Genomic DNA, 72,089 nt, shown 5'->3' with positions numbered 1-72,089 from the left:
CAATAAGTTCCTTAAAAATTTTATTTACCAACCTTTAATATGTGGCTCCTGCATTCTTGAGACCAAATGCCATAACAAGATAACAAAAAATACCAAAGTCGGTAATGAATGACACCTTTGGGGTATCACCCTTATGCATTCTGATCTGGTTGTATCCACTGAATCCATCCATGAAACTTAGCATCTCATGACTAGCAGTAGCATCTATAAATATATATATCCTTGGCAACGGGAAACAATCTTTTGGGCATGCATCATTTAGATCAGTGAAGTCCATACACATTTTCCACTTTCTTTTTGCCTTCTTTACCATTATAGGATTTGCTAACCATTCCGGAAATTGAATCTCTTCAATGAAACCAGCCTTTAAGAGCTTCTCTACTTCTTGTTTAATAGCTTTTTGCCTCTCTGGAGCAAAGCTTCTTTTCTTCTGCTTCACTGTCTTCCGACTTGAATCCACATTCAGCTTGTGAGTGATCAGTTTCGGGTCTATACCTGGCATATCAGCTGCTGACCATGCAAACACATCACTATTTTCTTGCAAAAATTTCACCAACTTCCCTCTAAGGGGCTCCTCTAGTGTGGCTCCAACGAAAATCACCTTCTCAGGATCCTCGGGGGCTAAAGGAACCGAAGCCAAGTCTTCTGCCGTCTTCCCTCTTTTCTCATAATTCTCTCGGATATCCAGATCTTCACTAGGCAGAACCTGCCCCCCAACTCCATCTGCCCTCAGCGAGGCCACATAACAACTTCTAGCCATTTTTTGATCTCCTCTTTCTTCTCCAATCCCATTCCAGGTGGGAAACTTCACAGCTGAATGGTAGGAAGTGAAAGAGATATGTCCTAAGTCCAATCATGTATGAGGATTTAGGAATAACTTTTATGTAATCTTTTTTGATTTCATTGATATTAATAAAAGACTTGTTTTTTTATTGCAGGCTTTAACTATTTTAAGTGTTTAAATAAGATATACCACAGTTTAGAGTAAAGCTTTTTATGGATTGTGATGAGATCATAATAATGAGACCTAAAAGATGATAACTCTAAACTTAAATAGTTCCTGGTCGTAGGATTACTAATTGGTAATTAATAATCCGTAAAGATCGGTACATACTATGTTTGCTTCATTATGAAGGTTGTATGTTCTCATAGACATTTGTGTGGTGATACTATAGCTAGTATGTAGGTGCTTATTATAGAATAAGTTCACTGAACATGACTCACATAGCTGAACAACTGATGGAGTTCACTCACGTGTCAGCAGATGTTCACATAGTGATAGTTGTACAAGTATCCTTAGACTTGAGGTCATCATAGTCATCTTGTGTACACTGAACTATACTTTGGTTTAGTTCTTAGTCTCCAGGGACAATAATAAGGGCTCTACTGGGTGTAGGAATTTGTACACGAAGATAGTGTATGATCAATAAAGGATCTACCCGTTCCAGTAAAAGGAAGATAATGTTCAACGCTGATCCACTTATGCTAGTTCAGGAATCTCTGGCCAGAGTGAATGAAACTAGAAAGGAGTTTCTAATTCACATTAATTAGAACTAAGCATAGTGAATGGGAAAGCATATGATTAAATAAGATAGGCTTGACACGAGTTCCATGCCTTGTATTTAATCATGACATTGCAGGGTAGAAGGAATTAATTGTAGGGTAACTATTCACTGAATGGGTTCTTGGTATTCTAAGCAGTGAATTCGTATTATCCGGATAGTCGCGATATGCTGAGATGTATCCCTCACGATGTAGAATAAATATGATTAATTAATTAATCATATTTAATGAATTAGAGAATTTATATAAATAATGATAAAATAGTTTTATTATTATTTATTTCTACTACCGGCTTAATATTGAACCTACATAGTCACACCATAAAAGAGAATGATTAATGGTGGAAGAATTAATTAATAATAGCTGGTAATTATTTATTTGTGAAATAAATAATTAATTAGCAAATTTAATAATTGATTAAATGAGATTTAATTAATTATAAATTAATTAAGAAAAGTTCTTAATATTATTAATTAAGAATTTAATTTTGGAAATTAAATCAAGTGAGAGAATTATTTCTAAAGTGTTTAGAAAAAGGATTAATAATTAAAAGATATTTTAATTATTAGTTAATAGGTTAATAAGAATAAAGGGTTAATAATAATAATATTTTATGGGAAAATTTTCAGCTGGAAATTTCGCCTATAAATATACTATTATAAACCCTTATTTTGTCTCAACCTAAAAAGTTAAGAAAACCCTAATTCTCCCACCCCTTCCTCCTCCATCACATTGATCTCTAGGTGGATACCGGTGGAGTGCTTCACACTTGAAGAGCAGCTACTAGGGATCTCCGCTCGTCGTTCTTGAATTGCTTTTAAAGGTTAGAAACGATCCCTTATGATTTAATCACGATTTGTATGCGTTTATATGGATTTTATATCAAGAAAATATTTTACCATGCTTTTGTGATGTATAAAATCCTACAATGGTATCAGAGCCAGGTTGTATGCATATAGATCTGTGATAAAAAATTCAAAATTTTATGATCTTGTATGAATTTATTATGATTTTTGCAAGTTATATCATGGATTAATTATGATTGATTAGAAATTGTTTCTCAGAATTGTTTTGACTGTAGATCTGGGTTCTACAAGTGTTGTAGATCGTCTGGATTTTTTTCTTAATTTTCTGATGTGTGGATTAATTATTATGATTTTTGAAGTTGTTTTAATTAAATTCGTAAATATTAAATAAATTCGTAAATATATATATATATATATATAATCTGTTAGTATATATATATGTTTAGTATCCTGCTGTAAATTAAAGAGAAGACAGTATGTTGATGGAGGCACGACCTTCAATGCTTTGTACGGCGGTGGCGGAGGTTCAATAATAAAAAAAACGGCTGAAGTCTGAAACGGGCAAAGGGCCGCACGTCTGGCTAGCGCGCGTGGGGCTCACGTGCCCGTGTGTCACGCGCTGCGCGTGTCAGACACGCGCGGTCAACGGTCAGCGTTGATGCTGACGTCATCAGATGACGTCATGCTGACGTCATCAGATGACGTCATGCTGTCGTCAGCACAGCTGTTAGGGCGCGTGAGGCGCTTGTGCGCGTGGGGGCGCGTGGCTGACTGTCAGACACGCGCCTGACAGCGTGTGTGCGCGTGGCAGAGCTTCTCGGGGCGCGTGGGTGGTCAGATTGGGGTGTGCTTGGTGCCGTTGGATTCGTCTTTTCGAGACGCATCTAATGGTATATTATATTGTATTTTCTGAAATTGTTTCGGACTGTTTATAGCTAACAGTAGTGTATTAAAGTTGTTTTTAACTGTTTTAATTACTTTTAAATGCCTCATGTGATACATAGAGATGTATAATGCTTAGACTAATATGCTACATGATTTAACATGCCTACCTTTATGTTTATTCATGCTTATATATGTGATATATGCTTAACTTATCATGCGATGATAGATTTAGGTGAACTTAAATCAATATAAGACGTGCTCTAGAAAATATAGAATAGGAATCGTTTCTTGCCTTAACAATAATATTATGAATACAATCATGAGATTCTTGTGTTTATGAAACACGTAATTAAATATGAATTTTTTATAATGAGAGAAAGGATGATTCTGTCAAAAGCAGATTTCTATCTTTAAGACAGGGGTATTAAGTAATGCCTCTTGACAATGCTCCCCCCGATCTGGGAATCATCTGATTATCGATTATTGATTTGAAATATTTAATTTAAAAGGAAGAATCTCTTTATAATATGATTATGATTGTAATGTAATATAATCCCTCTAAAATTAAATAATATCAAGTAGTAATTGGCCAATGACACAACGGGCTTGTGTCGGTCAAAGCCTTCCAACATGGTAGAAAGTAGTTCTTATTTTTGAATCATTGTCGTTTCGTGCTACAGCCGAGGGCTTTGATTTCGAAATAAGAAATACTTGTCTATTACATAGAGATGTGTGCATTGAATTAGAATCTAAAGGTCATTACGTGCTGCAGCCGTGGGCCGTTAGAGACTGATTCAATTGTACGAAATGTTGGGTTAGACTTGACTTAGAATATTGAGTCTGTCGTGCTACAGCCATGACTCAATTATTCAAGAGGCTAAAGTTTTATTAGGGAATAACATAAGATGTAATTGACAAGAGTTGTCTGCCTATTGAACATCATATGACGTTTCGTGCTATAGCCAAGGTTGTGTGATGGAATGTAGGATCCCTATTCCCACTAGCATTATGAATGCTTAATTTTCACTTAGGAGTTGTATAAATTAGATAAACTAGTGGGAGCCACTTATGAATAAAGACCCGATTCATATAGTATTTTGAAATGAAATTGAATATTTGCTAAGTATTGTTATGTGCTCATCATTTACAGATTTACTATGTACATTATATCTTCTGCACTATCACTCCGGAGTATACTAGATGCTCACAAGTTGACTGGTCCTAATTTTGCTGACTGGCTTCGAAACTTGAGAATTGTTCTCAGGGTTGAGAAGCTGGAATATGTGCTTGACTCACCTAAGCCTACTGAACCTGCTAGCGATGCACATAATGATGAATATGTTGTGTATCCTAAGTGGATAGATGATGCAAATGTTGCTCAATGCATCATGCTAGCTTCCATGAACATTGAGCTACAGAAGCAGCATGAGCATATGGATGCTCACACTATCCTTATGCATCTACAAGAGCTGTATGATGGGGCAAGGAGGACAGCTTGATATGAGATATCGAAGGAGCTGTTCGGTTGTACGATGTCTGAGCGATCATCTGTGAATGACCATGTACTTAAGATGATCAATTTGATTGAACGTCATGGACAACTTGGTTTTGCCATGGATGGGGAGCTGAGCCAAGACTTGGTCTTGCAATCTGTTAGATATATTTGATAATGTCATGGCTAATATGTTTTATGTTTAGATTTCAGATCTTATTTGAACAGAATAAATCAGTACTTAACTAATCAGTACTTATACTGGACGTCAGAACTTAAGGGATATCAGTACTTATGTTATCAGGAGATAGATATCAGAACTTAAGTGCTGAAGGACGATCAGATAAGGACAGTAGCTGATTAAAGTTAAGATGATAAAGATAAACATAAGAAGAGATATGCATGAAGAAGGAATTCCATAAAGAATGGAATACTTGGAAGAAAAGATATCTGATTGATATATATTAGGAAGCAGAATTATATTCCATATCAATTAGCGATTATCTTGTAACTGTGTAGTATATAAACACAGACATAGGGTTTACACTATAAGTGTTATCATCATCGAGAATATTATTTACTGTAACCCTAGCAGCTCTCGTGATATTTTGTTCATCACTGAGAGATAACAGTTCCAGATTGTAACAGAGTTTATTGTTTAAATAAAGTTTGTTTTCTGTTACATAAGTTCTTGAAGTTTGATTTGATTGTAATAAACACTGTATTCACCCCCTCTACAGTGAAAGTGTGACCTAACAAGTGGTATCAGAGCCTTCTGTTAACACACATACAGTTAAAGATCCAAACACAATCATGTCTGACACAGAAACTCCAACTAAGCCTACCAAAACTGAGGAATCATCAAAGACATCAACTCAGAGTCGATATGAGACTATCAGAGTTCCCATATTGAGACCATCTGAATATCCCATATGGAAGGTAAGGATGACCATGTTTCTGGAAGCAACAGATCCAGAATACCTTGATAAAATCAAGGAAGGGCCTCACAAACCTACCAAGCTCGCTGTTGTAGTTGCAGGTGAAGCAGCAAAGACCGTACCAAAGGAAAAGAGTGATTACACTGCTGAAGATATAGCATCTATTGCTAAGGATGCCAAGGTACGACACTTATTGCATAGTGCCATTGATAATGTAATGTCAAACAGGGTAATCAACTGCAAGACTGCTAAGGAGATATGGGATGCACTGGAGACAAGGTGTCAAGGAACTGAAACAGTTAAGAAGAACATGAAGACAATACTCACTCAAGAGTATGAACACTTTGACTCTAGGACTAATGAGTCATTGACTGATGTATATGATAGATTTGTCAAACTCTTGAATGACTTGTCATTAGTAAATAAGGAGTATGATCTTGAAGATACAAACCTTAAATTCCTGTTAGCTCTTCCTGAATGTTGGGATTTGAAGGCAACAACAATAAGAGACAACTACAATCTTGATGAAACAACTCTTGATGAAATCTATGGAATGCTCAAGACTCATGAACTTGAGATGGAACAAAGAAGCAAGAGGAAAGGAGGAAAGTCAAGGACAGTTGCTCTCAAGGCTGAAGAGGAATCCCCCAAACCACCTTCCTCAAAGAAAGACAAGGGTAAAGCTCTTATCATAAAGTCTGATATTGAGTCATCAAGTTCTGAGAGTGATGATGACTCAGATTCTGAAAGCTTGCCTGAAACTGATGCTGATGAGGAGATGATGAAGCTGTGTGCTCTTATGGTGAAAGGAATCACAAAGATTGCATACAGGAAGTTCAGGAAGGGAAAGAAGTTTTCCAGGAAAGGCATAAGTTCTGATAAGAAGAATTTCAGAAGATCTGAAGGAAGAGGAGGAAAGTCTGACAGAGGAGATTACGCTAATGTTAAATGTTATAATTGTGGTGAGAAAGACCACATATCTCCTGATTGCAAGAAGACCAAGAGTGACAAAGGCAAAGCTCTTGTCACAAAGCAGAAAAGCTGGACAGACACCTCAGACTCTGAAAGTGAGGAGAACTATGCATTGATGGCAAATGCTGATAAATCAAGTTCTGAGAGCAGTTCTGAAGCTGCTGAAACAAAGGTACCTCAGACTACTTATGCTTTTCATACTGATGATATTAATGAGTTGAGAAGATATCTTAAAACCATGTTTGTTAGTTATAGAGATCAAATTTTAACATGTGAAAGATTAACTTCTGAAAATCTTGCTTTTAGGAAAAGAAATGATTTCTTAGAAAAAGAGTTAGTCATGTTCCATCAAACTCAGAAGGATAGAGATGATGCTTTTTATGTTAGGGATGAAGTGCTAAAAATGAATGAATCTCTAAAAACTGAGTTAGAAAAGGAGAGAGAGATTATAAGAACTTGGACTAACTCTGGCAAAACAACTCAAAATTTGCTAAGCAGTGGAAACTGGAAAGAGGGCTTAGGTTATGGAGAAAATAAAAATGAAAAAGGAACTGTAGAAATTAAGCCTGTTGATAAGCAAAAGCCGAAGTTAAAACATGTTAAGTTTGTAACTGAAAAATCTGAAAATGAGAAATCAGAAGTTAAAAAGGAATTAGCTTCTGACAAACTAAAACAGGAAAAGACAGCTGAAGTTAACATAGGCTTAATGACAAAGAAGCAGCTTAAGCATAAGCTGAAAGATGTTAAGAATGCAAACAAGGTAAAATCACCTAGGAAAAACAGGAATGGAAAGGAAGGTGTGAATAAAAGCAATAACTATAAATCTGTTTCTGATGCTCCTAGGAAAGCGTGTCATAACTGTGGAAGTACTAACCATCTGGCTTCTTTTTGCAGGAAAAATAAGAATATTAACTCCTTATCTTCAAAATCAGGAGTTAAGAGTCAGTCTGTTAGATACAAACCACAAAATCCTTGTTTTCATTGTGGTAGTTTATGGCATTCCATTTATACTTGTAAGGAATATCATAGTTTGTACTATGATTATTATCAAATAAAACCTTCTTTAAAGAAAGTTTCTGTTGTTCCTTCTAGTGTAAGTTCTGATTCAAAGTCTGGTAGTATAAGTTCTGATAAGAAAACTGTTAACATAAAATCTGATGCTAAATCCGCTGTAAATGTTAACAAACCTAAAAAGGCCAAAGGATCCAAGCAAGTCTGGGTCCTTAAAACTAATAATTAGTGGTCTTTTTGATTGCAGGGCAACAGGAAAAATATTTTAGTTCTGGACAGTGGATGTTCAGGACATATGACTGGAAATAAGACCCTGCTATCAGACTTTGTGGAGAAAGCTGGCCCAAGTGTTTCTTATGGAGATGGCAACATTGGAAAAACTTTGGGATATGGCAATATCAATCTTGGGAATGTCATCATTAAAGATGTAGCTCTGGTCTCAGGACTTAAACACAACTTACTGAGTATAAGTCAAATCTGTGACAGAGGTTATCATGTTGATTTCTTTGCAGAACATTGTGAAATAGTTAGTAAATCTAAAGGAAAAATTGTTCTGAAGGGATTCAGGCGTGGTAACATTTATGAAGCTAAGCTTTCAACAAGTTCTGATGGTTCTGCAATCTGTTTAGTAAGTAGAGCCTCAACTGAAGAAAGCTGGAATTGGCACAAGAAACTCTCTCATTTAAACTTCAACAAGATAAATGAACTGATCAAGAAAGATCTTGTGAGAGGACTGCCAAAATCAGTGTTTGTTCCTGATGGTCTTTGTGACTCATGTCAGAAGGCTAAACAAAGAAAATCTTCGTTCAAGAGCAAGACTGAATCATCAATTCTTGAGCCTTATTATCTGCTTCATGTTGATCTATTTGGTCCAGTGAATGTCATGTCTATTGCAAAGAAGAAATATGCGTTGGTCATAGTAGATGAGTTCACCAGATACACATGGGTGTATTTCTTGCACACAAAAAGTGAAACTGCATCTATCCTGATTGATCATGTCAAACATCTGGATAAATTGATCAAAGATTCTGTGAAAATTTTGAGGAGTGATAATGGCACTGAATTCAAGAATCTGATAATGGAAGAGTTCTGCAAAAATCATGGAATAAAGCAGGAATTTTCTGCTCCTGGAACTCCACATCAAAATGGAGTTGTTGAAAGGAAGAATAGAACTCTCATTGAAGCTGCACGAACAATGCTTGAAGAAGCAAAGCTTCCAACCTATTTCTGGGCTGAAGCTGTGCAGACTGCTTGTTTTACTCAAAATACAACACTCATTAACAAGCATGGAAAAACACCATATGAGATGGTGAAGAACAAGAAGCCAAATCTCAAATACTTTCATGTATTTGGATGTAAGTGTTTTGTTCTCAAGACTCATCCTGAACAGCTATCCAAGTTTGATCTAAAAGCTGATGAGGGAATCTTTGTTGGATATCCACTTTCTACAAAAGCCTTCAGAGTCTATAATTTGAGAACAAAAGTGGTCATGGAATCTATCAATGTATCTTTTGATGACAAGAAGATCACTGGACTTGAAGATTGCATTGATCATGATCAGCTGAGATTTGAAAATGAAGATTCATATTCTGATACCTCAAGTCCTGACAGTCTAAGTCCTGATACTGTAAATTCTGATGGATTAAACTCTGATGTTATTGAAACTGTGGTGACTACGTCAAAGGAAGATGCACCAATGCAGGGGGAGCATACTCAAGATATTATCACATCTCAAGAAGCATCAGAACATACATCTGGCTCTTCAAATTCTGATTCGTCAAGTTCTGATAAGCCAAGTACTGAAAATCTAAATACTGAAGGATCCAACTCAGAGAGCATAGTTTCAGGGGGAGCATCAGAAAATGAAACCGAAGACAGCATGAATCATGGGGGAGCATCCAGTTCTAGAGAAAATCTTCCATCTGCAAGGAAGTGGACAAAATCACATACACCTGATTTGATAATTGGAAATCCTGAGGCAGGTGTCAGAACTAGAACAGGTACTTCGAATGAATGTCTTTACAATTCTTTTCTCTCTCAGTCTGAGCCAAAGAAAGTGGAAGAAGCTCTTCAAGATGCTGATTGGGTGCAAGCAATGCAGGAAGAGTTGAATGAATTTGAAAGAAACAAAGTCTGGACCTTAGTGCCAAGACCTAAGAATAGATCGGTTGTTGGTACAAAGTGGGTATTTAGAAACAAAACTGACAGTGATGGCATAATTGTAAGAAACAAGGCAAGGCTGGTTGCAAAAGGATATTCTCAACAGGAGGGAATTGACTATGATGAAACATTTGCTCCAGTTGCTAGGTTAGAAGCCATAAGGATATTCATGGCTTATGCTGCTCACAAAAAGTTTACTGTCTTTCAAATGGATGTGAAAAGTGCTTTTCTCAATGGAGAATTGGAAGAGGAAGTATATGTTGAACAACCTCCAGGCTTTGTAGATTCCAAACATCCAGATTATGTCTACAGGCTTGATAAAGCACTTTATGGACTTAAGCAAGCTCCTAGAGCATGGTATGAGACTTTAGCTCAGTTTCTTCTGGAAAGTGGATTCAACAGAGGAACTATTGACAAAACACTGTTCTATCTCAACCATGGCAAGGACTTACTTTTGATTCAGATTTATGTTGATGATATTATTTTTGGGTCTCCAAATGACAAACTTTGCAAAAAGTTTGCCAACCTAATGCAGTCAAGATATCAGATGAGTATGATGGGAGAACTTAGTTATTTTCTGGGCCTTCAAGTCAAGCAGAGTGAAGAAGGAACTTTTATTTGTCAATCTAAGTACACCAGAAACTTGCTGAAGAAATTTGGAATGCAAGACTGTTCAAGTGCATCCACTCCCATGGCCACTGCAACAAAACTGGATAAGGATACTGGTAATTCAGTAGATATTACTGATTACAGAGGTATGATTGGCTCACTTCTCTATCTAACTGCTAGTAGACCAGATATCATGTTTGCTACCTGTCTTTGTGCAAGATTTCAAGCAGATCCAAGAGAACCTCACTTAACAGCTGTAAAAAGAATCTTTAAGTATCTTAAAGGAACAGCTGATCTAGGATTATGGTATCCTAGAGAATCAGATTTTAAATTAATAGGTTACTCAGATGCAGATTTTGCAGGTTGCAAAATTGACAGGAAAAGCACAAGTGGTAGCTGCCAGTTTCTTGGAGGCAGGTTGGTTTCTTGGTATAGCAAGAAACAAAAGTCAATTTCCACATCAACTGCAGAAGCAGAGTATATTGCTGCAGGAAGCTGCTGTGCACAGATTCTCTGGATGAAGAATCAGTTACTGGATTATGGGTTAACATATTTCAAAATCCCTATTTACTGTGATAATCAAAGTGCTATTGCTATGACAGGTAATCCAGTTCAACACTCTATGACAAAGCACATCAGCATCAGGTACCATTTCATCAGGGAACATGTGGATGAAGGTACAGTGGAATTGCATTTTGTTCCCACAGATCAACAAGTAGCAGATATCTTCACAAAACCACTGTGTGAAGCTACCTTTTCAAAATTGGTAAATGAACTTGGAATGATTTCAGGTTCTTTCTCTAAATCTGCTTAAACTTGTTCTATGTTATCAGACTTTATGATCAGTATTTACAGAATTAATCTTTTTGTATATTCTGTGCATTAATTAATAAATGTCTTTAACTACTGACTGTTGTCTGATATATGTTTCTAAACTCTGATAAGTGATATGTCTGTTTCAGTAACTATTCAATCCTATGAGGATAACTGTGCTAGATACTGATCTAGTAATCTTCAATAAACAAATGATTCCATGGAAGAAGTAATTATTTCAGTGGAAATCTTATGACACTAGCAAATTCTGATAACTGAGCTTAGTTAAGTTTACTTTGTATATCTTATTACTAAGTCACAAATTAGAATAATGCTACTCATCTGTTAAGTTCTGATACTAGTAAAACTGCTGAATGTACTAAGTGCTGATAGACCTCTCTTATTAAAAATAAAAAATAAAAAAAAATCAAAGAATAAAATCAGGTACTCCTTTGAGATCTAGAGTAAAAATGTGAAAGGGACGACCCAAGTGCATTGCCGGTATTAAGTCAATATGCATTAGAAAAGCAAAATATTTTCTTGGTGACTTTTCACACTCTATGATTACTGGAGAAATACTCTGATAATAGCATAAATTCTGATAAGCAGTCGTGACTCACTTACACTGAGAAGCCACTGTAAAAGAGAATTTTAAAGATGCATAAAATTAGCACAAAAACAGTAGAGGTGGACTCATGCATGAACTCATTTATCAGTAGGTTTTAGGATAATGACAGCTCTTTAGCAAAATTTTAATTATGACTTATTTCTAAGATGTACTGAAGTAGATCAAACTTTACTCTTTGTCTGTTATTTAGCTTAATGCACACACTAATCACTCCATCTGAATGATGAAAATTTCTGTGGTGGTCTATGTTATTTTAGATAAACAGTCATTGTGTCATTTTTGCACAAATTCTGAGGACAAGTTCTAGTTACACGTTCTGATGATTAAGTTCTGACGTTCATAACTAAGAACTTGTATGAGTATTTACTAAGATGAGCATTCCTTTTTCGAGTTAAGAAATTATGTTCTGATGACTGTTAAGTTCTGGTATAGGTCTAAGTTCTGATTTCTCAGTCTAATCCTTTACTTGGCTTATCTTTGAATGAAATTTAATAACAGTCTCAGTTTGTACTCGCATATGTTGAAGTGGAAGATTAATAGTCACTATGATTAGGATTAATGGTTTTGTACTTGAACAGTCCACTGTTTCTTGTGTCTTGTGCGGTCTAGACCATGATTCCTCTTTCCAATGACTGTTATTCTTTTTCAAAGTCTAGGGAGACGAGGTAGAATTAATTCTACCTGTCAGCATTAAATATCTTTGCGTCTCTTGGCATTCTCTTGCCTATATACACAGCCACTTCACATTAGTCTTCTCATCACACTTGTATCACAAATTCAGTCTTGTTTTTCATTTACTATCACAAATGGCTGAATTTGGCTGGTTCTACAATTACGGTGATGAGACTGTGCATGTCTTTTTGAATGGAATTCCAACTCCCTACCCTATCACCAACATCCCTCACAATCTCTGGATTCAATTTCCAGAGGTTATCAAACGTGATCTGGTGGCCATTCGAAGAGACCTTCACCTTCGTCGTATCCGTCAGCAAGAGCGAATCATACGACTCGCCATCTTGTTTGTCGAAGATAGGAAGAGGAAGATGACTTAATCTCGTCTTCTTCCTGTTCTTCTTCATCCTCAGCTTTGTCAGGCTTCTTAGCTAGGACTAAAGCTGTTGACGTTAGGATTAGAAGCTTAGGGAAAATCTTGTATTGATGTAATTTCTATTTCATATATGTATTGACTTGATATATTAATGAAAACTGTTTTTACTTCAAGATTTTGTCTCTGAGTTATTTTATCTTGTGTTGTTAAATCCTGTTTGATATTCTGATGACCATTTAAATTTTGTCTTTATTTAAGTTCTGATTCTTTGTCAGCACTTATTCATCGAAATTATCTCGGTCATTTTTAACATGATTCATTTTCAGAATATTAATGTTGCAGTGAAAAATAATTCAATCAGTGCTAACGGTTTAAATTTTGAATTAAAACTGTGTCTCTTGATAAATGAAATGGTTGTTCCTTGAAACAAGGCAACTGGGTAAGTAATCATTCCTGTTTTCTCGAGCCCAGTAACTATCCGTTATTACTGCATGTCTGACAGGTGTCCAACGGTAACATTTTTTTTCCAGAGTATAAGAACAACAGAGAGAAGATTTCTTTAATATTTTATTTTCTTTATACTTTATCTCTCTTCTTACTTTTACTCTCTTTCTCATTCTTTCTCACGTTGGTTTTTCATACAGACATTATCTCAAACACCTAACAGGCATACTTGAATTTCAATATTTTTTTTTCACATGGCACCAAAGGATTTAATCATTGATGGAGCAAAGTTTGTTCCAAACAACTATGCTGCAATTCTTGATCATGCTGAAGCTCCATCTGAATTGCATTTTGTGCAAGATCTTCTTGCACATAGTGAGGTTGGGTACGCCTTAACTCAGCCTGAATTATTTTCAAGTAAACAAGTTCTGCGGTTCTGGAGGACTGGAGTTTTTGATGATGGTGGTAAACGAGGAACTCCCAGTATTATCTTCCAAGTGGGTGATTCATCCTATGTAGTCACTCCTGGTACAGTACGAAGAGCATTACATCTTCCAGAAGATTGTACCTTCTCTATACCAGAGGAATCAGAACTTCGGGGGTTAATGACTGATTTGGGATATGAAAAGAGTCTGACGAAACTTGGACAGTTGAAACGGGCTAATATCAGAAGAGAATGGAGTTTCTTCTTCGATTGCATCACCAAGGCTTTTGGCAACAAGTGTTCAAATTTTGATGCCATCCCAATTCTGAGTCAGCACATCGGGTATGCTATTATCCATCAAACTCATTTTGATTTTGCAACTGGAATAATTGGTTTTATTGGGGATAGGATGACAGAGGATCGAGATGTTGTTTATTTTGCTAGATTCTGTCAACTTATTTATACGTATTGTACTGCTGAACCCCAGTTAGTCAGCACTCAAACCCCACCTTTTAAGGTTGCAAAAAGGTACTTTAACGACCTGATAAATGCTGACACAAAGAAATCAATGGTGAGACAATTACAGATTCCTCAGTCTGTGAAACAGATTCTGGTAAATGCTGATCCTGCTACTTACAAATCTGTTTACTCAAATGTTCAACCAACTCACCATAACCAAAATCCATCAACTTCAGTACCTACCTCTCATTCTACTCAACCTACCCTCAGAACTTATCTCAAGTCCTATCTCTCCACTTCACAGACTGCTCAACCTTCTTCTTCAGCACCTACTGTGAAGCCTACATCCTCTAAACCAAAGAGAACAAAGACTGTTCCTCAAACATCTCAGAAGAAGAGGAGGATCACCTTGAGAGATGACTCAGATTCTGAGGAACCGATTCCTTCTTCAGAACCTGTGGTATATGAAGCTGAGAAGGCAACTTCTCAGACGGATTCTGCAATTGGGGGTTCTAGGCTTCTCAAGAGGCTTAGACGTATGACGGTTCCTGAAACTCCCAAGGAATCCAAATCAACAAGGAAGTACAAGAAACAGAGGGCACAAAGGCCAGTTTCAGATGATGAGGAGGAAGCAGCTAAGGAAGGGGATCAGGAATCTTTGATCTCACAAGACAAGGAATTTGCTCCAGTCACTTCTTCTCCATCAACTCCATCTCAGGAACCTGTATCTGACAAGGCTAATTCACCTTCTATGTCTCTTGTTGATCCAGGCACAAGTGCTGAAATTGATATTCAGAACCTGGTTGTGCCTGAAATACTTTTCTTAGAAGCTCCAACAGCAAATAATCCTTCCACAACACCTGTTACTGATGCTGTTCAAAATCCTGAGTTATCACTAACACTTTCTCTGCATCAAGATGCTGATGATCAGATTTTAGGTGAGCATCAGGATATGGCTGTTGATCAGAACTTAGTATCAGATCAGCAATTAGAGGATGTTGAAGCCTCCATTGCTACTCACACAGTTGTCTTATCAGAAGATACTGATTCTCTAAGTTCTGATGCTGCAAATGTTGGAGATACTGGTGAGGCTGCTACAACTGTAGATGCTGATGAAGCAGGTCCTTCAGGACATACTCCTCCACTGACTCTTCCTAAGTCTGAACTGGTAAAGGAGTTTGTTATCAGGGATGCACCAGTACCTTGGAGTGACACTCCTGCAGGTCAGGAGTGGACTAAGGAATGGAACTCAGTTTCATGTGTTCCAAATGCTTTACATCTTGCTGAGCACTTGACTAAAGCTGATGAAATGTTACATTCTGATGATTTTAAAACCCAGCTTAGAGTCACTGCATTGAGTACTAAACATCTACAAGGTCTTCATTCCAACACTCATGCAGAGCTACACAAGATTCAGGAGAACTTTATCAAACAGGAACAAGTTTGGAAAATTGATAAGAAAAAGTTCTTCCAACCTACCATTGACAGGGTTGCTTATATTGAGAAAACTCAAGAGAAGCAACAAGCTCAGATTGATCAAATTCTGACAAATCAAGCTTCTCAGCAATCGCAATTTACTGAAATCCAGACCTCAGTGGAACTACTTATCTCTCTTTTATTACCTGCTGATGCCAAAAAGGGGGAGAAGGTAATTAAGTCCAAATGCAAAACCAACAAGTCACTGCAAGGAAAGGATGATGGAAAAGATGACCAAGGAAACTCTGGAATGGGTAGTGGTCATAGTCAAGGTAGAAGGTTTACATCAAGACAAGCTAGTCACAGAACAAGTTCTGATACTGGGAAAAGAATAAGTTCTGCTGCTGGTAAAAGGATAAGTTCTGATGAACTTCTAGATCTTGATGAGAAAATGTCAAGACAGTTATTTCTTCAAGAAAATCCAGGGATGGACTTGGAAAGTTTAAAGGAAGAAGAAGCCAGACTTAAATCAGAGAAAGTCACATCTAAATCTGAAGCTTCTGGTAAAAAGTTACTTCCAAAACCTAAAGGCATTGTGATCAAAGAAAGGATACATACTGAAGAAACTTTGGCTAGATCACAACTACAGATAGATCCAAGATCCAAGGGTAAAGAAAAGGTTGGTGAACCTATCAAGCCTTATGTACCTCCTGAGGAAGAAGAAATTACTGATGGAAAAGATGATCTTGCTCTGACTTCAAGAAAAGTTCTTAAAACAACCTCTGACATGGCTCAAGTTGTTCAGAGTCAAGAAATTGTAAGTTCTGATATTCAGAAGAAGCAAGTAACCTCTGACAGTGCTCAAGTTAACTTGATATCAGAAAATAAATCTAAAACACTCCTACCAGGATTCACTAAAGCAAAACAGACTCAATCTTTGAAGACTACTCCAAGTGGTTTTGAAGCAAGAGTAGTTACTGGAAAGGAAGCTAGAGATAAAACTGGATTGGGAAGTGCTGATGAAAGAAGAGTACACAACACTACCGATGATCCAACTTCCTTGAGTGAACCAGGTATTGGAGCAACTCCTGAGAGATTGAATCAACTAGAATCTGTACAGATGGTTTACCATACCTACTTGAAAGAATACATCATGTTGTATTTCATGACAGATGGTAGGGTTTATCATATAAGACAAAATGCCATTCCTTTGAAGTATTTTGAAGAATTGGAGCATGTACTTTTCTTACTTCAAGTGGATAACAGAATAACAGAGACTGCTGCAAACTACTTAAAAGAACAGATTCAGAGACAGAAAAGGCTTTATTCTGTTAAGTCTGACAGCAGATATGTTCCAAAGTACAGAGATCACAATGGGGATATTGTTGATATGAAGCCTAATACTGCACAGATCAGAACATATCTTGGTATTAAGGGGCTTGAATTCAATCTAGAGTCTAACAAAGCTTATGTCATAAGACTAGATCGGGAGTTGAGAAGAGCAAAGATTAATGATCTCAGAGCTGCAATATTTCAAACTGGTGAAGATACTGCAGAGCTTAAAGATGTCAAACGGAGAATGATTGATGAACTCAGATATGCTGAGAAATGTTTGTTGAAGAATTATCTCAGAACAACTCCTGACATCAGAGAGATCAGAAAATGATAAAGCCAAGTCAAAGATCTACAACTACTTAAATTCTGATGTGTATACAGACCAAAGTTGTTATCAGAAGTTGAATTGGTAAAAGCTTTAAGGACTGTAAGTTGTAGTTATCTTGTCTATTTCTCATGCATTTGTACTTAATGTTTTTGACATCATCAAATATCTGTTAAACTTGTATATTTTGCTAATTTACAAGTTGGGGGAGATTGTTAGATATATTTGATAATGTCATGGCTAATATGTTTTATGTTTAGATTTCAGATCTTATTTGAACAGAATAAATCAGTACTTAACTAATCAGTACTTATACTGGACGTCAGAACTTAAGGGATATCAGTACTTATGTTATCAGGAGATAGATATCAGAACTTAAGTGCTGAAGGACGATCAGATAAGGACAGTAGCTGATTAAAGTTAAGAAGATCAAGATAAACATAAGAAGAGATATGCATGAAGAAGGAATTCCATAAAGAATGGAATACTTGGAAGAAAAGATATCTGATTGATATATATTAGGAAGCAGAATTATATTCCATATCAATTAGCGATTATCTTGTAACTGTGTAGTATATAAACACAGACATAGGGTTTATACTATAAGTGTTATCATCATCGAGAATATTATTTACTGTAACCCTAGCAGCTCTCGTGATATTTTGTTCATCACTGAGAGATAACAGTTCCAGATTGTAACAGAGTTTATTGTTTAAATAAAGTTTGTTTTCTGTTACATAAGTTCTTGAAGTTTGATTTGATTGTAATAAACACTGTATTCACCCCCTCTACAGTGAAAGTGTGACCTAACACAATCACTTCCGAGTTCGTTCTCGCAGTTTGTTGTGAACTTTCATATGAATAAGATGGATGTCAGCCTGCCTGAACTCCACAACATGTTGAAGACTGCGGAATCGAATTTCCCCCCTAAGAAGAGTTCTGTTCTTCTAATTGGTGAAGGTTCCAATCCTAAGAAAAGGAAGAAGAACCCTTCCAAGAAGAAGAAAGTAGGTGAGAAAAAGCTGGTTCCACCAAAAGCTAAAGACCCCAAGAGCAAAGCTGTTTGCTTTCACTATAACAAGGTGGGGCACTGGAAGAGGAACTGCAAGGTTTACCTTGCAGAATTGAAGAAAAGAAGGGTAGTGAGACTACCGCTTCTGATTCAGGTATGTTCATGATCGAAGTTAATATGTCACTAAGTCAAATTTCTACTTGGGTATTAGATACCGCCTGTGGTTCTCATATTTGCAATTCGTTGCAGGGACTAAAGGGAAGTAGGACTCTTGAAGAAGATGAGGTGATTCTACGTATGGGCAATGGAGCAAGGGTTGCCGCCATATCTGTAGGATCATTTAGTTTTCATATGCTTACGGGCAAGACTATTATTTTGAATAATTGTTATTGCGTTCCCTCTATTGTGAGGAATATTGTTTCTATTCCTATGTTAGATTTGGATGGTTTTTCATTTATTATTAAGAATAATGAATGTTCTATTCTTAGAGATGATGTTCTTTATGGATGTGGTACTTTAAATAATGGTTTGTATGTATGTGACGTAGAGCATAATTTACTTCAGATTTAACAAACTAATAAAAGAAAAAAGGATGATGAAAATCTCATTTTCTTGTGGCACTGCAGACTTGGTCATATTAGTGAAAATAGACTGCGGACATTATATAAGGAAGGGTTATTTGACCCCTTTGATTTTGAATCATATCCTACATGCGAGTCTTGTCTATTGGGTAAAATGACCAAATCTCCATTTAGTGGACATGGAGAAAGGGCTGCAGATTTGCTAGGATTGGTACACACAGATGTATGTGGACCAATGTCTATGCAAGCCATGGGTGGATTTTCATACTTCATTACTTTCATGGATGATCGATCTAGATTCGGATATGTGTATTTGATGAAACACAAGTCTGAAGCCTTTGAAAAGTTCAAAGAATATAAGCATGAAGTGGAGAAACAAACCAAACATAGTAGTGTAACTCTTCGATCAGATCGAGGTGGTGAATACTTGAATGGAGAGTTTCTAGATTATCTCAAAGAAAATGGTATAGTCTCCCAGTGGACTCCTCCATATACTCCACAGTTGAATGGGGTATTTGAAAGGAAAAATCGAACTTTGTTAGACATGGTTCGGTCCATGATGAGCTATGCAAATCTTCCAGTATTCTTATGGGGTTATGCATTGGAAACCTCATCATATTTACTGAATAAGGTTCCTTCCAAATCTGTTCCTCAAACTCCATATAAGATATGGAAAGAAAGGAAACCGAGTCTTGAACACGTTAAGATTTGGGGATGTCTAGCTTATGTCAAGAAAGTTGACCCAGATAAGCTGGAATCTCGATCCATAAAATGTAATTTTGTGGGATATCCTAAAGAGACTTTAGGGTATTACTTTTACACCGATCATCGGGTGTTTGTCTCCAGACATGCTACCTTCTTGGAAAAGCAGTATATCCTTGAAGGAAACAGTGGGAGCAAAATTGAACTTGATGAAGTTCAAAAAGCACAAACTACTACGGATTAAGTGGAAACACCTGTTCAGACCGAACAACCTTCTGTGGAACAGCCCATTCGTAGGTCAGGGAGAGCGTCTCGCTAACCTGAGAGGTATTATAGCCTTGTCATTAAGAATGACAATGAGTTGTTAATCATTGATGATGACCACCTTGTGACCTATAATGAGGCTATGAGTAGTGTTGAATCAGAGAAATGGCATAGGGCCATGAAATCCGAAATGGAATCTATATATACCAACCAAGTATGAACTCTGGTTGAGGCGCCTGAAGGTGTTAAGCCTATTGGGTGCAAGTGGGTATACAAAAGAAAGATTGGAGCAGATGGCCAGGTGGAGACTTATAAAGCCAGGCTCGTGGCAAAAGGATTCAAACAAAGGCAAGGGATTGACTTTGATGAAACTTTTTCGCCTGTAGCCCTGTTAAAATCAATTCGGATTTTGCTTGTGATTGCTGCTTACTATGACTATTAGATCTGGCAAATGGACGTGAAAATGGCCTTCCTCAATGGAAACTTGAAGAGGAAGTGTATATGACACATCCAGAGGGTTTTCTTTCCAAGGGAAATGAACACCTAGTGTGTAAGCTGCTGCGAACCATATATGGTTTAAAGCAAGCTTCTCGTAGATGGAACATCCATTTTGATGAGACAATCAAAGAGTTTGGTTTTATCAAAAACATAGATGAACCATGTGTCTACAAGAAGGTTAGCGGGATCGCGGTAACATTTCTTGTATTGTATGTGGATGACGTACTTCTTATAGGAAATGTTTTGCGACACTTTCATCTGATTAGGGAGATTGTTGAAAGAGGAGATTTCAACGTCAAGAGAGTTGACACACATAACAACATAGCAGACCCTTTAACAAAGACACTTTCATAAAGTCACTTTGATCGTCATAAAGACAAGATGGGTATTAGATACCATAGTGATTGGCTTTAGTACAAGTGGGATGTTGAAAGAGATATGTCCTAAGTCCAATCATGTATGAGGATTTAGGAATAAGTTTTATGTAATCTGTTTTGATTTCATTGATATTAATAAAAGACTTGTTTTATTTTTTATTGCGGGCTTTATCTATTTTAAGTGTTTAAATAAGATATACCACAGTTTAGAGTAAAGCTTTTTATGGATTGTGATGAGATCATAATATTGAGACCTAAAAGATGATAACTCTAAACTTAAATAGTTCCTGGTCGTAGGATTACTAACTGGTAATTAATAATCCATAAAGATCGGTACATACTATGCTTGCTTCATTATGAAGGCTGTCTGTTCTCATAGACATTTGTGTGGTGACACTATAGCTAGTATGTAGGTGCTTATTATAGAATAAGTTCACTGAACATGACTCACACAGCTGAACAACTGATGGAGTTCACTCACGTGTCAGCAGATGTTCACATAGTGATAGTTGTACAAGTATCCTTAGACTTGAGGTCATCATAGTCATCTTTTGTACACTGAACTATACTTTGGTTTAGTTTTTAGTCTCCAGGGATAATAATAAGGGCTCTACTGGGTGTAGGAATTTGTACACGAAGATAGTGTATGATCAATAAAGGATCTACCCCTTCCAGTGAAAGGAAGAGAATGTTCAACGCTGATCCACTTATGCTAGTTCAGGAACCTCTGGCCAGAGTGAATGAAATTAGAAAGGAGTTTCTCATTCACATTAATTAGAACTAAGCATAGTGAATGGGAAATCATATGATTAAATAAGATAGGCTTGACACGAGTTCCATGCCTTGTATTTAATCATGACATTGCAGGGTAGAAGGAATTAATTGTACAATAACTATTCACGGAATGGGTTCTTGGTATTCTAAGCAGTGAATTCGTATTATCCGGATAGTCGCGATATGCTGAGAAGTATCCCTCACGATGTAGAATAAATATGATTAATTAATTAATCATATTTAATGAATTAGAGAATTTATATAAATAATGATAAAATAGTTTTATTATTATTTATTTCTACTACCGGCTTAATATTGAACCTACAGGGTCACACCATAAAAGAGAATAATTTAATGGTGGAGGAATTAATTAATAATGGCTGGTAATTATTTATTTGTGAAATAAATAATTAATTAGCAAATTTAATAATTGATTAAATGAGATTTAATTAATTATAAATTAATTAAGAAAAGTTCTTAATATTATTAATCAAGAATTTAATTTTAGAAATTAAATCAAGTGAAAGAATTATTTCTAAAGTGTTTAGAAAAAGGATTAATAATTAAAAGGTGTTTTAATTATTAGTTAATAGGTTAATAAGAATAAAGGGTTAATAATAATAATATTTTATAGGAAAATTTTCAGCTGAAAATTTTGCCTATAAATATAATATTATAAACCCTTATTTTGTCTCAATCTAAAAAGTTTAGAAAACCCTAATTCTCCCACCCCTTCCTCCTCCATCACATTGATCTCTTGGTGGATACCGGTGGATTGTTTCACACCTGAGGAGCAGCTGCTAGGGATCTCCGCTCGTCGTTCTTGGATCGCTTTTCAAGGTTAGAAACGATCCCTTATGATTTAATCACGATTTGTATGCGTTTATATGGATTTTATATCAAGAAAATGTTTTACCAAGCTTCTGTGATGTATAAAATCCTACAGGAAGAAGGTAATGCCTTGAAGGCATGTATCCCTATTCTTCCCATAATCACGTTGTAAGTTGAACTAGCCTTCACCACCACGAAGTCCAACATCTGTGTTGCTTGCCTTGGTTCATGTTCTATGGTTGTTGGCAACTTAGTTATCCCTTCCACGGGGTATTCTACTCCTACAAATCCATATATCGGCATGTCAGTCGGGGTCAATTGTGAATCATTGTAACACATCCTCAAGAAGGTATCATGAAGCAAGATATCCACCGAGTCTCCATTATCTACAAGGACCCTCTTCACTGGGTTGTTCCCTATTATCGGTGTTATGACCAGGGGGTCGTCATGAGGAAATTTCATACCTTCCAAGTCAGAATCATCAAATATCATTGTCACTTCTGTCCTAGCCCTCTTCGGGGCTTCCCCAACAATATGCATGACTTCTCTAGCATATGCTTTCCTTGAATTCTTATATAAACCAGCAGCAGTTGGTCCCCCAAAGATTGTATTTATCACAGGCCCTCCGGATCGCGGTCCTCCAAAGATCGCATTTATCACCGGTCCCCTAGGTTAGGGATTTCGCCCCTGATCATCTTGATCTCTCCTACGATCATAAAAGTTCTTTCTCACGTTGTTGTTGTTGTTCCTATCTCCTCCATCTCCAGTGTACTTGTTCAATCTTCCTTTTCGAATGAGGAACTCTATTTCGTCTTTCAACTGTCTGCACTCATCGGTGTCATGACCTACATCCTTGTGAAATCTGTAATATTTGCTCTTATCTAGTTTGGTAGGATCAGCCTTCAGAGGTTTAGGCCAACGAATATTTCTATCTTTCTCAATTTTCATTAAGATCTGGCTTCTGGGAGCATTTAGCTTAGCATATTCAGTGAACTTTTGCCCAGGTCCTCCCTTCTTTGGGGTTGAATCAGGGTTTTGATCAGTTCTAGGATACTTGTCCTTAGCGATATATTCCAAATCAGTTTTCCGCTTCTTGCCTCCAGTGAGCTCGTTATTCACTATTATCTTCCTCATGCTCTCCTCCACTTTAATGGACTTTCCGGCCCTATCTTGGAGCTGCAACATGCTTTCAGGGGGCGCTTGGCCAAGGACATCTTGAAGAACTCATCCCTAGTTCCCTGTTGCAGTGCTATCATGGCTACCTTGTGATCAAGGTCCGGGACTTTTAAAGCTTCCTTTGTAAAACGATTCAGGTAGTCTCTCAAGGATTCCTTCGCTCCCTGCACAATGCTCATGAGGGATGTTGAACTTTTCTCATGCACTCTCCCGCTAATGAACTACTTAATAAAAGCCTGACTTAATTCTCTGAAGGACCCAATAGAGTTCGGGGGCAAACGACTATACCATCTTTGAGCCATACCCGACAGGGTTTGAGAAAAGGCCCGACACTTAATAGCGTCATTCACGGGCTGCAACAACAGTGCATTAGAGAATGTCCTGACATGATTAGCGGGATCTCCCACTCCATCATAAGCTTTGATAGTGGGCATCTTGAACTTCTTTGAGATATGGACATTCATTATCTCTACAGTGAATGGTGGAGTAGGATCATCAGGATCTCCAAGGGGAAGAAGATTGCTTGGATCAGCTCTTAGGACTACAGCCCTTCTTTGTGACGGACCATCCAGGTCTATGATTGGAGGAGGATTTCTCCCCCTAGGTTGTAATGGGAGTCTAGGAGCCTGGTGCGCCTCCAAGTCGCGCTTCAGCCTTTGAATCTCAGCCTCATGGGCCTTGATTCTCTCCTGCACCTCTTGGGGATTCACCCATCGGGTACTCCTAGGACGTTAGTTGCCATCATCCATCGGCTCTTTGCCAGCACGCCTCCTTCTTGAGGCCACTTCATCATCCGAAGATTCAGAATCTCTCTCAGTATAAGGACCGGAAAATTCCTGATCCTCCGGGATAGGAGCCAAACCTTGAATGTAGGGGGTGTTTGCCTCTGTGCTTCACTTCGTCCTGCATGTCCACTTCCTCCGACCTCGGGGTAAAGGGGCATCCCATACGGGGGGTTAGTGGTCATAATAGTTGAATATTCTTACCCAACGGGTCGAGAATTCATATGTGTATGTAGCTGTTGAAGTTGGGGATTCGTCCCTTGAGGTTGAGATCCAGTTACCCCTATTTGGGCTCCCCCTGGGATAGCGGCATAGGTTGAATGCGGAGGTATATCCACTGTTGACGAAATCACTGGGGTTGTCGCAGCTGGTATACCTCCATGGGTGATGTTGCCACTCTGTGTTCTCGCCATGGTTATTGTTGTGTTTTCCCACAGACGGTGCCAAATGTTATGGATAAAAACTTAGGCTATATTAATTGTTGTATTTAATACTAAGGTTCGGGAGCTCAAGGCCTTTAATGGCTGCTCCCGTGTTTCGTAACTTAACTCTGCCTTTACGAGATGCCTACGTATTTCTGTAATTTAGAGAATCAAGCCAAAAAACATAGTTCTGATTTGTGGGGTGAGGCCCTTATATAGATGTTGAGAGTCCTTGAATTGGACTTGGGCTAGGAGACTTGGTGGTCAAGTTTCAGAATTAGAATGGACTTTGGAGTCCTAAGAAGTAGTAAGCTGATTCCTTATCCCACCAGGTTCCTTGAAGGACAATCTACAAGGATTTATTTCTCCATTAGGACTCATCTTATCAGCTGACTTATCCCTTATTAATTAATTACGAAATTAATTAATATTTAGGGTTTTGGACCTTGTTGGCTGGTCTTCGTTACTGGACCATATCAGGCCTGATTAATTCGACATTAATTATTTTTCTAGGCTATATTTAGGCCCATATCAAAAGCTATATAATATAAGATGGAGGGAGTACTTAATCTGGTTTGTAATTCAATTCGTGCAAACAAAATCTAATCTAAAATGATCTATTACTAATTATCTTAAATTATCTAAATGTATTTTATTTCAAAAATAAATTTTAATTAATATTATTTAATTGTCATTTCACAATTTCATCTTTGTAATAATTTGAATGTCCTGAATTTGGAAAGAAATTCAAATTAAATTAAAATTCAAATCCTGTATCTAAGCTTGGCCAAATTTAAAGTTTCATGTGAAATTTAATTTCAAAATGGACTAATAGAGAATTTAGTGCCTGTTTGGATAACATAAAATTCAACTTAAATGAGGTAGAAATGCATTTCTGACTTAAGCTTCCTATTTGGCAAATTTGAGAAAACCTCATATTTAAAGCATATATGCCCATAAACTGAAAGCAGGTTGTGGTTAACATTCTTCATTTCATTCTAACTTGTTTCTATTCTTTTGTGAACAAATTATTTCTTCTCCTTTTTCCTTCTGGTATATGTATATTTTTATGAGTATTTAAAGTTAAGCTTCTTTTTATTTTCGTAAATAATTTTATTTTATTATTTTTTTTATCATTGGTAACCCGCAGCCGCTATCATTTGGGTGCATACTGGGTAAATCCTACGGGCTCACACAATAACCTGCAATCACGTAAACCGCATTTAAGCGACATGCTCTGACTCATGAGACATAATCATAAATTCTCATACCGTGTGATTTTATTTTTTTATTTAATCTGTATGAATTTAGTTTTTTTGTTTCATGGACCGAAGGTTCAAATACTATTTTTTTACTTTTGATTTGTTTCAAGGATAAATTTATTGTTGTAGTATTTTTTGTAATTTGTAATTTATATTTTAATTTTGTTTCAAAAAATTATAACTTATAAGTTATAATTTACCAAACACGTTATCAACTTATAAGTAATTTATACGTAAAATTATCCAAACACCTAAATAACTTATAAGTTACGATGTTCATATCACTTATACGACACTTTTTAATCTAAGTCATAAATTATATTTTTAAGAAACCCCAAATAGGCCCTTAACAAGAGGCCGCTGATCCCAATCAGTAAAATTATACGTGGTTTCTTTAGAAAACATTACTAAGATATTTTTTTATATTAATAATTTTTATTAATAAATGAAACCTCATTTTAAGTATTATTTTGATTTCATTAATTTTTGCATTCATCATTGTTGATTACTGTTATAACTTATTAATAATTTTTCTTCGGGAGCTGCGTGAAATGCTAAATAGTTGATGTATGTGTTCGTTTATAGTTACCCAAGGTTGCATAAATTCTCATCGTTTAATAAATTTAATTCGTTTAATAAAGATAATTAATTTTTTATGTGAAAAATTTAGTTCGTAATTAATTATAAAAATCAATAAATTTTATGATTTTTCTTACTAATAACTATATATTATATTTTTAAGGGTTACTAGGTCTCATCATATTTTGATTCCACCGAATTTTAGTTTCACACCTAATATCTATTTTATGGTTTCAACGTATTTTGATTTTACTTTTAGATTTCTACTTTAGATTCTTATTTTAAGTAAATTTTTATTTTACTTTTCAATAAAATAAGGAAATATTTACAATTGTATTCAGTGTTCCAGAAACCGCTAGGCGTCCCAGGACGACGAGGGTATAGATATTAATCGGCAAGTCGGAGATTAATCGAATCGATTAATCGGAACATTAATCGGAAGAATATAAATATTATTTTTAATTTTTATAATTATATAGTGTTCAATATGTCAAATAATTATATAATCTTTTTGACCCTCTAAATGACATTTTCTTGGAAAACACGTAACACGAAAGTTGTAGAGAACGAAAAAACTTTCCGAAAAGTCTAGAATCAACGAATTCTGACTTACGATGAATTTTCTACGAATTTTACAAGACTGCTGATTTTTATGGCTAAAAGCCCTACGAATTTTAATACAAAAAGCGAGGAAGACGGATATGGTGTATTTATAATGATACAAAACCCTTTATCTTAACCTACAAGTTATTTATATTAAAATATGATCCAAATTTTAGGCCCATTAGTCTAATTAAAATTTAAATCGTAGTCCTTATCCAATTTTAATACTTTTTATTCTATTATTCTATTATTGATTTAATTTTAAAAATTATGGGATATTACATACTACCCTCCTTAAAAAGAATTTGATCCCCAAATTCATAACAATCCTAAAGTTCGAGATACATCTACCCCATCTACCCCTAATCTACCAAAGGTCAAACTATGGTTCACAAGATCGGATCCTAGGGAATGTACTAGTCTCATACTTAATACACTCCGAAAGACAGCCTGCTCTTGATACCAACTGTAACAGCTCGCACTTCCGGACTATTAATTCTAAAATCGAAACTAAAATCAAATACAATTTCTTGATAAAAAAGTCTATTACAGAGGTGACTATTACAAACGCGCATCTAAAAGTGGAATTCCAAAAGTCAATCTACTCCCATACTAAGTCCTCAAACTTGAATGATATCCAACTCGAACTCTTAGACGAAACCTGAAATTGAAAGAATGAGCTATACAGCCCAGCAAGAGACCAATCGATCCAACTAATTGGCCAAGTAACATGAACACATATAACAAAATATGATACGACATACGAAACAAATACTTTCGATACATATTTTTATTCTTATTCGATACACACAATACACATACCACATAAACAACAATAATTTAAAATCCACAATTCATGCCACGACCACAATAACCCGGTGATAACGGTCCTAAATTTTCATAAAACTGTCACTACAATCCGCTAACTACGGTCCTAAGTTCTTATTCGATATTTTTACAAACCATGACACAAATCAGAGATCTAAAATTATCGTCTAGACAACACACATATACATCGATACATATTCCATTACACATAATAATTTCAAATATATCATCACTTAGGCAAAATTTTGATAACCAAAGATACAGACGTAACACATAATTTTGAAAACACTAGTAAAATCGATCGAAAACTTACTTCACATACTGGTCAGATCTGAATTTACTCATTTTTACCCTCTAAACGACGTTTTCTTGGAAAAACAAAACACGAAAGTTGTAGAGAATGAAAAGAACTTTCCGAAAAGTCTAGAATCAACGAATTCTGACTTACGATGAATTTTCTATGAATTTTACAAGACTGCTGATTTTTTATGGCTAAAAGCCCTACGAATTTTAATACAAAAAGCGAGGAAGACGGATATGGTGTATTTATAATGATACAAAACCCTTTATCTTAACCTACAAGTTACCCATATTAAAATCTGATCCAAATTTTAGGCTCATTAGTCTAATTCAAATTTTAAATCGTAGTCCTTATCCAATTTTAATACTTTTTATAGTATTATTCTATTATTGATCTAATTTTGAAAATTACGGGATATCATAGATTCTTAATGTTGTGCATATGTTGTGTACTTGATGATTTCATAAACAAAACATCTAAGTAGATTTTACTTTGTGAAATTATGTAGCACTCGACGGATAAGAATTATAGTCCCGACGGATGATTAACTTATTGTCCATCGAGTGAGTAGCTTATGTAATAATAAGTTTGTAGCACAGTTATGTATGCACCTTTGTATAGAATCTGTAGTAGCATATAAGTCATGTTGACTTTAACTAGATATGCAGAATAGGTTGATTAATTGTACATAAATGATGTCTTGTAATTCTGCATAAGTGAAATAGAGTCAAGTGCCAAAATAGCTACCGACGGATGATTAACAAAGCCATTGATGGATGATCAAATGACTATCAACGGATGTTTAATATAGTAGTCGACGGATGATCAATTAAACCATCAACGGATGTTCTGAAAGTCGACGGATGATCATATGAAGAATTCAAACAGCAGTTGAACAGTGAAAGCTGACACACAGCCGTCGAGATGTATACAAACACACTGTGGAAGCCCATTAACTGGGTAATAGAGGACGAAAAGCAGCAAAGCTTAAGACTGTTAGATTTTATATTTGTTCAGTCTTTTTGACTTTGTAATCTTGGTATTATATAAACCAAGAGAGTAGCAAATAGAAAAATAACTGAGATAGCTGAGAAACACAAAAACAGAGAAATCTTTGTAAGCAGAATCTTTAGCATTTCCTGTATTCTCAGTAGTTCCATTTGTAAGCATCTGTGAGCATTTCTGCACACAGAGTCCTCTCGATATATTATATATATCTCTGGTGGAATTGTTTAAATCCACCAGAAAGTTTTTAAAGACTCTTGTTTTTAATTACTTATGTTTTGATTCAATTAAGTTTACATTCCGCATTGTGCTAATCAAAACAAATATATCTATAATCGAGTTGAACATTTTTATTTCAAGAAAAAGGTTCAAGAATTCCATTCAACCCCCCTTCTGTAATTCTTGCTATATTGTTAAAGGACTAACAATTGGTATCAGAGCAAGCTCTTAATCTACAAAGAGTTTAAAGATCAAAACAATTCAGCAAGATGAACAAGAAAGATGTTGGAGTCAAGATTCCTTTTCTTGATAAAGATAATTATCATCATTGGAAGGTAAAGATGCATCTTCATATGCTTTCTCAAGATGAGGCCTATGTGGACTGCATAGAAAGAGGCCCTCATGTTCCAATGAGAGCTGCTACAGGAAACGAGCCATCTGTTCCAAAGCCAAGGCATGAATGGTCTGATCCTGACATTGAACAAGTCAGGAAAGATAAAAAGGCCATGAACATTCTGTTCAATAGTGTTGATGCAGATATGTTTGATAACATCATCAACTGCAAAACTGCCAAGGAAGTTTGGGACACAATACAGATAATTTGTGATGGCACTGAGCAAGTTAGAGAAAATAAAATACAGCTCCTGATTCAGCAATATGAGCATTTTCATAATGAAGAAAGTGAGTTACTCACTGACATTTTTAGTAGATTCCAAAAACTACTAAATGCTCTTAAGTTGCATGGAAGAGTCTATCAGACTAAAGACTCCAATCTGAAATTTCTCAGATCTCTTCCAAAGGAATGGAAACCAATGACAGTCTCATTGAGAAACTCACAAGATTATAAGGACTTTACTTTGGACAGACTGTATGGCCTTCTGAAGACCTATGAGCTTGAGATAGAGCGGGATGAAAGGATGGAGAGAGGAAAGAAGAAAGGAGGATCTATTGCACTAGTTGTTGATCTGGAAAAGGAGAAGGAAGTGAAGATGGAAGCTGTAGAATCAACTTCAAAGGTCTGTGAGAATAAGGGTAAGGGGCTAGCTGCAGAAAGTGAAGAATCATTGAGCCAAGATGACATGGAGGACATTGATGAGCACCTAGCATTTCTTTCAAGGAGATTTTCCAAGCTCAAGTTCAAAAAGAACTTTGGAGCAGCCAAGCCAAATAGAAACATGGTGGATAAGTCAAAATTCAAATGTTTCAAATGTGGCTTGGCAGGGCATTTTGCAAATGAGTGTAGAAAGTTAGATTCCAGTAAGAAAAGGTTTGAGTCTATGGATTATAAGCAAAAATACTTTGATCTACTCAAACAAAAGGAAAGGGCTTTTATTACACAAGAGAATGACTGGGCAGCAGATGGTTTAGATGAAGATGAAGATGTCAGCTATGTCGATCTAGCCCTAATGGCCAAGTCTGATGAAACAGAGACAAGTTCCTCAAGCAATCAGGTAATCACTACAAACCTTGCACATTTATCTAAAGCTGAGTGTAATGATGCCATAAATGACATGTCTACAGAATTGTATCATTTGTGTAATGATGCCATAAATGACATGTCTACAGAATTGTATCATTTGCGTGTTACACTTAAATCTCTCACTAAAGAAAATGCTAAAATCAAAGAAAACAACTTGTTTTTAAGTGAGAGGAATAATGTGCTTGAGTCTCAGTTTGTTGAGTTTGAGAAACTAAAAATTGAGTGTAAGATTGCCAAGGAGGAATTAACTGAGTCCTTGAAAAAGGAAGAAATTTTGAAGAAGCAGCTCGAGCGTGAACAAGAGGTGATTAAAGCATGGAAAACATCCAGGGATGTTCATGCTCAAATCACCAAAGTTCAAGGAATTGAGTCTTTTGGTGATGAAGCCTGGAAAAAGAATAAAGAGAAACTAGAACCTATTTTGGTAGATGGGTTGCTGACAGATGTAGACTCGACGGATGATGAGGACTATCCGTCGGATAACAAAAAGTGTTATCCGTCGAATGATAAAAATCCTCATCCGTCGGCTGTAAGCAAACCCATTAGCAAAGCCAAATTAATCAAGCTAAATGATAAGTATGGGTCTGTTTCCAAGAACTTTGTTTCAGGAGAGTCAAGTCAAGCTAAGAAAGGGAAAAAGGCTAATGTTGGTCACATGACTGTCAAACAGTTAAATGACAGACTTGAGAAAATAGAGGTAAAAACAAAGACTAAAAAGAAAAATAATAGGAATGGTAAAGTAGGGATTAACAAACACAATAACTACACACCTGATAAATATGCTCCTAGAAAAATATGTGTCAAGTGTGGTAGTGTAAATCATTTGTCTGTTAATTGCAAATCTGTCATGCCTACTCCCATGTCTGTTCAGCCTTAATTTCCTAACATGAATGCCATGCCTCCCATGCCTGTTAATGCTATGCCTACACAGAATATGAATGCACAGTTTGCTAATATGCCATTTGTACCTAATCCATATTATGCTGCATACAATATGCCTCAAATGCCATTTAGCATGCCTTACTGGAATAACATGTTTGCACCAAGCATGCCATTCCCTGTTAGCCATAACATGCATGATAATTCTGTTGCATTTAGTGGTTTCAAAGGTACAACCCAATTGACTAAGGAAGAATCTGAAATTCCTAAGTCAAATGAGATAAAACCTAAGAAACAGAAGAAGAAAGCTAACAAGGCAGGACCCAAGGAAACTTGGGTACCAAAATCAACTTGATTTGATTTTGATGTATGCAGGGAAATAGAAAGAATCTTTGGTACTTGGATAGTGGTTGTTAAAGACACATGACTAGTGATTCTACCCTGCTCATAGAGTTTAAGGAGAGAGCTGGCCCAAGTATTACTTTTGGAGATGACAACAAAGGTTATACTGTGGGATATGGCTTGATTTCAAAGGACAATGTCATCATTGAAGAGGTTGCCTTAGTGGATGGTCTCAAACACAATCTGTTGAGTATCAGCCAGCTTTGTGATAAAGGCAACTCAGTAACCTTCAATAAAGAAGCCTGTGTTGTGACTAATAATCAAAACAACAAAGTGGTTCTCACTGGTGTGAGAAGAGGAAATGTGTACCTAGCTGACTTCAACTCAACTAAAGCAGAATCTGTAACTTGTCTTCTCAGTAAAGCAAGTCAAGATGAAAGTTGGCTATGGCACAAGAAGCTATCCCATTTAAACTTCAAGACCATGAATGAGCTGGTAAAGAAAGAACTAGTAAGAGGCATTCCTCTAGTGGAGTTTACAAAGGATGGACTGTGTGATGCCTGCCAAAAAGGGAAGCAGATCAAAGCATCATCCAGGAAGAAACTTGGTTCAGCAATTGAAGAGTCTCTGCAACTGCTTCACATGGACCTGTTTGGACCCGTCAATGTATTGTCAATTTCAAAGAAAATATTTTGCCTAGTAATTGTAGATGATTTTTCAAAGTTCTCTTGGACATATTTCCTAAAGTCTAAAGATGAGGCTAGTGAAATCATCATCAATCACATAAGGCAAGTTAACAATCATCCTGATTTCAAAGTTAGAAGAATCAGGAGTGACAATGAAACTGAGTTCAAGAACTATGTCATGAGAGCATTTTGTGAGGAAAATGGAATCTTACATGAGTTCTTAGCAGCAAGGACTCCACAACAGAATGGAGTAGTGGAAAGGAAGAACAGATCACTTATTGAAGCTGCAAGGACAATGCTTGAAGAATCAAAATTACCAACATATTTCTGGGCTGAAGCTGTAAACACTGCATGCTACACTCAGAACATCTCTCTGATAATCAAGCAAGATGCATGACTCCTTATCAATTGTTTAAGAACAAGAAGCCAACTCTAAACTTTCTTCATGTCTTTGGTTGTAAATGCTATATTCTGAGAAATCAAACTGATCAAAATGGGAAGTTTGATGCTAAAGCAGATGAAGGAATTTTTGTTGGATATGCTGTTGGTAAAGCATATAGAGTCTACAATCTAAGAACCAACATTGTTGTGGAATCTATACATGTTGTGTTTGATGATAAAAAGATTGAAGGACTGAAAGATGGAGATTACCATGAGAGCCTCAAATTCGACAATGTTGAGATGGTCAGTGATGGAAGTGATGGTGAAAGTGATCAAGAAACAGTGTCTAAGGATAATGCAGACAAATCTACCACCAATGAAGCACAAAACTCAACATCCATCGAGTTACAAAATGCTTCATCTGTCGGAAGGCAATCTGTGTTATCCGTCGGTAGACAACCTGCCTCATCCGTCGGTACTCAAAATTCACCATCCGCCGGGTTATCAAAAGGAGCAGGAAGTCAAGGCAGATCATCCATAGAAAGTACCCCTTTCTCAAATCAAAGATCCACAAACTCAGGGGGAGTTTCTAGCAACAAAAACTTAATCACACATCAAGATAACATTGAGGTCTCTTCATCTAGAGCTAATCTACCTCAACCAAGGAAATGGACAAAAGATCACCCCTTTGAACTGATTATTGGTGATGTTTCTTCTAGAGTTCAAACCAGGAGAGCAACTCAAGAAGAATGTCTATACATCAGCTTTCTGTCAAAGGAAGAACCAAAGAAGGTAGAAGAAGCCTTGTTAGATCCTGATTGGATTTTAGCTATGCAGGAGGAGCTAAACCAATTTGAAAGGAATAAAGTATGGAAGCTGGTACCCAAGCCTAAAGGAAAGAATCCAATAGACACCAAATGGGTATTCAGAAACAAGATGGATGAAAATGGCATAGTAGTAAGGAACAAAGCCAGATTGGTTGCTAAAGGTTATTTACAGCAAGAAGGAATATATTTTGATGAAACATTTGCTCCTGTTGCAAGACTTGAAGCCATCAGAATCTTCTTAGCCTATGCAGCCCATGCCAATTTCAAGGTCTATCAAATGGATGTTAAAAGTGCCTTTCTGAATGGAGATTTGGAGGAAGAAGTGTATGTCAGTCAACCTCCTGGCTTTGAAGATCCAAATTTTCCAGAATATGTCTATTATCTACTGAAAGCACTTTATGGACTGAAGCAAGCACCTAGAGCCTGGTATGACACTTTATCAAAGTTCCTTTTGGAAAATCACTTCACAAGAGGTACTGTAGATAAAATTTTATTTTTCAGAAATGTTAATGGCTCTAGCATACTTGTTCAAATTTATGTAGATGATATTATTTTTGGCTCTACAGATGAAAAACTTTGTAAAAAGTTTGCCAAACTGATGCAAAGTAAGTATGAAATGAGTATGATGGGAGAACTAACTTACTTTCTTGGTTTACAAGTTAAGCAAGTTAGTGATGGAATATTCATTAGTCAAACTAAATATATTTTTGATCTCTTAAAGAAGTTTGATCTAATGGATTGCACATCTGCAAAAACTCCCATGGCCACTGCAACTAAGCTTGAACTAAACACTACTGAAAAGTCTATGGATATTTCAAGCTATAGAGTCATGGTTGGCTCACTTCTGTACTTAACAGCTAGTAGGCCAGATATAATGTTTGCTACATGTTTATGTGCTAGATTTCAGGCTGATCCTAGAGAGTCTCACTTGATAGCTATTAAGAGAATTTTCAGATATCTCAAGGGAACACTAAAACTTGGCATTTGATATCCTAGAGATTCTGGTTTTGATCTAACTGGCTATTCAGATGCAGATTATGCAGGTTGCAGAATTGACAGAAAAAGCACAACAGGAACTTGTCAATTTCTAGGAATTAAGCTTGTGTCCTGGTTCAGTAAAAAGCAAAATTCAGTTTCTACTTCTATAGCTGAAGCTGAATATATTGATGCTGGCAGTTGTTGTGCACAGATTTTATGGATGAAAAATCAAATGCTAGACTATGGTTTGCAAGTTGAGAGGATTCATATTTTCTGTGATAACACAAGTGCAATTGCCATCACTGAAAATCCAGTGCAACATTCAAGGACAAAGCACATAGACATCAAGTACCATTTCATATGGGAACATGTAATGAATGGTACTGTAGAGTTACATTTTGTTCCAAGTGAGAAGCAACTTGCAGATATATTTACCAAGCCACTGGATGAATCCACCTTTTCTAGGTTGGCAAGTGAGTTAGGTATGCTTAATTACTCTTGAATCTATCTGAGTTATTTTGCAAGTTGATATGTAGCCAGAAATTTAACTGATTTTTAGTCATGAGTGAAATTTTGGCTAAGTCAAAATTTGCATCTCGACGGATGACCATTATCCATCGAGTTGTGTCATCCGTCGATGTACTATGTGCAAATAAAAATCAATTACTTTTCTGGAATCTTTTAAAACTCGACGGATAACAGTTTATCCTCATCCGTCGAAGTGTCTAAATCTTAACCGTTAATTCCCTGAACATTATCCATCGAGTATACTTACAGTTTGTAAGCATTAGACGACGAATAATGGGTGGAATTTTCACAGTTTATTTTTAAACGGCTAATTTAGGCAATTTCTATTGGGTAATTTACTTTTCTTTATTATTTTCATCCGTTGTTTTTGAGATAGTATAAAAGCTTGTTTCATTTCAATTATTTTCTTTTATCATTCTCAAATTCAACTGCTTTTATTTTATTCTCTCTCAAGCAAATATCCTCTTTCTCTTCAAGCTTTCATTCTCTAACAATGGCACCTGTAGTAAAGATTATGTCTCAGACTGGGTTCATTTATGAGAAGAACAACTTCACTGCTTTGGTCAATAAGGGTATTCAGGAATCAGAAGACTATCACAAGATGATGGACTTCATGAAGAACTGCAAGTTAAGTTATGCCATGATTGAATCACCCACAATTTACTGTGAAGTTGTTGAAGAGATGTGGACCACTACAATCTACAACTCTACTGACAAAATTATCACTCTAACTATCAAAGGTAATGAGTTTTGTATCAATAGTGATGTGATAAAAGTATGTTTCAAAATTCCTGATGATAATGTAACTTCACCACACACTGACACTGATATTATCAATATGCTTAATTCCATGCATTATGCACTTCCTACTACTAAGCTAAGTGAGATTAGAAGATTAGGTCTTAGGAAGGAATGAAGTTTCATGTGTGATGTTGTGACTAAAGTTTTCTCTGGAAAAGTCAGTAATTTTGATTCTGTGAACATTTCTATGCTTAACATGCTATACATGCTAGTTACAGATAAATTTTACAATTTCAGTGACCTTGTCTTGTATGAGTTAGGTTTTAAACTAGGTGAGTTAGCCAAAAGGGGAAAGAATGTATATTATGCTAGATTTTTCATGATATTGGCTAACCATCTTTGTCAAGAGATTGTACTTGAGAACTCAAACAACAAATTAGCTTGTTGGGTTCAAGAGAGAAGAATCATTACAGATTTGAACAGAGTCAACCATCATAGGGATGTGCCAATGTTCTACTTTCCTGTAATGCAGACACCTCAGGTAAGTGAGGTAAGTTCATCCATACCCTCAACTATTCCAATCTCCTCAATTTCTTTGAGTTCAGGAGTAGCTATGGAAACTGTGACAATGACCAAACAGTTGCCTACCAAAGCTGCCAAAACTACTGTAATTTCTAAATCCAAGTCAAAGAAAACCCCCTCTGGTATCTCTCAAAAGGTACCAGTTGAAAAATCTACCAAAGCCAAAGAGGGGAGTGTGAAGGAGGGTCAGTTAGGTGAGGGAAGGGGTGAACATCAAAGAAACCCCAAGGATAAGGTTGGAGAGTTGAGTGAATACCAGCCTAGCCACACTGCAGTTTCCCAACAAACTGCAGTGCTTAAAAAGGACAAAAGCTTACTTCTAGCTGCATCCTCCCAAAAGGATGTGGCTATTGAACAAAGCTCTCAGCCAAGAGCACATGCCAAAAGGGTTAGGGACACAAGCTCACCCCAAACTTACACAAAAAAGAAGAAATCCAAAACAACTGGGGATGCACAGGGCACACACACAGTGCAAACTGGTGCTAAAGACACAGTCCCTGCACTTTCTCAAATTCAGATTGATGTGGCTCCAATAAATGTGGAGTCACAGCCAAAATCTCTTATAATAGAAGCCTCTGAAACACCATACTCACCAACAAAATCTCTGGAAGTGGATATGATAAACACTTCAATTCCTGATTCCCCTTCTTTAACTCTGTTGGGGAAGCCAAAATCTAGTGCAAGTGAGCATCATCTTTTAGATGATTTGTTGGCTCACTTGCCAATTCTTTCAGATACTATTGTGACATCTGTGCCTCAAATAACTTCAATCAACACAGAGTCAACAATAGTTTCTCTTCCCACCTCATTCATTTCTACTCTCTCGATGGATATTGCTCATCCGTCGAGTAGTGATTGTATCCTGATGGATAAGCTTAACAGCAGTTATCCGTCGGATAGCTTTACCACTCACCCGATGGATATCACTTATCCGTCGAGTGTCTTTGCATAACTTCAAACTTCAATCATTTCTAGTGCAGAGAATTTAATGGTAATACAGTCACTCTTAGGACTGAGAGAGGAGCGTGCATTAAGTGAGAGGCTGGGTTGCTCCCAGGCAAAAGGAGAGGAAAAGAGTGAATCACAACAATCCATTTATTCAGGATTGGAAAAAGTGAGTGAGAGGAGTCCCACCTTAGTAGGTGAAGGTGAGGGTGTGAGGGTGGGGAGCCAGGGTGAGACCCTGATGCAACAAAAGAGAGATTATGAGAGAAAGGCAGGTAGAGGAGAAATAAGGGTGGATCCAGCCATTGCTAGTGAGTCAATGATTGTGGATGATGCTGAAAAGGAAAGACAATTTCAGCAACATTACAAAGCTGAAATCGATAACATTTCCTTGGATGCTGACACTTTTACTCATCCGGTGTCAGCCTATCAATTATTGGCTGCTCAGGGCAATGTGAAGGCAGAACATACTTTGAATCTAGTACACACCTCAGAATCTCTTCAAAGAGATAAAGCTGTTGTCAATAGGATGCCTTCTCAAACTGGTGATCCATCTGAAGAATTTGGAGTGAATTCTAATGATGATGACTCTGTTTCTTTGGATGGAAGCATGAAGTTAGGGGGAGATGAAGGCCCAAGTTCTGTTTTAAATTTACCTGGATGGACATGGGCAAAGGAATTTACACTAGGACAATTTGATGTGTCTTTGGTCAAGCAAGTGGTGGCTATTCAAAAGGCCCTTCAGGAGACTTCAGATGCTGGTACCAAGGCTATTCTTCAAGCTCACCTAGACTCTCTACATCTCATGAAGATCCGGCACTTAAGACAGAATATGAGTGTGGATGAACTAAAAAGAGATATAGCTGACTTGAAGACATACAATTCTGAGAAGTTGGATTCAGTAATGCCATATGGTACCATGCAAGATCTACTACTGAGATTAAGGAGAGAATCAGATTCTGAAAAGAAGCTAGCCAAGTTGGAAAACAGAGTTCAAGTTATTGAGAATTCAGTGGCTATCCTTCTTTAAAATCAACAGACTCAGACAAATCTTCTTATGCAACTGGCTAAAGCACAAGGCCTAACTCCTCAACTTGATGATAACAAAAAGGGGGGAGAGAATCAAGTAAGGGGAGAAAGGACCAACTGAGGGGGAGAAACTTCAAGTCCAAATCAGCAAAGTAATTGTACCTTCAATTACAATCTCCAAGCCAACAGTTGCAGATGGTATAGATCTAATTAAAGCAGCAGCAACAGCAAATTTGAAAGTTTCTGAAAAAGGAAAGTTGAGTTTGATCAACTGGAATAAGATTGATGAGGAGATACAGAAAAAGTTTAAACTAGTCAAGGAGCCAGTTCAGTCAGCCATCCATCACTCTCATGCCAAGCCAATCAGTGTGAATGAGATGAGCATGAACTATCTGGAAAAAGGACAATCTTCCTGCATCAAGTCTACAAAGGCTGAAATAATTCTTAAACCAAGGGCAAATTATCCTAAATCATCTGGGAAGAACCTTATGGACACTGTGTATGAGACACCCAAGCCTGATGAAAAGAAGCTTTTGTCAAGATCTATTGTCTTCTATAAAGATCTAGCTAATTCAGCTTCAAAAAGGAGAATTGCTAAGATATTCAGAAATGGAAAGGAAATTTGTGTGGTAGCTGGACATCCACAATTTGCTCAAGCAAAGAAAGAAGAAAAAGCCAGATTAAAGCAGGAAAAGAGGCAAGCTGCTCTAGATGCAAAGAAGTCTAAACAAAAGAAAGAACAGATTGCTATCTTGGCCAAGCTACAGGCTGTAAACTCTTCTCAACAAATTCCCTCTCAACCATCTGAAGCTGCTGAATCAAAGAAGAAAATTGAAGAACAGAAGAAATCCCCAAGGAAGAAAGAATTGGCTAGAAGAACAAAATGGAAACTGGATGTTGTTAACAAGGAATTGGAAGATCAATTTCCTAAGGAATCCACTCAAACTACAACTCAAGCATCAAAGCCCTCTGTGGTATTTGAAGACATAAGGGTGGTGGATCCCTATAGGAACATACATGGTGAACCTATTGTGCCAAAGGATGAGCCAATAGAGTGGGATAAAATACCAATTCCTGACTTCAACTTACCAATCCTTAGCAAGCCAAAAAGGACAAAGTCAATGGCAGTCAAGAAAGTAAAGCTGTCACCTCTCAAATCCAAGTCAGTAGTTAAAGCTCAACCCAAGGTCAACAGGGGAGACTACTTGTACTTGTGTGACATCAAAGAATTTTCAGATCTAAATCTTTATCTGGATGAACTGGATGAAGTAAGGGCAATTGATGCATACAGAAACCTACATAAAAGGTTGGTGTTCAAGTACAAAAGAGGAAGGGAGATTTAGTGGCCACTTCACAGGATTCTTCAAGAAAGCCAAGCTGTGCTGATTAAAGTCTATTCATCCTTCAAGAAAAACTTTGGGTTCAATGTAATTGCAAGAAGATTAGTATTGAAGAAGATTGAAGAGCTGAGGAGTGTTAGAGCTAAAGATGCACTCCCAAAGACACTAATCATGCCATATACAGGGAGAAGAGTGCATCTAAGGCCCTACTGGATGATGGAATTCATGGATGACAAGGGTGTGAGAAGATTCTTCAGATTAGAAGACCAACTGAGTATCTCTAGCAATGAGACTCTCTTGGAAATGCAAGAAAAGCTAGATCTCTCAGAATCTGATGAACTGGAATTCCACAGGCAGCTCCAGAATCAAATTGAGGAAAATAACAGAAAGTTTGAAAGAAGATCCAGACCTTCAAGGAACTAGAAAAATCTGCTCAGGCTAGAGGAGCATCTTGAATTGACTGTGAGCCAAACCTTGTACATTTTGTTTAGTTGAAGCACTTTCAGTTTATCTACTTATCTTTAAAGATGTATGTTCAGGATGTTTTGTTATCATCAAGTATCTCTTAATTATGGCTACAATTTCAGTAGACATAAATTGGGGGAGATTGTTGTGCATATGTTGTGTACTTGATGATTTCATAAATAAAACATCTAAGTAGATTTTACTTAGTGAAATTATGTAGCACTCGACGGATAAGAATTATAGTCCCGACGGATAACTCATTATAGTCCCGACGGATGATTAACTTATTATCCATCGAGTGAGTAGCTTATGTAATAATAAGTTTGTAGCACAGTTATGTATGCACCTTTGTATAGAATCTGTAGTAGCATATAAGTCATGTTGACTTTAACTAGATATGCAGAATAGGTTGATTAATTGTACATAAATGATGTCTTGTAATTCTGCATAAGTGAAATAGAGTCAAGTGTCAAAATAGCTACCGACGGATGATTAACAAAGCCATTGACGGATGATCAAATGACTATCAACGAATGTTTAATATAGTAATCGACGGATGATCAATTAAACCATCAACGGATGTTCTGAAAGTCGACGAATGATCATATGAAGAATTCAAACAGCAGTTGAACAGTGAAAGCTGACACACAGCCGTCGAGATGTATAGAACCACACTGTGGAAGCCCATTAACTGGGTAATAGAGGACGAAAAGCAGCAAAGCTTAAGACTGTTAGATTTTATATTTGTTCAGTCTTTTTGACTTTGTAATCTTGGTATTATATAAACCAAGAGAGTAGCAAATAGAAAAATAACTGAGATAGCTGAGAAACACAAAAACAGAAAAATCTTTGTAAGCATAATCTTTAGCATTTCATGTATTCTCAGTAGTTCCATTTGTAAGCAGCTGTGAGCATTTCTGAACACAGAGTCCTCTCGATATATTATATATATCTCTGGTGGAATTGTTTAAATCCACCAGAAAGTTTTTAAAGACTCTTGTTTTTAATTACTTATGTTTTGATTCAATTAAGTTTACATTCCGCATTGTGCTAATCAAAACAAATATATCTATAATCGAGTTGAACATTTTTATTTCAAGAAAAAGGTTCAAGAATTTCATTCAACTCCCCTTCTGTAATTCTTGCTATATTGTTAAGGGACTAATACTTAAAACATTGATTGTACATTATTACAATACTTTAATGTTCCATAAAGTTCATTAACAAGCGAATTTCCTTTTTGGTGGTACTTTGATTTCACCATGCTTTTGAATTCGCCATGGTTTGATTTTACTTGTGAATTTTTATTTTACGTAGAATATCATTTTACTATTCTAAAATATACTGAAATAGTTAGAACCGTATTATAATTACTATAACTAATATTCAGTAAAATGCCATATTATTTTACATAAAATAATAAAATTCTTCAAATACTAATATAATTATAATTTTATTTCTTTATTTTGGTTTCACCCATAAATTCCTAATTCAAATAGAGATATATGTTACTTTTTAATGAAATAAAAAAAATTTGTTGTCATATTATAATTATGATAATTATATTCCTTGTTGAATTTTTTTATAAATTTGAAATAAAAATTGTTCAAATTATATTATAATTAGAATACTTTTATTTCCCATTGAACTTTATATTATTTTTTAAAGAGATATTACATGATTTCACCGTATTTTTGTTTCACCCCAACCCCTTTTGGTAATACTTGATTTCACTATATTGTGGTGAAAACCTCTGAATTTTTATTTTACGTAGAGTTATATATTATTTTTAATGAAATAATAAAACTTTTGAAATCGTGTTATAATTACTTAATTCTTCTCTCCGCAAAATTTTATATTAATTTTTATTAAAAATTATAAATTGTATTATAATTTTAACTTTCTATTTCATAAACTTTTTCTGTATCGTTTCAATTTTATCGGATGTCACCGAAAGACTCTCTGTTACTTTTTAATGATATAGTACTTAGATTTTAAATTATAATATATTAACTATACTTCTATTTTTCATAAAATTCTATATTATTTTATTGAAATATTTAATTTGTTCGGATTCTATTATAGTTTCAATTCTTCTATTTCACTTGGGGATCTTTATTATTCTTCTAAATATATACTACTTGATTTTACCAATTTTTGATTCAACCGTATAATAAATACATTAAGCTTATAATATTAATATAAATAAATTTAATAAATTTTTTCGCTTCATGCTTAGTGTAAGACCCTTAGGCTGGATTTCATTTTGGGATCGAGATTGGGCGCCAGGCGGCGACACGTACTAGTCGCCAGGCGAGGACAAGGATTGGGCGTCGGGCGGCGACACGGACTAGTCGCTAGGAAGAAATACAGACTTGAGCTGCTGTGTTTATGTGGGATTGTTGGTTGGTCTAATTGTGGGCGACACTGAGCTGAGAGCTAAGTTGGGAGTCCAAGATGACTAAGGCATGGTCAAAACTGTAGGCACATGTGTGGCACATGGTGGCTGAGATATATATGCATTATATATATGCATAAGTGCTGGAATATGCACTAGTGGGTGGTTGGGATAACTACATTGCAGTTATGGTTCAAGACTTGGTGGGAAATAACTGATTGGAGGCATTCAAAATCAGGGAACCGCTTGTAACCGCCGGCAGTTGCTTCTGTTGGGGTTGTGTGGGCTGCGTGGGCAGTTGGCTTTGTTGGGGCTGTGTGGATCAGACTCCTATATATAAATAGATAGGCATTGTGAGAATGTAATCTATGTATGTAGGCTTGTATGCACTAAACATTTATCCATATGTTAGGTAGTAGGGAAAAGTTTGTAAACATATGTTTGGTTGTATTATTATGCTAGGCAGTAGCACAAGTCTGTAAACATAATCGAGTTGTATCCTTATATTGTTGGTTAATAGAAGGTTGGGCATTCAGGCTCGTAAGTTGCCGTGTCTTACATTTGCTTGGTAATTAGACACACTTGCACACACGATTGGTTCCTGTTGTGCGTTGGTTCAATATCATATCCGCTGTACTTGGGTTTTCTGGGGTTGCTGGTGCTGCCGGGTTTGCTGGGCAACAACTTCTCGGAAGGCTGACTACTTGGACGCCTAGGTCGGTGACTGAGTAGGTCACACTGATCAAAGAATTCAGGGTTGAAAATCTGACCCGTGACACTTAGCACGGTTTTATTTCCCAGTTTAAGACGAACGTGAGAAATCTGACATCTGACCTATCATGCACATCAGTTCACTTCGATTATGTTTTATCAAAAATTGGATGAATTTAATAAAAGTCAAACAAATAAAGAAATGCAGGAGTCATTGTTTATTGAGTCTTTGGAAGAAGATTTAGTCTTCGTTCAAAGTTTATTACAGTCAATAGATTGGTTGGAAGGAATATTTTGCGAAAATTCGAGGAAGTTATTAGACGTATACACTAATAATACATGCATATATTAGTCATGATTAATGAATATCACAATTTGCATATAGAATTGTAATTAAAAAAGAAGTTTCCTGTAAAATTTGACCGTAAATGTGTCGTCTCAAACTCAAAGCACATTCCTGGACCACATTAATATTCCATACATTGGATTGTCCAAGTTTTTAGGTCCACTAGTTCCGGAGACAATCCTAGTTTTCTTTCTTCATTACTACTTTCAATGTTTGACTGAAAACATCTGTATTATAAGCATAAGCCAAAATCCTCTATTTTTGTTTGTCGATCGGTTGTTTGGCACAGTTTTTTGGTATGGTAAATAAAAATTATAAGATCTCAAATCAGATAAATGACAATCATTAGATACCATAATAAAATAATATTATATTAATATTAAAATAAATAATAATTGTCAAATCTAAAATCAGATTGATAACAACCGTTGGATTAAATAATAAAATAATATTATATTAATATTTAAACTGTTCTCATGATTCAGGATTCGAATCCGTTAAGAGTGTATTATATTTAAACTTTTATGTTCTTTGTTTTAACAATTTCCACAGTTTTAGGTTTCGAGTTCAGTGAACAACATATTATATTATATTATTTATTTTCGGTGAAGTCTCAAATTATCATAAAATATATATTATTATAACTTATTATGTTCTTCATTTTTATTTTTCAACTATTGAAATATATTTTTAATTGAAATATATTTTAAGATAAAATATATTTTATTAAAAATTATTAAAAGCAATATGTGTATGGCACGAGTTATAGACTAGTATCTATATTGATTATAATAACCGGAATGAGGTATAATTTGGTTCAACGATTATCCCCTAATTTTGATTATTAAATAAATAAATAAATAGTGTTATATATCCACTAAACTACTAAATTGTTAAATTACTAGATATAATCTACTTATTATTCTAAATTTCTACCATTATTATTAAAAATAAAAAAAATAATGATATATAACCGCGAAACTACAAAATTCTTTAACTACTATCCTACTAAACTACGATCACATATTATCCTATTATTTTTTTTATAAATTTATAGTTATTATATATTTTTATAAAAAAATTAAAATTATAATATAACAGTAAAATAAAATTTTTAAATATTAATGAGACTCGTGCGATGCACGGGGTCTATGCTAATTGATAGTAAACATCGAAATTAACTATCACCTCCTCTGGTCATATAGTGCTTGGTTTTGTGAGTTTTTTGGTCTTTTATATCAGATTATGATTTATCACAATTAGAAATACCGATATATGACACGTGAACACGGTATAAAATGACACGAATAATTAGTGTTTGAGTTCAAAAATTTGGTATATGAACACGAAAGTACACGAATACGAAAAACACGAATATAATTAGTGTCAGATTTGGATTTCCAATATAAGTATACGACACGGAACGAAAGTAAATGGAACAAATAAATAATTAAATTTTTAAAAATATATTATATATATATATATATACTAAATACCAAATGTGAAATTTACCTATTCTAAATAACATATATATAATTATAAATACTAAAATATACTTTATTGTTTCTTGACTACTTGAGTAAGCACTTCACTATTTAATTATCTATTATATATTTTAACAATTAATATTTTTCGTATATAATCCGTGTACTTTAGTGTACTACAGCAGGTAAATACGAATATATTAGTTCCGGGTTACTGTCACCAAATTGACATACGAATACAAATCTGGGTCGAGTTTGAGTAAGATTTAGTATACGAAAATACGCGTGTATACGACACGGAACGTTGTAAGGTGTAATCACAATTATGTTTAAGAATACAGGTCTAACGTTAATGATCACAGAAATTATCAGATAAATATGGCACAACGTATTGTTTTTATTCAAACTAGAAAATTTATTTTACCAGAAATTATCAGATAGATACACAATTTTAATACAAAAAAGAGAGTAAATTTCAATAATATTTATTTATAACATCTTTGGAAAGGCTTTGTAAATCCTCAAAATCTCTAGGTTTTCATCATCAAATTATAAAAACTATGACTACAAAATGAAGTTTAATGACAAAGATCGAGAATTAAGATGATGGTCGAGGGAAGTTATTGTAAATACTGGTGTCACTTGACACACCATGAACAACTAGTGTATATCCACCGCTGCCGGCATACAACTACTCTTATATGTGCTGAGCCCCAAAAGAACATAATACCGGATTCGAGTAAAAGTTGGATTTAATCGACCAAATTTCTAAATGTTGAGTGAAAAATGGCACAACGAGAATTGGCTGGATCTATAGCCGAGTTCAATAGAGTGAGTTATGATATGTTCTTTTTTCGTTGATTTAACATTCGAGTATACAATATAAAAAAGATTTGAACAATGTTGTTATGAGGTGAATGTTGTTAGTTGCTTCAAGCCTCTGCTACTTAATCATATGTGATGTGGTACTTCATACAGTTTATGGTAATTCCTATTTCCAGATTCATCCTCAACCTGTATCACTTATTCCATACAAGTCTACAATCAACGATCACAAATCAAATGCATAATGTCTAGGAGAATATATAGCAACAGCTGAATATGCGACGGCTCAGGAACAGAGGCGAGTTGGTTTTACAAGAACAGTATCAAAGTTGTTAAACAAAGTATTAGAAACGACAACTGGAGTACTGCAGTTTGATGAGCTAGTAACATATATGAAGAGCCAGTCTTAAAAGTATTGTGAAATTGTATACTATCGTCTATGAAATCAAAATCAACTAGAATGGAAAGGAAAGAAGAAATCAATATTCAAGACAAATCTTAATCATTACAAGAAACATTCACAAATGCAAGCAAATAGTTGCAATGGCTCTTGACCGTGGAAATCTCAGATGCTACGAGGTATCACCGACTATACAAAGAGGCTGCCATACTGAGATGTAAAAATCCTAGTACAGCAAGAGGCGTTTGTTACTTGTCCAAAAAATCTGTGCCCAACTATATTATGATTCTTGCATGAACCTATAGCCTGATGAATGTAAAACATAGGTATAATCAACTCAGCAACTCCACTTCAACTTCAATGCAAAACAGAGATTTTGAACCTCATCACAAATCAAAATAGATATATACTACCCCCCTTTAAATCCTTATCCCAGCCTCATTTCGCCACTGATTTTTCGGTGTTCATCAAATTCGATGAGTTGTAACTGGTTACTTGACATGACACCTTGAGGTTTTATGAGTTGTCTGTTGACTGGTTACTTCTTTACCTTTGTGTCAGCTTTGCACAAATCTGACTCTTAATAGACATATTAGTAATGTTCCAAACAAGACTTTACAAACTGTCAATAATCTAGATACATGTTCTTTTATTTGTATACGGATGTTCCACCGTTTTGCTTTATTATTTCCTACTTGCACCGTCGTTTCTTTACTTTTTAGCTTATTTCCTGCTCTTACCTCCGTTTTGTTTTACTTTTTAGTGTATTTCCTACTTTCACCTAATATAAATTCCTTGCAAGTAGGTCCCTCAAACTCCAAAAATCTTGGATCAAGTTAAAGCATCTCCTACAAACTTACATAGATTGATCTACTTTACTTGACCATTAAAAGTTCTATAAGGAAGAAAATTTGAACTGGCAACAAATCATAAAAGAGATGCATGCTTCAAAATGAGATATATAAATACTAACCATGATAGTTCAGTGCAGTAATCAAATCCATTTCAGAACTGCATTATTTTTGTTGGATTATTTTGTCTAATGGACATGAAAAATCAGCAACCTTAACTACATCCAACCCTCACAAATGCATAGCATATGTCCCATTACTGTACCAAATCTTCTTTAGCTAAGAAACCATTTTCACCATTCGATTCAATCTTTGTTCCAGTTTCTTCTTTAACAGCAGCTACTTCCTTCAGTTTCTCCTCTGCTGCTTTCTCTTTTTCGGCTAACAATCTTTTAGCATTTTCTTCTTCCTCGGCAGCTTTCATCCTTGCCTCCTCTTTCGCTGTCTCCAAAGCGCTAATCAAACCCTCCAAGCAACCATCAACAGCATCCTTAATTGAACTCTTAACCATCAAATTCTCAGCAACATCAGCAGGACTCATGTTAACTTCTTCCAACAACAGCCTAATCTTATCAAACAAACAATGCGACTCAACATCAAGATAATTCTTGGCCAACACCTTGAACGATTCAAAACAACAATACGACAACTCAACATGCTTATCCATCCGTCCCCTCCTAATAAGCGCAGGATCAAGCTTCTCAACATAATTGGTCGTAAAAACAATTAATCTTTCTCCACGACAAGCAGACCACAAACCATCAATAAAATTCAGAAGCCCCGAAAGAGTAACTTTACTAGTCTTCGCTTCCCCTTCATCTTTCATCATTTTTTTCGCCATTGATTCCTTATCATCATCCTCATCATCTTTCTCCTTTTTCTTCTTCCTCTGCCCCGTGAGATCCAATGAACAATCAATATCCTCAAGCACAATAATCGATTTACTAGACGTCTCAATCAACAACTTCCTCAACTCCGTATTATCCTTAACCGCAGTTAACTCAATATCATAAATATCATACTCCAACAAATTAGCCATAGCAGCAATCATAGTAGACTTCCCTGTCCCGGGAGGACCATAAAGAAGATATCCCCTCTTCCAAGCCCTCCCGATTTTTGCATAATAATCTTGAGCATTACTAAACCTCACAAGATCATCAACAATTTCTTGTTTCCTAATAGGGTCCATACCAAGAGTTTGAAATGTAGCAGGATGTTCAAACACAACATGACTCCAATGGGACCCAGAATTAGTATACAACTTCCTCTGCCTATTTCTAACAGTTATAGCTTTACCCTCCTTAAAAACATGTGACAAATAAGGTCCAATAATAAGGTCCCTCTGTTTTTTATGAAACAAAAGCTTATAATATCTTTTTTCATCACTGACAGGAAAAAATGAAAAAGACTGACCTTTAGAAATGTTTTTACCCGAGACCCACCAGACCTTAACACCATTAAATTCATCAGCAACTTCTTCATTATCATCCATGCTAAGAGCTAAAGATTGACTGTTCTTGACACTGTCAGCCTTGAGTTTCTTGGCTTGCATGGATGAATTGGAAGCTAAATAAGTTTCGATAGCCGAAAACGCTTCGCTACGCATGAGACGCTCACCAGTGAACTCATTGAACCTGATTTGAATGTAAGGGTACACAAGAGAGAACAATTTATGAGTGTATTTTTCAAGAGAAGTTCTGAGTTCATAAGGGAAGTATTGCTGAAACATAGCCCATATGAACATGATACCAGCTATTAGTGATCCCATTTGTGTAAACATTTCTCCGGTGCTCAACATTGTTTTTGCTCTATCAAGGAATGTAAATCTGAAATGTTATTGTTAACATACTATTAGTATATACTTATTTTTATAAACATTGACATGGGCCCAGAAACAAAGTGGTAACACGGGGTACTCTGGGCCACACGTTGATTTAATCATCAATATTAATGCGGTAATGACATAATTAAGAAGAGGTGATGCAGTAATGTGGTGGATGATGTGATGGGTTTTAACTTAAGTAATGATAATTGTGGGCTAGACGGCTAATGTGAATGGGAGGAAAGGGAGAGGAAGGTGATGTTGATTAACTTTTAACGGGGAGTCGGTGAAGGGAAGACAATTGAAGCTTGTCTTCTTTTTGCTTGGCTATCAAGAAAGACAAGGAGTTCCATTACTGATTTTTGTTTTAGTTTATATTTAATTTAATACTATATTCATGGCATGTATAATGTATGTGATGACATCTCCTCCGTTATTGATGTCACTCTCCTGCTTCTATATTTCCGGTTTAGATTTTTGTTCAGGATACTTACGCAATGTTTGTTTCGTGGGATTTTAATCCCGGGATAATAAATCTCTGGATAACTAATTTCATCAAAATTAGTCCTATGGATTAAATAATCATATCTTAAATTTGTTTGGAAGGATTAAGTGTAGGATTGGAATATAATCTTTTAAAACGTTATATGTTTGTTTTGTGGGATAGTACTTGGGATTGTAATATAATCCTTTAAATTTTCCAATCATATGTTTGTTTCATATGGGATAACAATGAGAGGGATTATAATCTTTTAAAAAATGACTTAGTAGGAGGGGATAAAACAATACCTCCTCCCACCAAGTATTAGATGGGATTATAGTCATATCCTCTTCTCCAACAAAACAAACATGGGATAGGCTAATTTAAAGGATTATAATTCTTGGATAACTCTTCACTAATTTTTTTACAAAACAAACATGGGATTAAAAAATTTAAAGGATTATAATCTTATCCCCTATCCCCTGCTTAATACCATTAAAAAAACATGGCCTTAGAGTATCTCAAATGGGGCCGGTTATAAGGGTTAGCTAAAATAATATAAAATAATGATTGGTTAAAATTTGTTGAATCCGTAAGATTTTATGGAGTTGGCTATAATGGTTGGCTATATTCTGAAAATTGTTTTTCTTATTATTTGGAATAGTATTTTTTATTAGAAGTTAGATTTTAATAATTGAAATTAATACTAATTAATCTAAATATGTAGTCATATATTAATTATCGTAATTTAAAATTTTAATAAATTGTTATAGATAAAAATAGTTATATTATGAAAAATAGATTTAACACTAAATTAATATTTTCTAAATTACAAAAACATAGATCTTAATTAGCATTTATACAACTGAATTTATTTAAGAATAAATTTTTAAAAAAGAGGGACATTTTGTTTTCATGAATAACATGAAAGAAGAAAAACAGATAAGTGAATAAATGAATTGAATGAGCTGACATGGATCATGTTACAGATCTGCAGTGGTTGGCTATAAATGGCTATATTTTTACCTAAGAGGAATGGTCGGTTGGAGAAGAATAATTGAGAGAGGTTGGCTATTACATCTGCCAGCTCTGTATTATAGCCAAGGGTTTGATCCCCTTGGAATTGCTCTTATAGAGGTGTGAGGTGTAAAAGAGTTGTTTATGGTCAATTTCAGGGATTTACTCTCTGTTTTTTTTGAAAAAATCGCACTTAAATATTGATGTACGCAAATAATTAATTGATTTACCCGAATTTAAATTACAAATATTCAAATATAATCATTATTTAATAATCCAATTAAGTGACGCAGTATCCTTTTATTTATACGAAATTTTTTAATGGGCTTTCTATCATTTTGATTTTACAAATTGGCCTATTAGGCCTAATCATAAAAATGTATTAAAACCAAATATCTAGTATACATATATATATGTGCATGATTTGTGATTTTGGTCTAACAATCACAAGATGATCTTCAGTCCGATATAGCTTTTTGTGCTACGTTGCTGCAAGACTTTGTTTTCTTAGTTTTAAAACCAAATATTTATTATATAAATATATATATACAACTTGCGTTGTCTGTTTTATCCTCAATGCAGGTATTTTGGTCTTCCGTTTTTATTCTTCTCCCGATTTCTGTCTCGAAAGATATAAATAAACTTAATAGAAATTTTATTTGGGGCGGGGGTACCGATTGAGCTCATGGGAAAGTGAAAGTGGTGTGACGGGATGTGTGTATTAGGCCGTTGCAAGTATGGAACAAAACACTGATGGCTTATCATATTTGGAGTGTCATTTGCCACATAAATTCTCTTTGGGTGAGTTGGATACATACTTATCGATTAAAAGGGAGGTGTTTCTGGCATGATAAAATTTCGTGGGATGACTCTACAAGTTGGAAAAACATCTTTAAATTACGAGATGATTTTCGTAATTTTTTCAGGGTAAAAATAATACATGTTCTGCTACTTTCTTTGGGTACGACAACTGGGTGGTTGAGAGTCATTTCACAGCTCGTGTTTCTGATAGAAAAATGATAGAGACGGGGCTCTCATGTAGTAGCAAATTTTCTGTTCAACGGAGTTTGGAAATAGCCAAGTGAAGTATTGCAAAAGTGGCCAGAGTTAAGAAATATTGTACCTTACCTTAATAATGATCAGGAAGATTTACTGCAATGGGTCTAGAGAAATGGCAGGACGGATGTATTTAAATCGAGTGCGGCCAAGGAGATTTTCAAGGTCCACCCTCATGTTGCTTGGTATAACTTGTAACTTAATGAAAAATAACAGCCAAATGAAGAACACAAAACAAGAATTCTAGAGAAGCAAAATAATTCAAAAGTCTCATAAGATGGATCTGAAAGTTGTGTTACAAAAATGTCAATGAGCCAATATATGCTCAGGACGAGGACTGCTACTTCTAATCTAAAGGTGGTCCTGCATGTCATGACAAGGGAGACCGGCTGTGTCTTACTTAGCACTAGATGACATATTAGTTATCACACATGAAAAATGTTCATTGAAATATAGAAAAAATATAAGAAACATTAAGTAAATTGTTGACTGAGGTTCATGGTGTCCATTACTCCCCCTCAAGCTTGGAGGGGAGTTCAGCTGCAGCTCCAAGCTTGCCCAACAGGTAATGATGATGCTTTATCGATAGAGCTTTGGTGAATATGTCAGCAACTTGAGAGTGAGTAGGAACGTGCCTAGTAACTATGGTGCCTGAGTTGATTTTGTCCCGCACAAAGTGACAATCCACTTTCACATGTTTCGTGCGTTCATGAAGGACTGGGTTTGCTGTCAGGGCTAATGCAGCTTGATTATCACAGTGCAGAAAGGCAGGTGGTAGTTCTTTGAGACCCATGTCCCGTAGTAGTGCTGATAGCCACGTAATTTCACACGCTGCCAATGCCATAGAGCGATATTCTTCCTCTGCTGTGGATCGGGCAACCACTGATTGCTTCTTAGTTTTCCACGAGATGGGTGAATTTCCAAGTAGTACACAATAACCTGTTGTAGATCGTCTTGACATCGGGCATGTGGCCCAATCGCTGTCACAGTACCCCTTTAGTTCAGCAGCAGAGGAAGATGCAAGTAGTATCCCTTGACTTGGGTTGGTTTTCAAGTATCTTAACAGTTTAATGGCAGCATCCATGTGTGCGGTTGTTGGGTGCTGCATGAATTGGGTCGGAATGTGCACTGAAAACACGATATCTGGACGGGTTATGGTAAGATAAATCAGTTTACCGAGCAGTCTTTGATAGGGATGTATGTCCTTGAGAAATTCCCCAGTATCAGAGTTTAGACGCAAGTGTATGTCCATGGGAAGCCTGAGAGTTGAGACGTTGGTGAGACCAAATTCCTCTATAAGGTCCAATGTGTATTTCTGCTGCGAAACGAAGAACCTAGCCGGTGACCTGGTTATTTCAAGTCCCAAGAAATATCGAACGTCTTCCAAATCCTTCATCTTAAAGGTGTTGGATAACATAAGTTTGAGATGATCACGAGCTTTTTTATCATTGCCTTCCAACAGCAAATCATCCACATAGACCAGCACCAGCGTTATTGTTGAAGGAGGAGTTAGAGTGAACAAGCTATAGTCAGACAAGGACTGCTGAAACTTGAGGTCCTTCAATGTAGCCCATATAGTGACTTTTTCATCCTACACACAAGCTTGGAGTTTGCATTAGTACACTCCCCCCGGTTCAGTACTATTCTGCTGCAAAGATGACTATAGCCCTTAGGCATTTTTATATACGCAGTCTCAAAGAGGTCTCCATGTGGGAAGACGTTCGTTACGTCCAATTTCATAACATCCCACCTCTGTAGAGCAGCCACTGCCAACAACGCCCTAACGGTTGTCATTTTTGCAACCGGAGCAAATGTGTGCTCGTAATCAACTCCATATGTTTGTCTATAACCCAATATGACAAGGCATGAATTGTAACGATCAACTGTTCCATCTGGTTTGAACTTCATTATATACAACCATTTACTCCCGATTTCTTTCTTTGATGGAGGGAGAGTGGTGATTCCCCACGTGTCATTATTTTCAAGAGCTTCCAGTTCGAGATTCATGGTCCTTACCCAATTAATATCAGTGACAGCTTGACTCAATTTTACTGGATCTGCACGAGTCGTTAGAGAGGACAAGAAACACCCAAACTTTGGCTCAATTTGATGAGAGGTTCAATGACTAAGTTTGGAGATGGTTGTGGGAAGGGCTTGGTGATGTATGTTTCCATCCATGTTGGAGGTTTATGAGGTCTTTTTGATCTACGAGGTGAGATTGGTTGGTTTTGGTGTTCAATTGTGGAGCTAGAGTCACTGCTAGTAACTGAGGGAGAGTGAGAAATTTCTGTGGAGGTAGGAGGTGAGTTTTCAGTCAGTGTAATATTGTCTATATGATTGAACGTGACATATGGCAAAAGAAACTCATCATCTATATATGTGTTCACGGAGGTGTTGGGCATTTCAGTAGGCAGGGGCAACATGTAAGGCTTGGGAGTTGCAAAATTCAAGGGAAATACATCTTCATCAAAGGACACATCCCTTGAAGTAAAGATTCTTCTAGTTTTTAAATCTACCAGCCTGTACCCCTTTTGAGTAGGTGGGTAACCTATAAAGGCACATGACACACCTCTAGGTGCTAGCTTATCAGCAGTGTGCATATCATTAACAATAAATGCTAAACAACCAAACGATTTCATGTTATTGTAATCTACAGGTTCATTACACAGCAGTTCATATGGGCATTTGTTATTTAAGATCGAAGAGGGTAACCTGTTGATTATATAGGCTGCTGTGAGAACAGCTTCTCCCCAGTATGAAACTTGCATGCCTGATTGAAACATGAGTGCACGAGCTACCTCCAGCAGGTGCCTGTGTTTCCGCTCGACTGGAGCATTTTGTTGTGGCCGATAAGCACATGATGTCTGATGTACTATTCCATGAGACTGAAAGAATGCCATGCACCCTGCATCCTTGAATTCTAAAACGTTATCAGATCTCACCACTTAGATAGAGGCATTGAACTGGGTTTTTGCATAGTTGTAAAACACTTCAAGAGTTTTCAAGTAGTCTAATTTATGTTGTATAAGATAAATCCATGTCATCCGTGAGTAGTCATCCACAATCGTGAGAAAGATCTTGAACCTCTGCCTTGTGTTCACCTTATACGGACCCCATATATCCGTGTGGATTAGTTCGAATGCCTTTGTTGCTTGAGACTCACTGGTTAGAAATGGAAGCTTTGTGAACTTGGCCATGGGATAGGTCAAGCATACTATATCCGCCACATGAGTACAATGTTTGACACAATTAATAAATTTCAACTTCGAAGCGGGGGCATGACCCAATCGATTGTGTCAGCGAGTAAACTGAGAAGCGAGGGGCTGATTTGACACTGCCATACATTGAGATCGAGTCATTGTAGGCAAATCCTTATATGCAGAATTTGACATGTGATACATCACATTTGATACTATGCCTTTTTCTTCATAGGTTCGAGACTCAACTATCTTGCATTTGGTTGGTGAAAAAACAGTAAAACAACCACTGTCTTGTGATAATTTATGGATGAAGAGAAGGTTATGGGTGAAGGTTGGCACATAGAGCACATTCAGTAATTTCAAGCCATTTTGCAAGCTCACATCTCCAACATGTGACACAACAGTCCGTGCTCCTGTAGGTAGATTAACACTCATATGTGTGAGCACAAGTTTGACATTGGTGAGTATTTCAGGGTTTGAGGTCATATGGTTGGTTGCTCCTGTATCAACTATCCAGGTGTGAGGGTTTGTTTGAACTTTTTGGCATGATATCATTCCTGAAAATGGGCTTTCCATGTGGGAATCATCACTTTCATGGGACATTGACTGAGGTTGTGTGGGCCATAGTTGAAGCAGCTGTTGTAACTGTTGTGTTGACAAGGTCACAGATGGGTTATTAGGGTCTATGTGTCTGTGTTCTGTAGTAACATGTGCAGCTGATGGACCTTTTGAGACAAAGTTGGGTTTTTGGTTCGACCAACGGGCATTAGATGTATTTTGGTTCCGAGATGAGTAATTGTATTGAGGGGGTTTATATTTGTAGTGCCATCTGGGGTAGCAAATGATGTTCCAACACTTGTCACTACTGTGACCTTTACCACCACACGTTCCACACACCAATGATTTTCCTGGGTTGAAGGAGGTTTTGCTATACATAGCTGACATATCAGAATCACAGGTGAGAGGATTTTTGAGGATATCTCGTTGAGATTCCTCTTGTTGAATGGCAACACTGGCCATTTCCACACTGGGTAAGGGTGACAGCATCAGGAGTTGACTGCGCAGAGGTCCATAAGACTCGTCTAGGCCATTCAGAAACTGGAAGAGATGAGACTCCTCCTTTTGGGTTTGGATAGCTTTTAACAGAGCTGACACTTCTTCACTAACTGTAGTAACGGTGGGCAAAAGATTCATAGAATCCAATTCACCCCACAGACTAATCAAGGATGTATAGTAGTCTACTATTCTAGCACCATTTTGTTTCAACCCAAAAAGTTCTTTACTGAGTTTATATTTACGAGATCCATGGGTTAATTGAAAACGTTTTTCAAGCTGTTTCCACACTTCAGACGCAGAGGTTATAAAAAGGACAGATTATTTAATAGAGTCAGATATATTATTATGTATCTAAGAAGTTAGCATACTGGTGCATGTGTCCCACTGCACCGCTTCACTTGTTTCTGTTGTGCTCCTTATCTCGGTGCCTTCCACAAAACCCAACTTCCGTTTGGAGGAGAGTTGTATCTCCATAGATCTCTTTCAAGTACGGTAATCACTTGCACCTTGAAACTTGGTGACACTGATGGATAATGGATTGTCGGACGGATGTAAAAAAAGAGGGTTCTGCATATCTGAGAAGGAGAATTTACTGCCACGGGCCATTACTTGATTTCACAAGAGTAAGAGCACGGCTCACACACACTAGTTACACACTATTGGAGAGAAATACACGAGTTTCAACTATGAGATTACTAAACACTGAACTACTACTAGACTCTCTATTCAATTTACTCTACTAGTATTTCTTCATTAGCAGTTCTGATATCATGTGACTTAATGAAAAATAAAAATCAAATGAAAAACACAAAACAAGAATTGTAAAGAAGCAAAATAATTCAAAAGTCTCATAAAATGGATCTGAAAGCTGTGTTACAAAAATATCAATGAGCCAATATATACTCAGTACAAGGTTGCTACTTCCAACAGAAAGGTGATCCTGCATGACCGGCTATGTCTTGCTCTGGTTCTATAATGCTATCCCTAAGCACTCGTTTATTTTGTGATTGCCGATAAAAATTAGACTCTGTAAGGATGCAAATTTGGCACACCACAGGTAATTTATTTTGTACTTTATGTTATTCTCAACCAGACTCAGTTGAACATTTGTTTTTTAGTGTAAGTTGATCTTGAGGCTTTTTATGAATAAAGGGGTTTATATCCCAAAATCCTGAAGTGATATCAAATCAAATTATTGAATTTTTGTCTGAGAACTGAAATGAAAAATCAATTCAATCAGTGATTAATAGATTAGTTCCGGGGAGTTTTGTTTACTATCTTTTGGAGTAACGCAACTCAGGTTGTTCGAATCTCAAAATAGGTCGTGATCCAAAAATCTAAATTTGAATACTGATTCAAATTTTTGACAACTCCAATTGTGTAATTCAAATTTTTGATCCAATTACTTTTTACATATAATAATATATAAATATCATATTAAATAATTATATCTTAGTTTTATCATTTAATCATTATTAACAATTTATATAACATTTCATAAATTAATTAAATCAAAAAAAATTAATATACATAAAAATATTAAAATTGTGCACTTAATTCACGAAAAACACATTTATTGCAATAATTAATATACAAAATATAATTGATACACACTAATTTTTCGAATTAATATATTTTCCCACAAATACTCAATTAATGTATCTCTAAGTGCAAAATGTGCCTCTTAATTTTTTTATATTTAAATTTTAATAAAATTAAATTTTCTCATTATTTTTAGTTTTATTTTGAAAATAAATTTTATTAACTATTAATTATGTTCTGTTATTAATTATATAATTAAATAATCAAAAATCAATTTATAATCTCATAAACCAAGTGATCCAAATTTGGATCCAGTTTGGATTTTCAGTGATAAATAATTTATCTCAAATTGAAATCTTTGAATTATCGTTGAATTTACCCTTAACAACTCATTTCTCTCATAGAAAAAGCTATCAAATATAAGCTTATGGGTTTTAAATGAAATGTAATAATCGAGTTTTTTGCTGAAGTGTGGAACATTTCGCTGGGATCTCCCTTCAGTCCAAACTCTAAAGTAATTGAAGTGGTTGTTTAATTTCGAAAATGATAGGTTGTACTCAGTTTTGTTTTTGATTTTCTATTGAATAGGGTGCCAACATGAGGTAAATGAGGCGACGCCGTAAAGATATCTTCTCATTCCATTTGCGGGAATTTGATGAAAGGGACGGTTTATTTCACCAATTTTACACATTCTAACGTAATATCCACGTTCTAAGTCTAATATACACGCATTCACTATTTTTTTTAACTCATTCACTGCCTTTTTATTTAATACCTTTTTATATAAGATATGCATAATTTATTATTATATTGTTTTTTATGGAAATACATAAATAAATATTATTAATAGTAATACAATTAATATTATTAATATTAATACATTTGTTTTAAAATAAAGACAAAACAAACTCGTATAAAATTTAAAAGTTTTATATTAATGAAGTAATCACAAATAAATTGCTAACATAATAATACAGAAAACTTGATATATAATACAAATATTAAAAATTATAATTAAATAATTTAAAAACAAGTTTTCATAATATAATTTTTGTTTACAATAACATTATTTATAACTGTTCATTGATTACATAAAAAATTATATATTTTAAATTGAGAAGTGTTCATGTATATTTTCTACTTTTTTGTTTAAGTTAATTTGGAATATGTTTTCTCATTTTTCAATAGTTTTGTTATAAATAGAAAAATGAGAAAATTTTAGAAAATTAGAAAAAAGAAAACTGGAAAAATTTTAATTTATATTTTTGTTATTTTGTGATTTCATTTTTTTGTCTTTTGGATTTTCTTTGAGATTTTCGGATTAGAGCTTTTTTTATCTTTTAATTAATATATATTTCTCCGTGGTTGATGTCCTTTTTTTACCCCAGAAAAATGATAGAGAAATATCATATTTTTCAATGATTCTAAAGTTACTTTTTCTTGCCAAAAATAAGTATAATTTTCTTTACACTTCCACTACACTTGCGTCATAATATTCTTTGATCTATTTATATCCAACTTTTACTAAAATAGTTTCGAATAATATTATGTCTCATAAAAATTTGTGTTTTATTACATATTAAAATAAACTAACTCAATTTTGAGTAATTATAAAAAAATTATTAGATATAGAATATTTTATAAAAAAAATTATTAGAAAATATATTTGATCAATTATCATATTTAAAATATAAATTTATGAAATTGTAAATAAATTATGAAATTATAAATAAATTTTGCATTACATAATGTCAAACTTCAACTGTTTTGACTTAAAATTATCTTATACCAACCTTTTTATGAAATTGTGGTGACTGGCGAGTTGATATGCACAAAAAGTTCATCGGGCCGGATTTTATCCGAACTTTAAAAAACCTGATTTTTTTGAAATTGGAACAGGCCGGGTTTTTTAAAAATCGGGTCGGATCGGGTCAGGCTTCTTAAGAAATATAAGGCCCGCGGGCCGGGTCGGATCGGATCGGGCCGAATCGAACTTTATCCGGGATTTTTATTTATATATTAAAAAAATATTTTAATATTTTATAACTCGAATTATGAGTAGTTTAAATACCGAAGAAAATTATATCTTGATATATCAGATATTAGTTTAGATACCGAAATAAATAATTATTTTTAATATAATATATAAATATTCGTATATACCTTAATTGTTTCTAATATTATAGTATATTATTTTAAAAATCATAAAAAATATTGTATATTTTCAAATTTTATATAAAAAATTCAGCTATTTAATCGGGCTTTTCAAAAAGTCTGGGTTTTTATCCGGTCTGAACCGGGCTTTTTTTCCCACCATTTTTTGACCAGGGCTTTTATCCGGGCTTTTTTAAATTCGGGATTTTATTCGGGCTTTTCGGGTTTCGGGCCAGGCCGTATTTTTGAGAAAAAAGGAGGCCCGTTTAAGGCCCGCGGGCCGAACCGGGTTTTTTTTCAGGATCGAGCTTTTCGTGCTTTTTTCCTGATCGGATCGGATTTCGGGTTTCGGATTTTTTGAACATCTCTACCGGTGACCGGTGAGTACCGAGTAATAGTGGTCGTTTGGGTGTATTGATTGCACAAAAGGTGCGCTGGCTGGATTTTAAAAAACTCGGGTTTTGATCGGGTTGGACTTCTTGGACTCTATTTTTATTCGGGTCGGGCCGAACTTTTCGAAAATGTAAGAACCTGTTTGGGCTCTCGAGACAGGTCTAACTGGACTTTTTTTTGGGCTGGATCATACCGGGCCGGTCTTTTTTCTAATTTAAATCGAATCGAGTTTTATTAAAAATTTCGAAGACTACATATATTAGCAACTAGATCATCATATAAAAATGTATTAGTTTACATGGAATATCTTATAAAAACATTATTTCGTTGAAAACATTTAAGTTCGACAAAAAACAAATATGTTTATAGAATAATATGTTTTATCATTGTTATCCAAATATATATAGCGTACTTAATATATCTTTTTTCATTATATGTGCAATAAAATATATAAATAATATTATTAATTATAAATATGTAAATATATATGTGTTTAAAATATATGTGTTTAAAATATTATTTATATTTATAACAAATGCAAATTCATAAATATATAAGAAAATATATTAGAACAATCAGACTTTAACCAGGTTTTTTCGGACTTTTAATCGGGTCGGTCTAAAGACCGGGCCGAATTTTTCCCTAAAAATATAGGGTACGTCAAGACCCTAAGTCCTATTTGGACTTTGACCGGACCGAGTTTGAGTGGATTTTGATCGGTCGGGATAGATTTTCGGGTCCAACCTTTTTATATATCTTTATTTGGGTGTCAACGTTTCCGCTCCAATTTCTCCAAATGCCTCTTTTAATTTCTTGCATGTTGTTTGAAAAATTAAGTAAAGGGACTTAAACGGGTAAAACTAGAAATTATAAAGTATAAAATCCTAAAATTCTCATATAATTTACTCTCTATTTTTTTAATATTTAACATTTTAAGTTTTGGCATGTATTTGATGGTATAGGTAAAATTAATATTTTTAAAATTTTATATGTATTATATGTGAATATACATATTAAAATTAGTATAGTAAAAGTATATTCATATTTAGTATTATTTTTTAACTCGAATAAAAAATATAATTTTATTTTCGCTGAGATGAATAATATTTATTTTATAGTTTTATCACAAGATCAGTATATTATGTTAACCTTTCTCTTTTTTCTTGTTCTAATTTTATTTTCAAAAAAAAATTATAACGTATATATTATGATTAACCAAACACATTGTCAACTTATAAATAACTCATATACAAAATTATCCAATCCCCAATTCATAACCTATAAGTTATGCGTCAATCTCAGAACCATTTAAATAATGTACATTGCAAAAAACAAAAACTCAAATTACATACAAATATTTAGTAATAAAATATTGAATATAATATATATTTCAAATATGCACATATTATAGAAAACTAGTAATTTGCCCGTGCTTCGCGGTCAGAGTCATCTTGTTTGTTATTTTAGAAAATAGAACTTTTTTGTATTTTATTTTTTCTTTTATAATGTAACCCTTTGTCGATATACTTCTTAAATTGTAATTTGGTCAATCTGTTGTTCAATATTCAGATGTTGTAGTAATTAACAAATATAATTATCACATCCTGCATTAAAATATTAGATGACTTCGAAATCAAACAAATTTTAAAATATTACTGATATCCTAAACCAAAATCAAGCAGAAAAAATACTGATATCCAGTAACCAAACAGAGAATCTGAAATCAATCTAATATTTAATTAACAATTCAATCACGTCTAATGCGAAATGTATTTATCAATTTTAAAAGCATTAAAATAAAGAGTAAGAACTTCAATCCAAGACTTTGAAGAAATAACCCTATGATCATCATCGGCCATTGTTAATCACTTTTCCTGCCAATTTAAAAAGTAAAAATATAAATTTTGTTAGAGATGCAATGTATGTACTTAAGATCCAATGAATTATATTAAGCATATATTTTTATAAAATTTACCATTTTGATTTTCTTGGTTGTTGATTTTGCGGTACCTGGCGTTATTTGATCATTTTCGGACAGCTGATAAACATTTGGCCGTAAAGAGAAAGCATTTTCAATTTACATCAAGTCCATGACAAAGAATTAAACAACCTTTACACTTGGCATTGACACATATCTGGAGTAATCCTTTAAATATGGCTGATGTTTTAATGTAAACTCACATCTGAGAATGTCGAAGAAGAGTAACTTGACGTTGTTGTTCCAGTCATCGGAGAACTTGAGGCATTATTATTCGCCACATCAAAAGCATAATATAATCTACTGTTGGCCACTATATTGTCTTTAGAAATCAGTATCTTCAATTTAAGATCTTTCCCAGCCAATGCTGTAATTTGTGAAGGGAAACCAGTGGTTTTACTCTGTTTATGCATAATCAATTATAATTGTTACTCAGAAGTTACAAACTTGCATTAAAATAACACAATGATATGGGTTATAGAATACATAAATGTACCTTGATTATATTGGTTTGCATTTTGGTTGTACTTGTTCCAAGCAATCTTTTAGCGGCACGGTCCATAAGAATGAAGTTGTAGGCCTCTGTTGAATCTTCACCTAAGATTACTATCCTATATCTGAGAATAAAATGACATGTTTGGTTTGAGTTAATCTGAACTGAAAAACCTTAATATAATCAGTAAAGTTTGCAGTATAAATTAAATGCTTTGTTGAGTGAAGTACAATAAACCTCTTCTCAGCTACCGAAATTGGGACATTGCAGGTAGTACAAAAAAGACTTGCTTGTTTCATATTGATCTCTGTCTCACAGGTAACGCAACTATTATGCCACCAACTAATTTTTTCTTCGACGCTAATTACTTTAATCTCACAGAAAACAAATTTCTGCAATAATTTATATCATTACTCGTATAGGGATAATTAGGAAAGGAAAAATATAAACTCATAGCAAATATAAGTGGTATAAATATTTTTGATGCACCTTTATGTACTCATTGTCTGTAATTTCAGAAAGGTCCTTCAATGTCTTATTCTCGATAAAAGTTGTCTCATCCTGGATAATTGGAGTTGGTGGTTTAATTTCACCAGGTGTATAACCTTCCTCAGCAAGCCTGTTATTATAACATCACTTTCATTTTCTTCTAACAATATGTATATTTATAAAAGTAGTTAGAATGGTTTGAAATTTTTACCTCTGTCGCATTTCAATTACAGTATCAAAATCCAGGTTTAGATAGACTTTTGAAGACGACATTGTGCTAGCTTGCGTAGAATCTGAATTTAAAAATATTTGAACATCTAACATTAGTAATAGAAACAGGAAAGAAAGTATTGCATGATATTTATATTTTGTGAACTAATGATTGTCCTATATGAACTTTAATCTTGTCTTACTCTTGTATATTTTCAACTTTGTGCTTGTAACTATGACAATGATAGGCTTCTCCTCAACCTGATTGAATTTTTCATTAGTGCTGACTGCAAGATCACCCCATACGGTTACTTTGCTTGAATTCCTTGCAAATTTGAAAGATAAATAGTTTGTTACATGAACATTTCTACAAAAACATAACTGTATGATTTCCATGTTTATTGAATAAACTTTGTATTCCGATAATGTGCATAATTTTGATAATAAAAATATAGTATATATGCACTACCTTCCATCAGTGATTCTGAATTTCACAATATTTCTATAACCATATTTTGTTTTGATTTCTTTCACTTCCTCAAAATCTTCAAGTACTCCAATCATATCTAATTAACACATAAATATAATTAAGTGCAATGCATGATAGAATGATCACATTTTATGAATAAATATTGTTATTTAAATCCACCAGTTGATCAACCTTCATCTTGAAGACCCTTGCAACCACATCAGGTGCATCACCGACATCAACTCCTGGTAACAAATCAAGCATCCTTTGTATCTCTGGCCATTTTGTATTTGTGGTCATTGTAAGAAAGAATGTAGGATGTCCAATAGAACGACATATTGCAAGTGAGTCTTTAAAGTACTGTGACATATAACGCTTTGATCCCGTAAATGTTGCAGGCAAAATGATATTTTTCCCCACATGTGATGTGTCAGTATCACCCTTCCGTAAAGAATCACGTATTGAACTATATAAATCTGTGCGTATGGTTGTTTGATGAGTTCTGACCCAATCAAGACGGTATTGCTCAACTGCCGTAAAAGCGTCTACTATATACTGTTGCCATAGTCTTCCACAAAGATGTGGAGTTAGAGCTGAAATAAAACAAAAAGCACCAATCAAAATTGAAGCATATATTTTTGTTTCTTAAACGGAGAAGGTCCGAAATATATATATATATATTATTTAAATTAGAAATATTTATCTTATTTTACCTTCATTTGGCCTAATCATGAGCTTGTATGCGTAATATTCACGTAATGATACAAATTCTCTGTGCTTGGTCTCCTCTGGATCCACATCAGGATCTAGTAATTTTCTTGGACGACCACCTTGTTTTGTTTGTAGTTTGATTTCTGGATGGAAACCATCATCTCCAAATGGAAACATTATCGGATATTGAAGCTGCATATAATGTCTATTAGTTTCATAGATCCTCTTTAGTTTCCTGTTTTTTTTCATGACTACTATGTCTTTCCAACCTGCAGAATTTTCCAAATCTCTGACAATCAACGCCCCAACTTCATTTGAAGGTCCAACTGGATTTGGACGTCCGAATGCAGAGTAGCTAGATAGCAACTTCAGGGTGCATTCTTCAGGTTCATCATTCTTAAAGCGTTCACGTGCCATTCGGAAACCATGAACCAAAATATTATGTTGATTTAGCATCATCAATAGACCTTCCATAATTTCTGGATCAGTACTATCACTTCCAGCGACTACATTTCTTCTGTTCTCTACCTCATGCTCTATATCATAAATATAAAGTTGACAGTATTTTGGGGTTTCACCCTCAACCGGACATATGGATCCTATGAGATGGTAATTATGTCCATGAAGCTTAAAAGTGTATGGTGCACCTCCACGATTAATTCTGTTGTCGACTTTACCGTCAAGTGAGGTAAAGGCAAATAAGGAATTGTAAATCCTAATAATTTTTTTGAAATGATTAGTCCTTCGACCTCCAGAAAGCAAATTCTGTAAAAAGGGAGGTGGTTGCCTTTCCGGTGGTAAGTGAACTTGTCCATTTCTACAACAAATAGAATATGCGGGTTCATGATTTTTTGTAGACTTATTATGATTGCGTGTATACAAACCTGATAGGTCAATATTTTTTAATCTCCGCATTGCTGGAGATTGGTGATGTAACATACAATTTTTTGGATCCTTCACGGTACTACTGTGAGAGGTAATCGTCTTGCTGAAAATAGATTATAGTTGTTGTGTTGATCCTGGAATACCATAAAGTACAATTTATTATTATAGCCTATAGCTTATGTAAACTTAATAGAAATAAAATGCATTGCGTAGCGAATAATGGTGCTCAAGACAAATATAAAATTATATGATATATATAATGTAGCAAAGTAAGTAGTACAATTATGTTTTTATGCACATAAAAAGTAAGTAGTACAATCATGGTTTTATACACATAAAATATAAGTATGCGAGGAAACTCTAATTGTGTAAACATTTACCAGAGTTATAATTTTGGGTGATGGTTGAGAATGACGGAGTCTGCAAGTTTGGATTTATCCAAGGCATATCATTCTCATTCATTGAAGAATGTGTTTGCCGCACAGAGCCTACAGAGTATTATAATCATTTTTGTTAATGAAGCATGTTTGTAATATGTTTAAATAAGCACATACGGTTGAATAATGCATTAAAAGGGATTTTATAGTTCAGCATCTGATCAAAATGTGCTAATTACCTGTTGGATTTTCCGGAAATACTGGGTATTGATTACCTTTTGTGAAATCATGGGTCATATTCAAATATTGAGGACTCTGCATGTTTGTTGTCTTCTAATTCACGTGCATATGATTTAACGGAGTAAGCGGGTGGCGCACAGCTCCTACAAAAATGATGTCCATGTTATACATATATTGCTAAAAGAAAAGTTGTTAGTAACTTGAGAGTGTAAGTGCAGGATTGAACCTTTATTTATTACGGTTTTTGGAGTGTCTTTAACTTGGCCATAAACAGGATACGGACCACTTGACGATTCTAACATATCCAATTAAGTAGTGAGACAAATTCATTTAAGAAATTATACAAATTGTCATCTTTAACACATATGAATAGTCATAGAAAACCCTTACTTGTATTTGAAGATGTGATATTAACATTTGTTGCTGTAGAATTCATTAGTTTCGTGGATAAAGATTGATCAATTGTTACTGTTTACAAATAAAATTATGAAAGCAGGAAGACATTATATAATTAGGGGCAAAATATCAAATACGAAATAACTTACATTTGAGCGGAGGCATGGTTTGAAAATTACCAGGACAGTTTTCCAAATACAAACTACGTGGTGCACTTGTAAACTTTTCAATAGGATTCATACGTCTCCTAAGAACTGAATTCATGGAGAATTAATCATTTATAATTTGTACCTGGTTTTACGAAGATATATCAAAACCTACCAATAACAGAAATCACACATTTTCTACTTTGTACCTGGTTTTACAGAGTTCGGAGAGAGTTTGTGGGGGGCAGATGCACGTTTGTAACCTAATGATATGGATTAAGTTATCATCAATATCATTAATATTAGTAAAAGTGTCTGATTGAGTATTACAAAAAGGTCAATAAGACTAACTATGTGGATTTGCAGGGGAGGTAAAATCAGGGTCGTCGTTCTCCATTGACAGACCTAAAATATGAAATTACCCGACGTCTTCTTCTTGATGATCAACGGCGATTGAAAATACGGATACAATTGACACTGCTCGGATGATAAGAATATTACCCAAATCAGTAGAGTTGCAAATGTGTAGGCGGTACTTTCAGGGTAGTTAATTTTTAAGTTTAAGTATGAATGCAAATTTGGCAGTTACAATTGTGTTAGAATGCTTGGATAGGGAAACTGGGTCGGGTAAACCGAAAGAAAACAGGGGAAGTGATCCATTTCAGTGGAAAGTAGGGGCATGAAGGTAATAACACAGCAATATAGCACTAGCAGGAATTTAGTTTTATGATGATGATAAATATCACTGTTAATTTACATAAAGTGGTGTAATATCATGCATACATGAAACTTGCACGGATGCACCTGAAGAAAATTTTAATTAGAACAGAATCTACGGATTTGGAAAAAATGTCTATCAAATTTTCTAAAATAAACCTACAATTTATTGCGTAATCTGCACTATCATCAACGCGTTCGATTTTGTATCGATTAGAGATGCATGCGTGTTTGAAATACTTATAAATTAGGCTCAAGATTTCTTCTTTAGCCATACAAAAGACTGGAAAACAAGTCGTGCATATATCTGTATTTCACCTCTTTTGCCTTATTCAAAAAAAAAAAAAAAAACTCCATGAAGCTTAAGCTTCAATGGTTCGGGAATGATCAATATTTGAAAGGTTTTACACGGACCATTGCGGCTACAGCTTCTTGGATATAGGCAGGCAAAAGAGGTGATAAGAGAGATATGCAGCAAGAATTGTTTTTCAGTTTTGTGTTGAGCTAGACAACAAATATTGAGCTTAATTTATAAGCACTTTAAAACCCCCAGTTCACAAACATTTAAAGCTTCTCATTGCAGTTGTAGGCCTGCAGTACTTTGAAGTTCAATTTTGTGCAGCCCAGCCATGCTCTCTCCATCTAGATTCACAAACTTCAAGTCTCCAACTATTCACATGTTACCCAATGTTCTAGTATTTATGTAGATTTTAGTTATGTAAAATGAAAACCTTATTATGTTTATTTTTGAAAAATACGACCGACTCCAATAGTGTAAATCCTCAGCTGTATGCAGTTTTTGAATTGAGTAAAGAGATTCAAGGTTCATGATACTATATCAATGATAAACATGATAACAACTCAGTGATCAGATACATTTTAGAACTGAAGTTTTTCTTGACTTAGTTTGTCTTAGTGACACTACAGATCAGCTAACTTAACTAATCTTAATCCTTAAAAATGAAGAGCAAGTGCATTATTCTTGTACCAGATCTTCCTTAGCTAATGAACCATTTTCACCGGTTGTTTCTTTCTTTGTTCCACTTTCTTCACTAACAGAAGCCACTTCCTCTTGTTTCCCCTTTGCTTCGACTTTGTCGGCTAACAGTCTATTGGCATTTTCTTCTTCCCCGGCAGCTTTCACCCTTTCTTCCTCTTTTACCGTCTCCAAGGCCCGGACCAAGCCCTCCAAGCAACCATCAACATTATCAGCAATCAAATTCTTAACCATCAAATTCTCTGCAACATCAGCTGGACTTATATTAACTTTCTCCAACAGCAGCCTAATCTTATCAAACAAACAATGCGTCTCAACATCAAGATAATTCTTCGCCAAAACCTTAAACGACTCAAAACAACAATATGACAACTCAATATGCTTATCCATCCTTCCTCTCCTAATAAGCGCAGGATCTAGTTTATCAATTTTTTAGCTACTGGTTCCTTATCATCATCCCCATCCTCCTCCTTTTTCTTCTCCCTCTGCCCCGTAAGATCCAATGAACAATCAATATCCTCAATGACAATAATGGACTTGCTTGCCGTCTCAATTAACAAATTCCGCAACTCAGAATTATCCTTCACAGCAGTTAATTCAAGATCATATATATTGTACTTCAACAAATCAGCCATAGCAGCAATCAAGGTAGACTTCCTCGTCCCGGGAGGACCATAAAGAAGATAGCCTCTCTTCCAAGCCCTCCCGATTTTTGCATAATAATCTTGAGCATTACTAAACCTCACAAGATCATCCACAATTTCTTGTTTTTTAACAGGGTCCATGCCTAGGGTTTGAAAAGTAGCAGGATGCTCAAACACAACATGACTCCAAGAGGGTCCACTATTAGTGTACAATTTCCTCTGTCTATTTCTAAATGTTATAGCTTTACCCTCTTTAAACACATGTGACAAATATGGTCCAATAATAAGCTCTCTCTGTTTCTTATCAAACAACAGAGTATAAAATCTTTTTTGATCACTAGCAGGATAAAAATAAATAGTCTGAGAATTTGATATTTTTTTACCTGCAGCCCACCAAACTTTAACGCCGTTAAATTCATCAGCAACTTCTTCATAGTCATCCATACTGAGAGCTAAAGTTTTACTGTTCTTGACGATATTAGCTTTGAGTTTCTTGGCTTGCATGGATGAAATGGAAGTTAAATAAGTTTCGATTGCGGAGAATGCTTCGTTACGCATGAAACGCTCACCAGTGAACTCATTAAACCTGATTTGTACATATGGGTATAGGAGTGAGAGTAGTTTATATGTGTAGTTTTCAAGAGAGGTTCTGAGTTCATGAGGGAAGTATTGTTGAAACATAGCCCACATGAACATGATACCAGCGATTAGTGATCCAAGTTGTGTGAACATTTCTCCGGTGCTCACCATTTTTTGGTTTGGTTGATTTTGTTCCCTAGACTTGACAAATGTTTGATCTGGTTGGCTTGTCTATGTATTACTGCATAAAACTAAAGAATACACAAAGCGCTGTTTATACATTGATGATTTTTTGAAAAGATATAATGGAGGGAAGAATTAATAATGAAAATGACCCTATCATAAATAATTTGATACTACTAAAAGTGTACTTGGTATAAGCATTGAAGTTTGATGGTCACGTTCTTTTTATCTTTTGTGTTCATGATTCTTGCTCTCCATAGTACCAAATCTGGTCTTCTTTCTACACGCAAAACCTAAACATAGTAACAGTATTAACTTAACTTACAGATGGCCACTGCTGAAACCAGTTGATAAGTCATGAGCAACTAATGGACCTAGTGCTGGTCCTGCTTGAAATAAACTAATGATTCAGGACTGTTTAATGTTTGGATTTTGCGGTGTACAATATAAGTGGTTGGTTTTCGAATTTGACTAAGTTATAAATAAATATATTTTTTATGGGTTATATTCAAATGAGAACTAGTTTACCCGAGAACTACTATATTTTCTAATTATAATTATTAAAGGTATCCCATGATTCACGAACTGATTATAACATTTGTAATTTTATTATTTTATAAAAAAGGTTATAAAAAAAAATTATATATACACTACGCCATAAGTGCTCAAATGCTATGCTCTTTTGGTGTTGCCTTATGATAAAAAAGCGTTGCATTTTCAATAATGCAACATCAAGGGGCGTTACATCTGCGGCCGTTGCATTAGAGACCTAATGCAACGATTTTTGGGTGTCTACAGCAACACCAATAAGCATTGCCTAATATATGTAATGCAATAATAAATAAATCAAATGCAACACCAACAAGCGTTGCATCTGACGTAAGAGGGGTGTAAAACTCCACGTCAGCTGTGGGGCCCACATTAAGGCCACGCATGTGACACGTGGATGCTATGTCAGCATTGGGCCCCGCAGAAATGACACACCAGCCTTGGTGACACATGGATGCCACATAAGCAGTTGGGGCCCACATGACACGTCATCAGTGGTTCCCATGCCACGTCAGTGGTATGTAATGCAATGCTTTTTCTCATGTTTTAGCACAGTAGAACATAATTTAAGGCAACACTTAAATAGTTAATGCAACACCACGATATCTGGTAAAAACAATACTAGTAATTTATAATGCAACACCCAAATATCAAATGCAACGCTTTAATTAAAAATTTTGCAAGATAATGTTTGATATTAACATAAGCCCATAAAAATCATCCAACAACCATTCAACAATTCAACTAGCCATCCAACAACCATCATCCAACCCCATCACAAGTTCCATCTACAAAATACATCTAACCCCAACATCATACTAACTATTAAATTCATTACAAGTTGTCCAATGTGCCAAAAAGAAACACACAAAATTAAGTCTAACATTTAAAAGAAACGACAATCTCTAGATATTAGGTCCAGTGACATAAGGATAGTCTAAATTTTGATGCCGCCTTGAGTAATAGGAGTACCGTTGTCATCTTGATCACTTGATGCAGTGGCACACAAGTCTCTAATGTCGAACTTAAGACTTGGATTAGCTTCACCTAGCTTTTTCAACATTCATGACATATTCTCCTGCACTTTTGCGTTCACCTTTTCCTCTAAATCAGATTCAAGGTCTTGCTTTATTTTTGCAGACAACTTCTGCACATACTGGTCTGAAGGAGCAGCAGAAGTCGTGTCATTTGTAGGTTTTTTACCCTTTCTTCCCACTAACCAATTTCGTCCATGAGGTTTACCACCATGAACAAGTGCATTGGCCTCAACAATATTTCCAGCATTCACCTATGTCTGAACTTGCATATAGAAGAAATGAATATATTAATATTTGAAGCCTAGCAGGCACTCAAATGACAACAGTATAATATAATATTGTACTTACGTATTTTGTTCTCAGTTCTTCAGTATCTATCTTGTAAGTTCTCCCTGGTTCTCGTTTATAGGTTTCCAAGTAGATTTCGGCATCAGATGGCTTGGAAATATTCAGGTCCTTCTTTTTCTATCATGTATCAATACAAGAAAATTTTAGTGCATAAACCA

At 35.3% G+C, this 72,089-nt stretch overlaps 3 protein-coding genes and 1 pseudogene across 6 annotated transcripts; all 4 read right to left on the bottom strand.

The window, feature by feature from the left end:
* Nucleotides 1-46,772: 46,772 nt before the first annotated feature.
* Nucleotides 46,773-49,718, bottom strand: LOC141718115 (AAA-ATPase At3g28580-like). Its single transcript, XM_074520483.1, has 2 exons — nucleotides 47,885-49,718; nucleotides 46,773-47,217 (listed from the first exon to the last, which is right to left on the bottom strand). Exon 1 carries the CDS (start codon nucleotides 49,558-49,560, stop codon nucleotides 48,019-48,021), a length of 1,542 nt encoding a protein of 513 aa, XP_074376584.1. The 5' UTR covers nucleotides 49,561-49,718; the 3' UTR covers nucleotides 46,773-47,217; nucleotides 47,885-48,018.
* A 5,716-nt stretch (nucleotides 49,719-55,434) lies between these two features.
* On the bottom strand, nucleotides 55,435-56,868 carry LOC141718684 (uncharacterized). The gene is made up of 2 exons (XM_074521065.1): nucleotides 56,763-56,868; nucleotides 55,435-56,681 (listed from the first exon to the last, which is right to left on the bottom strand). Exons 1-2 carry the CDS (start codon nucleotides 56,866-56,868, stop codon nucleotides 55,435-55,437), a joined length of 1,353 nt encoding a protein of 450 aa, XP_074377166.1.
* Nucleotides 56,869-62,207: 5,339 nt separating this feature from the next.
* LOC141716794 (uncharacterized) lies at nucleotides 62,208-67,509 on the bottom strand. Of its 4 annotated transcripts, XM_074518973.1 has the most exons (9): nucleotides 64,315-64,438; nucleotides 64,123-64,219; nucleotides 63,857-63,978; nucleotides 63,655-63,736; nucleotides 63,444-63,573; nucleotides 63,192-63,346; nucleotides 62,958-63,078; nucleotides 62,459-62,862; nucleotides 62,208-62,357 (listed from the first exon to the last, which is right to left on the bottom strand). In XM_074518973.1, exons 2-8 carry the CDS (start codon nucleotides 64,215-64,217, stop codon nucleotides 62,650-62,652), a joined length of 918 nt encoding a protein of 305 aa, XP_074375074.1. In that variant the 5' UTR covers nucleotides 64,218-64,219; nucleotides 64,315-64,438; the 3' UTR covers nucleotides 62,208-62,357; nucleotides 62,459-62,649. The 4 variants fall into 4 exon arrangements, with proteins under 4 accessions (XP_074375074.1, XP_074375075.1, XP_074375072.1 ...); XM_074518974.1 differs by having other exon boundaries at nucleotides 64,123-64,451; XM_074518971.1 differs by lacking the exons at nucleotides 62,208-62,357; nucleotides 62,459-62,862; nucleotides 62,958-63,078; ... (3 more) ...; nucleotides 63,857-63,978; nucleotides 64,123-64,219 and adding exons at nucleotides 64,836-65,852; nucleotides 66,099-66,206; nucleotides 66,335-66,478; ... (2 more) ...; nucleotides 67,087-67,140; nucleotides 67,229-67,509 and having other exon boundaries at nucleotides 64,236-64,715.
* Nucleotides 67,510-68,392: 883 nt separating this feature from the next.
* Nucleotides 68,393-70,058, bottom strand: LOC141718114 (AAA-ATPase ASD, mitochondrial-like; annotated as a pseudogene).
* Between the last annotated feature and the right edge of the window lie 2,031 nt (nucleotides 70,059-72,089).

The sequence above is a fragment of the Apium graveolens genome, chromosome 4 (genome assembly GCF_009905375.1).
Source record: "Apium graveolens cultivar Ventura chromosome 4, ASM990537v1, whole genome shotgun sequence".
NCBI classification, from domain to species: Eukaryota; Viridiplantae; Streptophyta; class Magnoliopsida; order Apiales; family Apiaceae; genus Apium; species Apium graveolens.
This window is presented reverse-complemented; position numbering and strand designations above follow the sequence as displayed.

Bases quoted from the DNA above. Each gene is read 5' to 3' on its own strand.
- LOC141718115 (XM_074520483.1), bottom strand. From the start codon at position 49,560: ATGTTGAGCACCGGAGAAATGTTTACACAAATGGGATCACTAATAGCT.
- LOC141718684 (XM_074521065.1), bottom strand. From the start codon at position 56,868: ATGGAGATACAACTCTCCTCCAAACGGAAGTTGGGTTTTGTGGAAGGC. The intron at 56,682-56,762 runs GTATGCTAACTT...CTGCGTCTGAAG, and splicing joins GCAGTGGGACACATGCACCA to TGTGGAAACAGCTTGAAAAA.
- LOC141716794 (XM_074518971.1), bottom strand. From the start codon at position 65,772: ATGTTACATCACCAATCTCCAGCAATGCGGAGATTAAAAAATATTGAC. The intron at 64,716-64,835 runs GTAAAATAAGAT...GTTTTATTTCAG, and splicing joins CATGATTAGGCCAAATGAAG to CTCTAACTCCACATCTTTGT.